At 38.8% G+C, this 72089-nt stretch overlaps 2 protein-coding genes across 2 annotated transcripts in view; both read left to right on the top strand.

Annotated features, from left to right (window-relative positions):
• LOC149300335 (putative G protein-coupled receptor 149) overlaps positions 1-20159 on the top strand; it is a 21695-nt gene extending 1536 nt beyond the window's left edge. The window contains exons 2-4 of the mRNA XM_089485296.1: positions 1086-1275; positions 8993-9447; positions 19590-20159. Coding sequence (XP_089341422.1) covers positions 1086-1275; positions 8993-9447; positions 19590-20159 — 1215 coding nt within the window. The remainder of the gene's footprint in view (positions 1-1085; positions 1276-8992; positions 9448-19589) is intronic.
• A 22753-nt stretch (positions 20160-42912) lies between these two features.
• Positions 42913-68174, top strand: LOC149300334 (ATP-dependent DNA/RNA helicase DHX36-like). The gene is made up of 25 exons (XM_089485295.1): positions 42913-43125; positions 44266-44456; positions 45265-45421; positions 45883-45921; positions 46083-46253; positions 46571-46650; positions 47561-47635; positions 47717-47883; positions 48915-48996; positions 51423-51563; positions 52067-52169; positions 53677-53764; positions 54021-54076; positions 54362-54426; positions 55154-55297; positions 55848-55965; positions 56051-56149; positions 56354-56527; positions 58279-58365; positions 58735-58818; positions 58970-59069; positions 59163-59253; positions 59905-60025; positions 64386-64538; positions 67989-68174. The coding sequence occupies exons 1-25, from the start codon at positions 42913-42915 to the stop codon at positions 68172-68174; spliced, it is 2985 nt and encodes a 994-aa protein (XP_089341421.1).
• The last annotated feature ends 3915 nt before the right edge of the window (positions 68175-72089 follow it).

The following is a 72089-nucleotide window of genomic DNA, read 5'->3' as shown; positions in this document are numbered from 1 at the left end:
ATCAGCATTCTTTAGGAAACACATATTTAAAAAATTCTGGAGAACAAATGGGATAAAACTAAGAGAATATTAGGGATACAATATTTTTTTCTCCTGAAAAAGCTTTATCGCATTGTACATGTAGGAAATGTTTTTTTGTTTTTTTTAAACTAGCTGTGCTATGTTTAACATGAAAAGAAAATCAACGTCATTCGATAGGTTAGCCTCCTCTATGTAACAGCTATTTAGTATTGTTGCCAGGCATTCATTGTCAGTGAACTAGTTAAATAAACAGATGCACATGCAGTCTCATTGCCGCACAGCCAGGGTATGCTCACTCTGAGACTGGGCTGCAATAACATGTTCAAGGAGTCATACTATACCAACGACAACTTCTGGCTAATTGCAATTTGTTTCATACCTGTTTATGAAGCAAACTTTTATGTGGGCTACTCCACACCACTATTTACTTCTGATATCTTAAATTTAAAGACTGCTGGTTTATACTACAGAACTGTTCAATCTAGTAAACTGTTTCTAAATGTCTTTGCTAGGCATAATAGCAGCACCTTTATTATTCAGTACTGTACAATGGAGTTTTCTGTAAGCACAAATTGTTACCCGATGAACTACTTCTGTGCTGTTTACCCATTGTGCAGCCTGTAGAATGCGGTGGTACTTTATAAATCAATAAATAATAATATCACCACTGTAATTTTTATGAATACTTTAGACACACTGGAGGAACGAGATAAGTGCTAACACTATGTAGGAAGTGAGAGTGTTTTTATATAAACTTTGCAGGTATAGCCTATTTAGTGAACGTACTCTACGACATAAGACAGATATATATATATATATATATATATATATATAGATAGATAGACAGACAGACAGATAAGATAGATGCATATGTCACACAAGGAGAGGGAAGGAGTGGATTGGTCTACAATAATGTAATATAGTGTAGTTAGCAACTGCTTAATCTCATCTTCTGTATCACAGTCAATATTTGTATTTTACATTGGAATTTTGATGAGACTTTTTATAATTCTTGCTATTACTTTTTGATATTGAAATGTTTGCCGTGTTAAATCTCCTTACAGATACAAATGGTGGTGCAGCATATTGTTGGCTTTCAGACCCCTTCTTTTGATACCCTGAGCTTTCTGTTGACTTTGCTGGCAGCCACCATCACTCCACTGTTTGTTTTGTCTGAGCACTGGAGTCATCTACCATGTGGCTGCATCATTAACTGCAAGCGAAACGCATATATAACACCCGAAGATACACAAAGTAAGACTTTTAGATGTTGCTTGTTTCTTCCTTTATATGGAAAAGTATACATTGTTATAATATTTTATTGGATAACACTGGATAAAATTCTAATGTACAGGATAAAAATACACACAAAAATTCAAGATATTTGAGAACGGTATATGTTATAGGGTGATATACATAGCTGGGAAGTTCTGAGGTTAGTCTACCTATAGGGCTTTTTAAAGGGTCATGGCAGTTGAAGGTGAGGCTAGCCATGTATATGAGCAAGGCTAGCTTCAGAAAGCCTTTGGTGAGTGGAGGATGGGAGGTAAATAAGCAGTAGGTGGACATGACCAAGCACCACTCCCCGCTGCCTGGAACAGTGTGACCTGGAGACCCTGATGAAAAACCTAAAGAGTTCCTGGGGTATGGCAATATGTAAATCCAGTATACCCGTATGCTGTGCTTTGCGCAGTAACATAATCTTTGTAAAATATTTGACATTATAGTGTAAAAAGGAACATACTGATCCATTCAGACTGTAAATGTGTTTTTATTTATCCAATATCAGACATCTGCAAAAAACAAAGACTTGTACAAAGTACTGCACATTCAGTAGATTAAAACAAGAGACAAAGCAGCGAGATGATTGAGAATGCTTAAAGGCTACACATAAGAAGGCAATGAAAAACAAACTGCACTAATACAAAAGTACAGTGAAAAGTGACTTTTTTTTGCCTTCTTCCATGGGCAAGTGCCTAAGTAGGAGAAACTTTAGTTTCATTTGCATATGTTGACGTCATAAACCGGTTATGCAATGTATATGTAACAAAGCCATGACATAGTCATTGGTGAGAACTCAACCAAGGAAACAGTTTATTTTTTTTATTGCAAATTGATTAAATTATGCTGGCTCTGCTTCAGACTGTTACTAATCTCAGCTTCCATTAGGTGAACCTTTAAACTAAGTATCTCCAAGAAATTATACTGATTGGCAAACAATATGCACAAGCTATAGGTAGTTTCAGTAATTTAATTTACTTATGCTGGAAGCTGAGATAGCAACAATTCCCCTTTGACCACTCCTGTAAACAGAATGCGAAAGTAGAACGCAAATTATTATTAATCATCAAATAGAAAATCATTTCTCGCAAGACTTGAAGTTGAATTTTAGGTTAAGTCTCATAGCTTGAGCAATTAAATGGCAAAGCTATGAATATTTAAACACCGAAAGACTTGGTAACCTTGGTCATTTTTATTTAAAACTGTTGGGTCAATAGTTTTAACATTATATTAATACAGTTAGATGAAAAAACTTTGCCCATATCTAAAAATATGGAATTAGGTGCTGCAGCAAAAAAGTAGGAAGATTTTTCAGCTTTATTCATTAACCGCATAACAAACTTAGGACATACTTTCACATCCTTAAAGAAGTGGGCCAAATAGCAGACTCGCATAGTACATACAAGTATTTTTGGGCTGGCAATGACATTTCTCTGCCAGTACACTTGAGATCGGTCTATCTAATAACAGCCTGGAGTCTCAGATGTCAGCAGGAGCCAGCCTTGCTAGTTCTGTGCTTACTGATTAAGTGTATTTACACTTAACCGCCGCTTGCCTGCCAAAATTCCTATTCAGGCATTCTCTAGTCAGAGCAAAACATTAACAAGAAATGTAGTGACCCAAAAGGGGTCATAATGCAGGCCCCTGCAACCCCTGGAGTACAGGGGGTACCAGGTCTTAGAGGCGCCAAAAACGTATTAATGCAGTGGTGGCCCCTCTGTACCTGGCTATAATTTGGTGGTAATGATGTCCGTGATTTTTCAAGCTGACCCCTTGGCACTTTATAACTGTCAGAACTTACCTCCACAACCGTGGGAACCGTGCGAGGGCAGTGTGCAGGCGAGTGACGTCACTGGTCCCAGTTATATGGCTGTGACCTCTGGTGAACCCAGAAATGCCATATAAAAGCTGAAGCTCTACGCTACTGCTTGCCCTTGGCGTAATGATCCTGTGTTCGCTTTCTAGTGTTTTTTGTGAATTTGACCCAGCTTGTTCTTGACTTTGCTTCTGACTTATGTTCCTGTATGGTTTGAACTGGTTTGACCCCTTTCTTCAAATTGGCTCTGGCATTTCCATTTGGTATTCAACCAGTCTTGTCCTCAGATCCTGATTCTTCATATCTCTTATAGGTTTTGTGTCCTTGGTTCCAGTTCTGCAACCCTGCCTCTGGTCCTGTTTCTGCTACTGGGTTCCAGTCCTCACCCCATATTTGTTACAATAATGTTGAGTGGTTTAAGGGACTTGAAACTGCAACTTACCTGCACAACTTTCATAGCAACTCTCCTTAGCGATTAGAGAGTTGTGGTTCAGCTCCCTGGATTTAATATAAAGAGCCATCTCTGTCTATTTTTTTTTCTTTGTGGAAAGGCTGATCTTTCTTGGAGTAATGTCTAAGTCAATCAGTGAAGTGATTTTCAAGAAACCTCACTGATCTAAATATACTTTATATAGGGGCATCCAAGCTATTCTTGGAGCAAAAACTCACTGGGGCTGGTCCTTTATATAGAAAGTGAAGTCAGTACGATGAAACTGCGAATTGAGCAACTTCTTCTTTACTGAATAAACAACGGCATTCAATGACCTAAAGCTAATGACTACAGGAACAGTGCTAGACATTTGTTCTAGCGTGTCTCTGTCCAAACCATGCAAATCATTCCATTTTATCCTTGAGAATGTTCTGAGAATTGTATTCTTCTTACCAGCCAGCCATAAAATTGAATAGTAAAAATAAGCTCCTGCCCACTACACTGATACCACAAAAAGTCTTCCAATATGCTTTATGGAGTTATTGAATTGCCAGCTTATCACACATTACTCATAATGCCTTAACCTAATATAAATAGTAATATATATATTACTAAACTTCTTATATGCAGATAATGCAATTCAATATTTTGGTAACCAAACTAAAAGATTATATTGGTAAGAGATGATTTTGCAGTTGTGAAGTATTAAGAATTTTCCACCATCCACTTCTACCTATGAGGAATGACTCGTATGTAATAGATAAAGGGCTCATTTTTATTGCACGCAGTCTGAAAAGTGGCTTCAAACCATGTCTCAATGAATGTTGTCTGACAATTATTTCACCGTTAAAATCCTGAAACCTGAACTGTAATTATCCCACAAAATTTACTGATTTTAAGCCCATGGTATACAAATATCAACTGATTTTGCTACTCAACTCCTGGGGAGGGAATATATATATATTGGAATTCACCCATTTTGACTGCTAAGAGAGCAACAAAGGGTGGATTCCACAGTTTTGGCTGGATGTGGGTCATTAGCCATGCTCCTCTATGGTGTCAAACAAGGATAGCAGCGAAAGAAGATAGATGACACTCACTGACTGTCCCACTACTAATATACATACAGAGAATTATCATTTGTATGCAACACAGTCAAGAAACAAATAGAGAACCTTTGCTTTATTTATTAAATATATTTTCAATAAATAAGGCATCCACTACTTAACTACTTAAGTATACAACACAATGACACTTAAAATATAGCAGCCAGGTTGGAAGGAAAGGAAAATAAGCAGTTCTTTAAGGCTCTCTAATCTAAACCAATGATGTTGATTTTTATCTGAAACGTGAGATTACCAATCCCATGCCATATACCACCAATGGATGTGCATGTCTTCCAGGATCTTGTTACAGCTGTTAACAGCCTTTACATGTGCTGACTATATTGTACTGCAGAGGTGGAAGTCTGTGAAGGTAATTCAGGACAATGCACCAAGGTACAAACTTACTAAAAGTAGTGAAAGAAGATGAAGATAAACGTTCTTGTGCCATGACATGAATCAAGTTAAAAGTTTATAAGAAAAGAAGATAATTGTTCTTTTCAACCTACCCAACAAGAACAAGTTAATAATAAAAGATTTCCAAGAAAACCCTCAAAGCCTTCTTGTGCCAAACAATACCCTTAAGGAAGCTAAGATGTAAACTTGCAGGAAACCTGTTGCATCAAGCTGTCAGAATGTTTTGTATTAGACTTAGTAGGGTACTAGGGGCTCGCTGAATCTTCCTTTCATATGATCACTTTGACTAGTCGGGAGATTAGTGAAAAAACATTGAATAATATGGTTGTTCCCGGTAAATCCTTCTTTGTGAATGGGCTAAATAATGTATAGTTCAGTGACTAGACTTTCAAAAACTTACATTATTATTTGACTTCTGCTCTCTAAGGATGGCCTTTTATAATACATAGCACAGAGACTTACTGGGAGGGTCCAGTCACTACGCTTTCATCTTTGAAAAGTGTAAGCGATATACGGTTACAATTATACAGATGCATGGGGGACCACAAAAATTGTTCTGGGAGGGTGCAAATATTAGCCCTATCCAATGGGTGGGATATGGACTGAATGGGGTAATTTAGTGGACTTTTTGGACCTCCACGCGCAGATGGTGTTGCCTTGGGAGATGTAGGTTATGGTACACTTCTCCAGTATGTTATTTACAACCATACGCAAAAATGATATTCACTAGATCCTTTAATCAATAGTAAAACATTACCATAATAGCTTTTGCTATCCTTATTGAATTCTAAATTCAGATGTCAAACAGATAAACGCTAACATTTCACATCTGGTGATCAGAAGTGTTTAGACAACATAAAGAAGTAATTACTTCATAATCCCTATATATGCATATCAAGCAAAGACTATGTGGTTAAACAGGGATATAAAATTATGGCAAATTATTATTATTATAAATATTATTATTAAAAACTAAAATCCTATTCTAAATTCTAAGTAGACTGTGCACAGCTAAGTCTACATTTTTCCTGTTTATTTTATTTACTAAACATTGAGCTTTCATATATTTTATTTTATGTAGGGTTTTTTGTTTATAGAGTCAATTGTGAAATCTAATCAAAAGTATTGGCTGATGAAAGACGGGATCTTTAAAGCACATGTCTTTCACCTAATCTGTTAAGGATGATTTTTTTCAATGCATTTACTTTCACAAAGTATGAGCCATAGGCAAGTACACTAACCATATAACATTATAACAGTAAATGTAGAATGCTTATGTTCACCCTACCACAATCTAATTGTTTTCTGTTATTACTATATAAAGTGATTTACTAGGGATGTTTTATATTTAATAATCTAATTTATGTTTTCTTTGGAAATCTGCAACAAGTTCAGGAAATAAAGGCAATTTAGAATCTAGGCATATAAAGTTTATATCTCCTAAGCGACCAAATTCAATAAGCCCTGCATTCTAGCTGCTAAAAGTCATGGAAACGCAACAGCCACCTGACTATAGATACATAGATATTGATGGAATTTAAAACAGTTTGCCCATCTAGTCTCCTCTTCTTAAATAAATTTTTACTTAATTATCAGTTTGAATAGCTTTACGAACTTCCCAATACTTTCAGTTCTATTATGCTGTTTCTTTACTATTTCCACTAGAAATCTATCCAAGGTGAATCTACTACACTTTTGGTTAAAGTGGATTGATCTTACATTGCTGCTCAGTCTTCACCCTCTAACTTTAAATCATGCCCTCTAGTTCTGCTTTTATCTTTTTATTAAAAAGTCAATCAACTTTTTTGCGGCTCCCCTTTCCCCTTTTACAGGATATAAATTAAGGTTTCTATATTTTCCTTTGTTAGTAAGTAACATCTTACTGGCCTTTGCTTTAAATCTATAAAGGGATTCTTATGAGTTAATTGTGGTTTAGAATCTTGCATCCCTAATTTTTAAACATACTCTCTATAAGTTGTTGTGTCTAAATAATAACATTGAAATTAAGGTTGGTAAAGTCCATCATGTTTGACCTTGACTTCAAACTGGCAATTTGATTTCCTACTGGATCAACAAGCTATTACTAATTGTCCTTATAACCAGTTATATCCCTGTATTTTCATGTTTGCTAAAACAGTATTACCCACCCTATATTTAAAAGTATCTATTGTTTCATTAACTGTAGGTAGTGAATTCCACATCTTTATTGCTTTAAGTGAAAATGACTTTCCCCAAGTGTGAACGGCTGACCTCTTGTTCTTTGTACAGTCCCTGAGTTACTCCACTTACCACTTTTGTCCAGCTGGATAACTTCAACTCTGTAAACTCTTTAAGTCAGTTGTCAACCTAGTCAATCTAGGCGCAAGCAAAATTGCTTACTATTCTAAGTCTATCTCAAATAAAGCACACTAAGCAAAATATTCTAATCTATATTGTTAGATCTGTCCTTCTTAAACATTATTGGTTCTTACTAATGATATTATTCCTGAATATTACGCCTCAACAAGCTTTCAAATAATTTTCCTACCACAGATGTCTGGCATCAACCCGTTCTCAGTCTAGTTGGATTAACTAAAAGCAATACAGTGAAATCTCATTGGGCAATCATTGTAGCGAATTATCACTGAATTAAAAGCTTTGTTGATTACATTTACATGGTAAGCCTTTTCCAACTTCTAATGTCCAATTCCATAGTAATTTTCAATTTAAAAAAAACCATTGCTTCTTCTTCTCCCGAGAGTAGTGTTTTTGAGGTAATATTCAATGCCTCTCGTCTCCTCTTGACTCTTAACAAAAAAGTTTTTACTCACAGCATGCTACTGAAACATCACTGACGAAAGTAACTAATGAGCTGCTGTGTGTTTAATTCCAAGGTCACTTTACCCTTATGATTTTGTTGTCTAGGACTTTCTTTGATTTTTGTATCTGCATGTTTCCCACACCTCTAATCTTGTTCCATTTATATTTGTCAAAACCTCAATTACCATAATATTTTAGTTGTTTACTCTCATTGTTCAAGGGGTCATCTTTTCTTTCCTTCACTATATTGATGATTTCATTTGTATGAAATCAAAAATTCCTTCTTTTTGTTCCAACATTAAATCTGAACTATAAATTATTTTCGGTTTTCAGTCAGTTACATAAAATAAATAGGTTAAAGAAGACACCACCAAAAAGTTAACCTGCTGAGAAACAGATGATTGTTATTATGTCCTGATATGTAAAACCATAGACTTCAAAGAGGGTGTAATTTATTTTTCACGTGGCTGTATATGGGAAAGTTTGGCCCAATGGCCGTTTCTTTAATTTATTTAAAATAAAAAAAATACTGGTCAGATTTTCAAAAACATAAACCTGAAAAGACATTGCAAGGTAAATAAACAAAGTTGATCCAACAATATTTGCATGAAGGTCGTAATGAATATAGACCCTCAACATCAAACAAAGACATGCTGGCATGCTATAAGAAGGCAATTCAAACAAAAAAGCACCCCAAAATAAAATTTATATACTGATAACTCACCTTTAGTATTATGATTTAATCTCTAAATAACATAATGGATTAATAAATATGTCCTGACCATTTTTCCATTAGAACAGATACTGTAAGTAAACATAGATCTATCAAATTTAAAAATAAAAGGTTGAATCTATTAATTACACATGAAAGACAAAAGCCTTTTAAACCTTTAGCTTCTAATCTGTAACAGTTTTTTTCATAGCAAAGTTATTTGGAGACTGGTTGACTTAAAATAAACTTAAAAACCCTTTAATTTGTACAAGTTGATCACTCACCCCTAAGTGAAAGAAAAAACAAGAAACAATTGTGTGAAGAAACAGAACATTTTCTGCTATCTCACATCATTTTGCGTTCAATGTGTTATTTTTTTACTGACAATAACATTATGTCTCCTCTTCCTCTAGCCAAAAAAAGAAGATTTGATTTCAATTTATCATTTAATAAAGGTTATGGAATTTATAAGATATCACAAGAAAACCATGTACCAGGAGAAAACTCTATATCATACCATAACTTGATTAACTATGACTACGAAAACCCCAATGAGCTTCGAAGTGACAGAATTCTTAGCCCGGCTCTTTTAGATTTCAGCACCATAAGTTTCATGGACAGCTCAATGCTTTCAGATGTGGGTAAACTCAAGATGCTTGGAACAGAGATACAATCTGACCAAGACAAGGATATTGGACGTCTACTTTCTGAAAAAATTGGCGTTTTCAAAAGAGATGATGTCAGACATTTTGATAAGTCTACATTTTATGAAGGGCAGGAAAGAAGGTTATCCCATGAAGAAGGTCATAAACCTGAGCTCACGGACTGGGAGTGGTGCAGAAGTAAATCTGAACGAACTCCTCGACAGGTAAAGTTATATTCTAGATTTACTGCAATTAACTTTTTTTTTTTAATTGGCACATTATTACCTATACAGTATATTGTATGACTTGAGTTAGGTTGAATTTGGATTAAATCACGTCTTGCTCTGGGTTCTTGACTGCTGGGAAAACAGATGTTAACTAAAGTATTTTGTTAACAGTTCATCTAAATTACGTTGGTTTTGCTGGTTATTTATTTAAACATTAATTTCCGGACAGTCGCCTCTTTTTATCATATTGGGAAGTGAAGATTCAATCAATATAACAACCTTGAATATTGAATTGCAGAAGATATTGGTTTAGTGAACAATGTGCATTATGTTATGGAAACATGATTTCTATAAATAAGAACCACACATTAAATATATCTTATTGTTATTGCATACTAGCATTAGTAATTATATAATGAATTAAGAAAGCACTAATACGTGAAACAATTCTTTATTTCACTTACAAAATAAACTATATATAGTATTAGAAATGAAAAGAAATTATAGCTTCTGCTAAATTAACAGGACTACATTGCTGTTAATGGCACTAGCTACGTACAAATTAAAAGCACCATTAGACTGCTTGCAATTTTGCTGTCACTATTTCCTGGAATAAAACAATTGGATCTCAGGTTGACCAAGGGATCCTAGTAGTTGGTGTGTAGATGACCATGATTTCCATTCTAATCTGTGGACAATGTTTTATCCAATCCCATTAAATGTCACATCGACCTCTACAGAAGGTTATCCATTAATGAAAGGTTTGGGGTGGGGAAATGAGTGAGAGACTAGGGTCTTAGAGATGTACCTGTTTCCATAGACTCCTAAACACATTAATCACTGTTCAATGTCCCTTTCAAGGACATGGATGACATTGTAAATAAAATGCCTCATTGAAAAATCCATTTCACTAGTGTTCTTTAAGAGAAAACCCATTCTGTATTACTTGGATATGACGAGTAATAATCTTTCCTTCATCAAAATTATGTTGTTGCTTTTTTTTTATAACTATCCAAGAAATAAGCACCACATTAGACTATTATTAATATTACTATACATTTTAAAGGCTAATCTCATTGAGCTTCTCTTGCAAGTTGTATTTGCCTATTGCATAGTTAAATCAATGAGATCAATGAGATGGCATCCAGAAAACCTTACAAATTAACTTTGCATTATTCAATTACAAATATTGCTAGAGTATCATCTATAGTAATTAGGGAGATATGCTGTTACGCTGACCTGGAGAGCCCATGTAGTACACCTATATGGTAGGGCTGACCTTGCTGGCCTGCAGACTCCAGGTTTTATGAACAGGCCCCAAGGTTATCCAATTAACACACTACAGAAGCCAGCTTTTAAAATAACCACCTAATTTAGTGTGGGTAAGTTCACATGTTTTATTATTGTGTTTCCATTAGAGCCGAAAACCTAAATCATAAATCCTGTGTTCTAGATCTATAGCTTTTTCCACTTAATAGCCCATACTAGGATGATTCACTATAATCAATTACCTTGAGAAAGCAGCAAATAGTTTGTTGACTTAAGGAATTTAGAGGTATACTAATGTAAAACCTGTTTATATGTTTTGTTTCACCTTGAATTTCAAGCGAAGGTTACTGGTTATGGTTTTCACTTATTGTGCAGTGAACTAAATTAAAAGAGCAAAAAACAAAACATAAATAAAATGTATCAAAAATGGGTTTTAAAATGTTTTAGTAAAATTAACACATTAGAGATGACTTTTAATGAGAATTCCTACACCAATCAACCAAAACATTCTGACCACTGACAGGTGAAGTGAATAACATCGATAATCTAGTTATCATGGCACCTGTGAGTGGGTGGGATATATTAAGCAGCAAGTAATCATTTTATCCTCAAAATTGATGTGTTAGAAGCAGGAAAAACAAGCGTAGGGATCTGAGTGATTTGACAAGGGCCAAATTGTGGTGGCTAGATGACTGGGTCATCTTCAAAACTGCAGCTCTTGTGGGGTATTCCTGGTCTGCAGGGGTCAGTACCTATCAAAAGGTGTCCAAGGATGAAAAAGCAGTGAACTGGCGACAGGGTTATGAGTGGCCAAGGCTCATTGATACACAGGGGGGTGAGGGCTGGCCCAACAGACTAGCTACGTTAGCTCAAAATGCTTAAAAAGGTTAATGCTGGTTCTGATAGAAAGGTGTCAGAACACACAGTGCATCACAATGTGTTGTGTATGAGGCTGTGTAGCCGCAGACCAGTCAGAATTCCCATGCTGACCCCTGTCCACTGCCAAAAGCCCCTATAATGGGCATGTGAGCATAAGAACTGGACCACGGACCAATGGAAGAAGGTGGCCTGGTCTGAAGAATTACGTTTTCTTTTGCATCATGTTGATGACCGTGTGTGCATGTGCGTCACTGTAATCGTAAATAATCAGTGGAGTCCAGTATGGAAGCCAGAGTCAGGGTGACCAGAACTGATTCAAAGTCCGTAAAACAAGCCGGGGTCAGGGTAGCAATTAATTCATGAAAGTCCATTTCAACAAGCTTGGGTCACTACAATAATTAGAACAGCAAAATACAGGAACGCTCAGGGATAAAATATACCAAGTGCCCAGCAGCAGGAGCTGCTAGGTTTTGAATGTTCGCGGGCTGATGACGTCATCGGGAGCACGCACAGCCCCCTCCTTCCTGCAGTAGAAAGGAGACGGGGATCGCGCGCGCTGGCTAGTTGCAGCGTGGACGTGGCAGAGGACCGACCTACGGGTATTCAGTTGAGTGGCTGCGGGCCGATTGTCGGCACGGTTGCTGACAGTTGCTTATCTGGAGAACTCATGGCACCAGGATCCATCGATGGAGGCCCCACCATGCAACTTACAGGAAGATCTGCTGCTAAAGTCTTGGTGCCAGATACCACAGCACACCTTCAGAGTCTAGTGGAGGCTGTGCCGCACCTACACAATATTAGGCAGGTGGTAATGTTATGGCTAATCGGTGTAATATACTTTATTTGCTGGCATCCAGACATGCACAACATATGGGCCACACAGTATACTTTGTTGCCCCTGTTTTGCTGATGAAAGCAACCAAGCAACATTCCTGTTTTTCGACACTGTCCAGCTATCCCAGGTAGCTACATTGGCCATTGGGGAGATCATCTGATCTCCCCTGACTCGCCTTAAAATCAATGGGGGTCTGTGATGTTTCAATACAGACCTCCACTTCAACTTCCACATGGCCTCCTCAACATAGCATTATGATGCTACCATAATGCTATGTTGATTCGGGTGGCAAGAGGTGGGAAGGTGGGAATCCAGCTCTCCTATAATTCCAGTACAAAACACACATGTATCCCCTCATGGTCTAGAGGAAATCTGTTCCACACTATGCACAAACTAAGCCTTACTTTGAATTCATCCTCAGAGAGTTAATTGGCAGGATATAGAAACAGAATTTGAGACATCAGTTCTTGGTCTGGTCCCATAGGATAGGATATGTTCATGCCCATTAAAATTTGCTTTCTGTATTAGTCTCCACCACTTCTGCTGGGAGACTGTTTCATTTATCTACTACCCTCTTGGTAAAGTAGAACGTCTTTACATTACCTCTGACGCTATAGTTTCAGATGGTGACCTCTAGTTTTAGATATTGCTCCTCCTTTCAAATAAGCTTGCCACCCGTACTTTGTCAAATACTTCTATTACATCTCCCTTCTCCCTTTTTTCTGATAATTTTTATCTTTCTAACAACTTAACATTTTTGTAGCCATCAATTGAACTCTCTCTAATGTGTCAATATCCCTCTGGAAATGGGGTCTCCAGAGCAGTACACAATCGTCAAGATGAGGCCTGGTCGGAGAGCATTCTACTTGCTTTATTGCGTTGTCATCATTGAGTCTATAGCCACAAAGTCTGTACAGATGGCTAAAAAACCACTCTATTTATCTGAATACCAAAGTACCAGATTTCTTGCTGGGTGGAATCTATTATTTATTTTTCTTTTGTGATTTGGGTGGAACTTTTCTACCTGCTTTAGATGTGGAAGCATCAGATGCAACAGAAAACAAAACTAGAAGCAAGGATTTGACAATCGTGACTACCATCAGACACATACAGAAACTTCTTCAAAGAGCATGATTTTTTTATGATTTTATATTTAACTCTTGGCTTTGATAACAGAAATTAAATGGGAGCCACGCAGTTGATTTATATGCTTCTAACTGTCACAATCAATGAGAAAACGTTTATATGTCTCATACTGAGAAATAACTGACATCGCTTTTCCTTGTCCTCTTCTTAATAGTTATAATTACAAACAAGGTAGACAACCACAGTAGGGATAATTGATACATATTTCTGCAGTAAGAATGGCAGTTTTCACCACTGGCTGTCTGTAAACATGTTATGCCTTAGGCCGTCTAATTCCATTTCCAATCAATAATGGCACTGCACCAGACATACACTTACTCCAGTCACTTCTAGCTTTCTCTGCAGTGATACTAAGTATTCCATTTTTGACTCGTAATGATTTGTCAGGCAATCTTTGATAAAAAAAAAAAAAAAAAAAAGTTATTTTGATAATGGTGCCCAGAAACAAATCTAATTCAAGTCTATTTGTTTGAAGTGGACTAAAAACCAAAAACTTAATTTCTTAAGATAACTGTCTTAATAAATATACCTACACAAATTGGGAATTTGATGGCAGATAACCATTCCGTACATCCGGTCTGCCATTTTTTTCTGCTGTAAAAATCTCTAACTTCTACCTCTTCTGTTGAAAGCTTTTTCTACTTATTTACCACCCTCTCAGTAAAGTAAACGTTTCTTACATTAGATCTACGCTTATGTCCCTCTAGTTTTAGATTATGACCACTCATTTTCACGTTTGATCTCCTTTGAAATATTCTTACCTCAAGTACTTTGCTGAATCACTTTGTTTTTGAAATATCCATATTTTAAGATTCTACTTTATAAAATAAGTTTTATAATACTATTGGAGTTATAACTGAGGGTCTAGTGTTAGGGTCGATGTACTGCCATAGGTCAAGCCTAGGGCAGAGCTGAAGATAAATATATCACTATACATAAAAATCAAATTAAAAGAAAAAAGAAAAAATGCAGGAAATCCCAGAAGAAAATGATAAGAAAAAAGACAACTCTTGACAATAAAAGTGTCTTTCGATTTGTTATCATTCGTCTTTGATTTATTTCAAGCATTTCAGGGAGTATTCCAGCAAGTCTGTCATTCCAGATTGTAACCAGCGAGAAACAAAAGCATATCCATTCCACACAAAAGGCTGTCATTTTGGACCAGTAGAAGTCATTTCATTTTTTATTGGAATTTCTTTCCATTTAAGGTAATAATACTGGCATATATTTCCCTTTAAAATCCAAACTTCATAGAATGCAGTTCCATGGATAATTGTTGTCTGAAACAAAATATAATCATCTGCAGACTAGTCTTAGTGCTACTTTCATTCCCCATTGTAAAAAATTTCAATAGCCATTTGGTTCACGTGTCATGATGTTTACATCACACAATCACTCAACAATTTTACAACAAGTATAACTTTTCAGGATTTTCTATCAGTTCCATTTTTTTTAAATATCATTCTTTCCTGTCCAAAAAAGGATACAAATACAACAAATTCATGGCTACAAAACTCTGAAAGCTGCGTTTTTTGTGCAATCTGAAAATTAAACCAATCTTGTAGTTAGGTTGCTTCGTATAACGTTCTGGAGTCTCCAGAATCGGACTTGATACTTCAAAAGGCATGACTTGAAGCTACAGCGGCAGCTCTGTGTCTCTATGATGTAACTAATTTAACACAGAGAGCTGTTTTTAGTACTTATTTATAAATGATCATAAATAATACATCTGCATTGACTGCAGTTTTGAATATGTGTCAAGGTGCAGGGGGGAAGAACTTTATTATGATGCAGTATTTTTTGCTGTTTGTGACTTTGAAGGCTAACAAAGGACAACTTAACAATAGTAAAGGCAAGGCTGAACCTGATACTTGGAATTCTGGTTTCAATCCAGTGTCTGCTTCTTGTAACCTTGAGCTACTCTATTTATCTCCCAGTGTACCGTGCAGCAAAATGAGATTGAAGGATTTAGGAACAATTGCGTTCACATTTCTTGGCACTGTGCTCTCAATATAAATGTTGAGAATACTAGAGTATTTGTCTTCTCAATAGGGAGCAAAATTAATTTGTAAAATGTATGTACGTTTATTTTTTTATAGGTATATGAACTTAACGATTTACCTTTTAAATACTCACAGACTTAAATTATCACCAGGTCATCAAACCCATCAATGTGCTAGAGTGGTGTTGATCTTCTACTACTATCCAGTTAAACTCACTTTCCACCCACACCTCCCCAGAGCTAGCGACACCCCTGGGGCTTAGTCCCATCTACTTACTGGATCCATTACTGGGAGCATTCCAGGAAATATACCAATTAAGTACTCAAGGAACAGAAGCCTTTGAGAGTCTGATACAATACTAACGCAGCCAATGAGTCAAACATATACTAAATCATTTTACATTACATTATATTTTATTTTTACAGCACCAGCTGAACCTATAGTGCTTTCACAATAGGGGGCATTATATATATATATATATATATATATATATATATATACACTTCTTTAAAAAAGACCCACAATATTAGGATAATAAATTATATGGAGAGAGTTACTTAATGTTCAGTATATGTCCTGTACTACCTATGTATTTAATGGCTATATATACTGTATATATACATCATATGCACTTTAATTCATACAACAGTTGCATGGTCTCTTTAATATGAATCTTTCTATGGTAGGGAACATTAGGCTGTCCCTTAAAAATGAGAGAGCAGATGCTTCAAGAATTTACTGTATCTACTAGACTTGTGCATTCGTATTCGGGCGAACATGAAAATGAACACAAAGGGTGCATTTTCATTGTTCAGCCCGAATACCGAAGAAACTAACATGGCGGCGGCAAAACGTATATGAAGACGAAGACACACAACACGAAGAATCTTCATGTTCATCGTCGTTTACTAATCTCCCTGGCCCCTTCCCCGTCTAGCATACCTTATCTACGCAGCTTTGCAGGGGTTAACGGGAACGGAAAGGTTCGCCGTCAGGAGTTAAAGGGCCGTGCAAGCGACTCTATTGGTCGCCTGCAGGGGCTTCCTCTGGCATCAACCAATGGATACCCTGCTTTATAATTCTTTCAGTTTAATATAATACATTTTTTCTGTTGTGTGATATTCATATTTTTGCACCATCCTTTAAATTGCTATTTTACCAGAAATTAATATCATACATCCATGCTAGTAACACATGTATTATACAGAGCTATTGTGTATTTATTTTTTAAAGCGTTTTCATCTTCACAGGGCTAAGACATTTAGCATGGAGTCAGTCCTTCAAAACTGCTCACATAAAATGCAGAGGAAAAAAAAAACTATGTCAGAGTTATTAATGAAAATGTAATGTAAGAATTCTAAAGAATTAAAAAACACAAAATGTAATGGTTTCAAAATCTATAGGCTGAAAAGAAAATAAATTATGTTCTACGAAAAGGTAACTGTCGGGATTAGGAATCTCAGAGTTTGTGAAAAATTAATGCATTGGCAAATATGGTCCTCAAGTGAAAATTGTGCCCTACATTCTAAGAGACATGATAGCAGAGAGCTACTCCACATGCTGTCATATTTATTGAGAATAAATGAGCAATACTGTGGTCAGGGCTGCCATCAGAAATCTTGTGGCCCTGTACATGTTTGATGCCTGGGCTCCCATACTCATCCCACTCTCCCACTCATTGCTTCACCCATCACTCTGCCTTAAGGTCTTCCCATAAGCACAGATTATGAGAACAGGGGGAAGCCTAGGGTTAGTGGCATCTGGGTGCGGTATTTCATCATGGCCCCCTATATCTAACACACATACATATGAACACGCAAAGGCGCTTTAACAAATACATACACACATATTCTTTCTGCTGCTACTCTTCTCCTCCCACATGGGATACACTGCTGTGTTGGCCACAACTTAATGTCCAGTTGGCTAAAGAGCTTTAATCTAAGACATCTCCTGTAATAACAGAATTAATGCTATAACATACAATCATACTGCGATACCTCATTTAAAGGGGGGCTGTTGCAGTCACAGCTGTTTCCATTACTAAATTTAAATCACCTATAGTTTATCTTTTTGTTTTGTAATCAGTGTAGTCTGTGGTGTATTTATGGGGGTTGGGTCTCTAGGTCTGGCCTAAAAACCCCTCACATACCAGGAATTTAGCTCATACCGCACATCCTCTGTGCATGCTCATGTCATGGCATGCCACCTCTGAAGGATGCATGGTGTGGGGAAAAATGATACGGAAGCTATACCACAGATCTATTTCCTGTCCTAAAGTCTCATTTTCCTCGCCCAAATTATATTATTAGGAGGAATAATCATGTGATCAGCAAGTTAAGATGACTGCTCCCATGGAATTCATATAGGGTGCATTTCTTATACATGCAGATATACATTTAGATGCAATATAAGGGCATTTAACTATACTAGGAAAGAGATGAATAAGAGGAACATTCTCCCAACAGTGGTAGAGGATAAAACATTGAGGGAATTTAATCAAGCATGGGCCTAATCATGTATCTAAGACTAGACCAAGGATTGATTAAGGTCCGAGTCTTCTTTCCTCCAAGCTATACATATTAAGAACCATTAGTCTTTCTGATAATTTCTGTCTTACAAACCATTTACCATTTTGGTCGCCCTCCTCTGAACTCCAGAGCTGTACACAATACTGTAGGTGAGGCCTGACCAGAGATCTGTAAAGTGGAAGAACCACCTCCCTCATCCTGCTAATAATGCCTCTCGCTCTACAACCCAGCACCCTGCTTGCTTGTTCCAATGCTTTGTTGCATTGACTGCTTACCTTTAAGCCATAGTAAATAATTACTCCTAAGTTTGTTAGGTGGGGTATTCTGTGACGCATCAGAGGCTGCATTTTGTGGTGGGCTATGTGTACACCCAATTTATTACTTAACCTCATATTTATTTGTAGGCATCTTGTTCACTCTTCTCAATTCATTATAATATCCTAACATTGAGCCAAAGGGAAAACTCATTAGACTTTTAATGAAATAAGCTGAAGTGGCTTGGTTAAGTTGTCTTAAATAACTAGACATAACATGTCAGCATAAACCATGTCCTGTCTCTTCCACAGAGAAATTCTGAAAGTCAGCATGAAGCTGACTCTGACTGGCAAGTGAAGGTTAAATGAGAACTCACAACTGTTTTATATTACGCGTATTGGATTAAAAATATGTAGTATACTGTTTTTTTGTTTTTTTTTAAATGTTCTTGCATAACCTGCTGGTGTGATATGTTTCCAGGCAGCTGCACAATAGCCTTCTAGCTGTCCTAGCTGTGTTATCTTAGTCCAATCTACTAGACAAACACCTGACTCCTTATCATACTGTTAGTGATTACCTGTGGTAAACAACAGAGTGGATCAGCATTAATCACTCAGCTGGGTACTTTAAATTAAAATCTATGGAGGAATGGACTTCATTAGCATTGCCATAAAGAATTAGGTCAGTGTGGTGTTTGCACAGGGAACATCACCCAAAATATCATATCACTGACAACAATGGCAGCCTCCAGGTCTGCAGATAAAGGAAGTTTATTGGAAGCCAGGTTTTTGTCAGTTCTAACCTACATTACTAAATAAGGATTGTATTTTATGCTGAATGTGAGTGTTTTTTCTAATGGACTTTCCTTTGCCATGTAAAAAGTAGAATTTCTCCTTTAAAAGGCCACATAACCCTTCAGTTCTGCATATCTGCATACTCGCTATTTCTGCTTCCTTCCCTTTAAGGAAGGATAATAATGCTCAAGGCTCAAGTAGTATATAGCATATTATGCTATGTTGATTAATGTCAAAGCTAATCTCCTCTGGAACTGGAAAGAAATAAAATAGATGACTGGGTGTTGACTGTTGTTTTCTTTTTTTACATATTATTGAATGTGACTCATATGATAAATATTGAAAACATATTATGATGCATCTTGCCATATATAAAAAACCTATCTAAGCTATAAATGAGTTAAAAAAACCAAACTTTTTTCTTTTTCAGCGTTCAGGGGGAACGTTAGCAATACCACTGTGTGCTTTTCAAGGAACAGTATCTCTTCATGCACCAACTGGAAAAACTCTTTCCTTATCAACTTATGAGGTAAGCAGTGAAGGGCAAAAAATAACTCCAACATCCAAAAAGATTGAGGTATACCGGTCAAAGAGCGTAGGCCACGAGCCAAGCAAGGAAGATTCTCCCACTCAGTTTCCAGACACCAATGTGAAGATACATTTAGAAGTCCTTGAGATTTGTGAAAATGAAGAAGCTATGGACACAGTATCAATTATCAGCAATATAAGCCAATCTTCTACTCAAGCCAGATCTCCATCCCTGCGCTATTCACGGAAAGAGAATCGTTTTGTCTCTTGTGATCTGGGGGAAACAGCTTCTTATTCTCTTTTCATCCCGACAAACAACCCTGACAGTGATATTAACATTTCAATTCCAGATACAGTTGAAGCTCACAGGCAGAACAGCAAGAAGCAGCATGTCGAGAGAGACAGCTACCAAGAAGAAATACAGTTATTAAACAAAGCTTACAGGAAAAGAGAGGGAGATGGAAACCATTGAAAAAACACTAATAACTGTAAAAAAGAAAAGAGAGGGGGATGGAGACGATTGAAAAAAACACTAATAAATGTAAAAAAAAGGAAAAAAAAAAGAAAAGAAAAGAGAGGGGATGGAGACAATTGAAAACGGGACAAGTCAATGTAAAATCTGCCCTTTTGAATTGAACCAAGCTGAATTTAATCCATGACAATTTGTCGTTCTAAATGCACATATAAATGTATTTTTTTGTATTTTGATGGCTGGTGCCAGTTATTTTGTTTTCCATTTACTGAAAGTAATTAGATAATAGCTAAATATGGACTTACAGGACATTCCTTCCCATCCAAAATATCCAAATGACATTTAGAACAAAGGATAACATTTTTAGAAGAAACTTCTAACACATAGCAAGAAAAGGCAAAAACACGGTTACCTTGATGCATCACAAGCTAGGGCTTATAGATAAATGATTATGGTCCATTTTTATGACATTGCAGCAGACACTGATTTCTTTATTTTTCTCTTTCAAAAGAAGAAACATGCAGAAACTGTAAGAGAAACTAAGAGAACAAAGCCACAGATACAAAACAAAAGAAAGACATTCAGGCACTGATGTAAGACCAAGGTAGATAGGGCAGCTATCTTTTCTATAAAAAAACCCCCTAACACTTTCTTCTAGACAGTGAATGGGGTGGAAGGCAGTGCTCTCTGGCAGGTATCTCTATAACACGCTCCTCCTAGTGTCTGCAATGCACCGGAATATGGTGCCATGTACCAGTTTCGTTCAAATAACAGCGATCGAGTCCGAGGCGGCCAGATTTGCACCACCCTGCAGGCAGCATCATGCAGACAGAATTCACCCCCAATCCTCAACATGGAAGTTTATGCTTAGTTGGCCTAGACTGAATATGGAATGTATAATAGTGATTATAGATACACCGCTTTGGTGCTATCTACATTAGACATATATAATATTTAAATTCCTAAATTCTTAATGAGCCATTCAAACTGGACACCAATCACCTACAGAACATTTCTGCTGACTGTCCCATATTTATTATCAGGATGCTTCTTTATAAATACAACCAGGGATATCTGTAGCAAGACTTCTCTCAATATTTAGATTAGCCTTATTGCAACCAGAATGTGAAGATGACCATTAAGCTCGTTCTTTAGCTTTAAAGGTGTTATTTTGAAACTATGGTTGCCACCAAGCCAGTGTATTACCAGCAGGATAATAATCAAATAGCTTATTGTCATTAATTATGCCATGGAAGCGCTAAAATAGCAGTCATTTTGCTAGAAACTGTTCTGAGTCATTTGTGTATAAAGATGTTAAACTCTAAAAACGGTTGAAAATGAATCACCATATCTAAGGGTCTAACATGATAATATATATATTCTCAGAATATACTTTTAATAGGTAGTGCTTAAGGCATACATATATTGCTTTAATAATTTGCATCATTTACAGGTGTGGTGCTTCCTCCGTAATACGTCCAAACACAGTTAACTTATTCATTTAGATGGAGCTTTGCTTAAGTACTGTAACCATCTTACACCCAAATTACAAAAAAAAGCTATAAACCCCAAAAGAAATTAAATAAAAAGCAAAGTTTTTGTCCTTTGTGTACCCTAACATATATGTTGTTGTATATGTTTGTGTCATTGTTTCTTGAATAAACAAAAAAAGGCAATTAATTTTCCTATAATGTGCAAATATTAATCTTATGTACAACAAAATAACTTATCACTTAATTCATGCCACCAATGTCTTGTATTTTAATTAATTATATATTAGTATATGCTGTATATATGTGAATATAAATAAAAAATATATATATAGAAAAACTGGCCTCTGACATTGAACAAAGTTAACTTATCCATCAAAGGCAAGTATTGTGTTTATCAAAGGACAACTGGAGTAATATTTATTTAAATTCCTAAATTTAGAGCTAATTGATAAATCTTCGAATGACTGTTGTTTCTGATGACTAAGCCAAATTATTTTGCCTTAGATTTGCTCCAGTTTAGCCGTGATAAATAAGGCCAATATAGCTTTGGAGATGTGTGTAATGTATGGAATACAAATATGAAATAATAAAACAATTTAATCCTGCTTAAATCAACATCAAATACATCTCATCTCTGACAATATTAACATGCCTTGAAAATATAATTACTTTAGTTTAAGTGGCTGTTTTGCTAAAATTAAACTTGACATTAATCAGCAGAGCATGAAAATGTTTGCAACATGCCATATGGCAGTTTTACGTACATTTGTACAAGTGCACTTGCATGTCTTGTATATATTAAGATTGAATATCCCAGCATGCACCATTTGACTGGCTACTTAAAGATCCAGTGAAGTAAAAAAAAAGTTTTGTTGTGACTGTTCTGTTTAACTATATACCCTTCAGCTGTTCTGCAGAGCTTGTGTTTTAAACACTCTACAGGACACCTTAAGACAGGTTGTGGCAGGGTTCAATCCTAAGTGGTGTGTTGGAGTGAGCGCTAGTTTAACTAATGGACAGTGGATGATAAACACTGGCATCCTTAACACGCTGCTTTTTTGGACACTTTGAGCAAATCACTTATCCAGCCCCACCAGTATCCAAACTATTCTACCAACAACTACCAGGCTTGTTTCCCCTAGCCAGCTGGGAAAAAATAATCATATTGGAAGGATCCTGGGGCAGCACCTGTTGACATTGACATATGTAAGACATTCTGTCATGTTCACAACTACTTACCTGTGAAGCCAGTGAAGCCAGTATTGGTTCTCCACAACACAACTGTTGTTTTTATGTTTGTTTATTATTATGTAATGTTTCTTACAACAATATTGAACATTAAAATTATTGTTTTTATACTACCACAAGCCCTCACTCCATCACAACACTGTTATACATTCTTCTTTCTGCTCTCTGGAGTTGGTAGCTGCTGCAGTATTTCTGCTTTTTCCCCTCTTTTCTCTTTCTCCTGGTGCACACTTTTAAACAATTCCTCAGGGTTCAATCCTAAACCCTACAACTAAGGAAGAACGCATTGAGAGCATGAGAATGCACATGTCCATGGGCAGCTTTCAGAAGACCTGGTGGTGTCTTCATAGAAATAAGGAACCAGCTCCTCTTAAAATCAAGCAGAGGAGGTTCTAAATTATTTTGTACTATGTTGTAAAACTGAAAGCATGGGGTTAGAATGCACGTAGATGCCTCAAAGAAATTCGGTTTCATAACAGGTTCAAATATGTTGCAGCTATCCATTATATTACATTTACTAATTGTACTAATATATTGTGTTGATGTCTTTAATTGTTACCAAGGGGGATTTTTCAGGACAAAAGTACTATAAAAAATATAATGCATCACAAGCAAAGCTGAAATAGTGCCCCATTTCAATATTCAATAATTTCCAACTGCGTATATATCATGGCACCTGGGCCAGCTGAGTTTTGTTAGAATGTATGTTTACAATTTACCCATGTTTCTAATCAACCTAACTGGGGTGTTTGATGCACAGATGGGAATTGAGACCATAATGCTAATTAGCCTTATGTGCTAGAAATAGAGCATATAATGAATGTGTTGGATGAATACACAATATCTTGGATGTTAACAAAGGCACACATATTAGAGGCATCTGTTTAGCCTATAGCACCATAGTAAAGCATATCTCAAATGTTTCCATTCACTAGGAGCATTTGTGTTCTTCATTCACCTCATAATTGCAACACAGCTCCTAGCTAATCATATGTCCTGCACGCTATTTTTGATGTATGAAACAATACAATTCCATGGCATTCGCTGCTTTGCAGTAAAAAGGTTTATGCACTGAACTTCTTGAATTATCATGCGCTTTTATGCCCCATGTTGATTTTTTTGATGATTATTTTAGTGACCCAAATGTTTAACCACATGGGTGCTTTGTTACACGTTGGTAAAGAGAGGATTGAGCTGAGGAACTTGGTTAATGCCGCATATCATATTGATAACCCCCATCCTCTCACAAAGTGCTGTTATACAATATCTAGGAACACAATCTATTGAATCAAATGGGAGAGTACATAGATGTGTGTCAGATGAATGGATCTCCAAGGTAACTGAGGAACAACTAAGGTAAAATGTGAAAACCTTCGTCATAGATAGCCAAAGAAAAAACATTTCCATATAGCAAATCCAAACAAATATTTCATATTCTAAGAGATACATTTTTCCCTACACAAAGGTTAGTTTTATCACACATACAAAAATTGTGTTAATTTTCTGTTCACATTTTTAGATATAGGGAAAGTGATAGGGTGAGCTCTTTTGCACCAACGGTGTGTTGGCACATGTATCATACAGTTGTTTATACCTTTTGACCCACAATTACCATTAAGATATTGCATACTTTTGGTTGATTATTCACATATTCCATTAGTGAGTGCTGCTGGCTTGTATGTTTAGTGTAACTTAATATAATCTTACAAGAGACAGGAGGTGCAACCATAACTTTGATGTTGAGTGCTAGGTTATACTTACTTGATTCCACTGTGCTATAAATTTTGTCTTTTTTGCAACCCACAACCCATTTTATTGAAATATTTTGGCAAGGACGGTTTTGCCACAGTGACGTGCTTTGGTTGGTACCAAAGAAGACTAGTCCAGTTGGAATCTATGTTTGAAGCCGACCCCAAATCTACAATATACTTGCTTATACCAGCTATTAGTTTATCATATACTTTGTGACTCTTCTCCAATAGAGCACTTTGGCTTTATCTTAAATTAGAATAAATAAAATAAAAAATCATCTCATGTGGGGCTGTTTTTTATTTTTAGACATATGTTGAAATACTTTTACCTAAAGGGAGAAAACTAATAGGTATAAAATGTCACTAGTGATTATCTTATTTGACAGAGTTTTCTGAGAAATAAAATTAATCTGTAAGAGATGTTTTCTGTAGGCAAAACCCGGGGAATGGAACCAGCTGGTGAAGTATATGGCTGCGATGATAATGAAAAACATCTTTTGCCAGTGGACTGGCACGGATACACATTTCACTACAAAAACTACATACATTTCTCATGGGAAGAAAATTCAGACGACAGTTAAAAAGGCACTCAGAATTCAGTTCTATTCATATGCCTAAAAAATAAATCGCATAGATGTATTAAAGCTTGATAAAAGAAAACACAATATACAAGCTTATTATGATAATGAATATTTTTTTTTAATTAACATGAAAATGAGTATCAATTGCCATATATTCCATGATCACTGGTCAACATAAAAAGTTAACATTTGTTGTTTTTTAGTCGAATATAGAACCAAGGAAAATTGTAAAATTGAAGGTTCAAATAGAGATGGGACAAACTCCATTTTCATTTAAAACATTTTTTTGTAAAAAGAACTTATATTGCAGAAATTCACTAAAAGACTGAGAGCTGAAAGAATAAAAAAGTCAATGTGGATATTAAACAAAAGCATAATTTTTACAGAGAAACAAAAAAAACAGTTAATATGTCCTTGCAAAGGGTATATCATGATGTTCAATTCATTCCTTTTCTTTTTTTTCCTCAGAAATGTATTTCTTAATCCTACCATATTCTCCTTTTAATGGCTTGTAATTTATCCTCAACCAGTATTCATATGTGTCCTCCAAACAGCAATCACAGTCCCATCATGCCTAGGTTCCAGCATTTACACATCCATGCTATCACACACACACAAATTCATTCATTCAGATTCATTCCCTCAATCACGCATACTCATTCAAACACCCTCCCCCACCCCCTTACCTGCACTACAGCTCTCGATGCCCCTTACAGACTTCAGCAGGGGGCGTGGCCTCCCACTTCCTCTGTGCAGTACAATAGACCCTCCCACAAGTAAGCAGCAGGGCTCTTGTGATCCTGGCTGCCGATCTCACGCGGGCCGCACCTTGAGGTCCCGCATGTTGGACGCCCCTGGTATATAGAATGCAGTGTCCCTGTTGTAATGGTCAGCTGTTCCAATACTTTTGTCCATATAGTATATATTGACTGTTCCAAACATCGTCCTCTTTTTATTGTCATTTGAAACTACATAAAACATATAAAGAAATCCACTGACTTCAAGTGGCCTCAGAACTGCAATCTTGTTTTAGACTCGCAGCATTAAGACGTACAATTTGAGGGCAGATAAGAACAATTCAGCCCATCTAGTCTGTTCATTTTTAATGCTATGAAAGCTTTATTTGATTATTGGTCCTATCTTGGAAATCATATGTTATATATATTCTTATAAAGTATTTGCTATTATGGGCAACACTAATTTTAATGAAGCCTCAGAGTATGCATTTTCTTTTAGCTTCTCTGGTTAAAGAAGTAATCTTTTCATGTTATGCTACACCATAGTTTAAACATCAAGTTAACAACTGGGTCATTTCAAACTTTACAAAACTACATTTCCATGAATAGAAGGAATGCTTTTATCTTGTGTTATTTAACTAAAGATTAATTTTATAATACAGAACAGTTTCATATTACATATGGATTGCTATTTTATCTATAACTCAATGTTACCACGATGCACTACATTATGGTAAACAAACCTTCAGGCTTAAGGTTTAAGAATAAAAAGTATAAGGTGCTTATAATACCTCTTTAATCTATATTTTAATGTCTAACCACCAAGAAACGAGGATAATGAAATATTCAATATGTCTAAATAAATATAACGTTCAATAAGTAGATGTTCTAACAGAAGAGAAACCACATAAACTCCCAATAGTTGCTTTTGATGTGAAGTCAAATGGCCTTAACTGCTCCCTATTTTAAAGAAAATTACAGGGTAATTATTATGTTCTCATTGTCAATGTTGATCTTGAGTGCAAAATTAAAATGTTACTAGGATAAAGAAAATGCAATTTCATGTGTCTTGTTGGTGAAGGCTTCCAACATGATACTATAATCCAAATAAAGCAGCTTTATTTATTCTTTTCATATAGAATCCAGTAAGTCACTGAAACACAAGGGATTTATTTAAAACTCAAGAGTGTTAGACAGCATGACATATTTTAGATTTTTTTTCTTGTTTAAACGCTACAACTTAATAAAATTGATTTAAAGCCAAAAAATAAAATAAAATTCTTGAGGAACGCCAAATCACATAAAGTATATTCCAACCATGGGTATCTGTAACTCATGGCTTTATATGTCGTATAGTTAGCAAGCGAGTTGTTCATAGGGCTAGCTGAAAGGCGCTTGGGCAAATTATTTAGCATAACTAAAATGAATTTGTTAAAACTGCCTTAACTACCTTTGTTAAAGACAACCTAGCTTGTGTTTTTTGTCAGTTTGATTTTTTTCAGAGACAGAGGACCATAAGTAGATGAACTGAGCAATAATTCTATTAAATATTTTTAAACATCAAGAATATTTTCAGTTCTTACACTAATTTCTTGTGGACCAATCATTTTGCAACTATTCCATCTTATTTCTTATCAAATGAAGATTAAGGTAATTTCATATATATTTTGACATATTTTATGCTTTACAGAAATTCAGCCGGTGTTCATTCATTATAGATTGACCATTCTAGCAGACACCTCACCAGGATAACTGCAGTTTTTTACTTATTTATAATGGAACACCATCTAGCCTACACTAACTGCCCTAATCAAACTAGTAGGATCGGGGTTAACATATTAGGCAAGTCTGAAAAAAATCATGTCGATCCTGAGAACAGAATGTTAAGATGGCTGCCTCTATGGTATACACCTAAGGTGAGTTTCTAATGCCTACAGTATCTACTGTTATTCTACTGTTGTTTAAGCAATTGTGAAATATATACATTTGCAGAATGTTGAAAAACGGAATATAACAATATTAAATGAGTCATGGTAGCTGATGAGTGATAATAGATCAAATGTTATGTATAAATACATGCGAGCACCTTAATGACTCTCAATCATTCGTTTCCTGCTAGATTTGGCTTTACAACACTGGCACTTCCAAGAAGTCATTCATTGTAGATATGCGGCTGTCTTTTTGTTCTGCTAAAACACCTCTACGCGTATCACACATCACATTATTTATTCAAAATAAGCCCTTAGAGAGAAAGGCGAATGCAAAATGTAGAGCAAATGCACTATACTTAAGTATACATTATGTGCGTAAATGTTTTTTATTTATCAGATGCATTTGACAAGATAGATTATCTACAGCTATATGGAAGAGCTGTATAAATAATCTGTGAATGCTTTTTGCAACCGATGAGAAATATTGACAAAAATAGAAGTTGACATTAAATACTTTTAAAAGATGACTAATGTCAATTTGTTTCAAAATGCCACATTAAGGAGAATGTGGCCCCGGAGAATTTGTATAAAAGGGCCCCTCTTTTCTTGCACCCACTTCTTTTTCCACATCGAAATAAAACAAGAGATAATGAAGGTAAGCTAAAAGACAAGAACAGTTTATTGAAGATTCCTCTATATTCGTTCATGATGTCATAACCTACATTGAGCGTTACCATCACATTATGTTTTACCTAATCTTAGGCCCAGCCACTGCACATGTGCAAACCATGTTTCAATGTGGCACTGCGCATATGCAACCAATAAAGTGACATGTGTTGTGACATTGAACATGACTGTTGGCAAGTGGCACATAACTCCTGCCCAAGACAAACTTTTATCAGAACAATTGGAAGAAAAATATAATGTTAGCAAGACAATGTTACATGTGGCACACAACACACGGGTGGAAAAACTAGGCACTTAAGCGCCTTTAAACTCACCTACAGTTGCTATCGGGTATTTAGGTATTTGAATCAGATACTGTAGTCATAAAACCTTTTTTCAATGATAAAAGGAAAAAAACATCCATTATTTCTCCTATTATAATTTTGCTTGAGTTGTAGTTTTATTTTGTTTTGGATCCCAGAGGAAATGTGTATTATGTATGTAAATATAACATTATGGAAAAATGTCAGCATGTACAGAATTCAATTTAATGGCAATGTGCAGTATGCATGTAAATACAGTCTTGAATGTGTAGCAAAGGTCAAGTTAGAAAGTAGAAATGTAAAATGTAATGTTTTATAATTCACATATAAAACATAAGTAAAACAAAAACACAAGTTAAAGCAAATAATTTAATAATTTAAAGCAAATAATGAAATAATGTGCATAGTATTAGAGATTGTAATTAATTGCCTAGCCACAGAATTCAACGGATTGCTAAAGAATTATGACTCAAAAATTAAAAACACACCTTCTCTCACTACTATAGCATGATTACCTATGGTGAATTATCATGTAGACTATATACCATTGCTAAGCTAATGAGGAATAGTCCCAGACAACATGCCAGCAGACCGACGTGTTTCGCCTACGGCTTCTTGAAGGTTCATAGTGATATGGATACATGGGAACTCTCCAGGTTTCCACCAGAGACGCCAGTGAAGTGATGTTTCTCCGGGTCACATCCCGAAAACATATATATATTTATAATAAAAAGTATCAAAAAACAAGAAAATGTATTCAGATCTCCAGTTTGGTTGAGAGGCATTTAAAGATCCATGTGTAAAAGGTCAAGAAATACCTTAACATCTTCAAAAATTGTTTAGCTTCATTCCCAATTACCTAGGCAGGACATTTAATTTTTTGGGAAGCTAGCAAAACCCTCTAAATCCTCTATACAGTCGCATCAACAAAGAACGCATATTAAAGTACTTTGGACATTTTTTTCTTATCTGATAAAAATACTGCCGCTGCAGTGCACCACCTCCCTTGCTCTCCATGTTTGGCATCAGTTTGCCTGATTGAAACTAATTAATTGCAAGGAGATCCTTGTTAGACCCTCTGGAACTCTCATGAGAGCCAGCACTGGATCTGGCTGGTAGTGAATATGCACATAGGCGAACTACTGTGCAGGAGATGCATTCTTCCAAATAAATAAAAAAATGGGGACGGGGAAAGACAGCATTGAGCGGAATATCATGACTCCTTACATGACGCTTAGCTGTTTTTATGCATTTTGTTTGATATTCTTTGTCGTGAATATCGAAACTTTTCCAGTGACCAAACAGCTATCATATCCACAGCTTCTAAGTCTTCTTAAGTAGATTTATTCAGTAAAAAAGTAATATATATATACAGTATTGATTGATGAACAGATGGTGGTCACAGGTACTGTAGGCTCAGTATTCTTGGTGAGATGAAGGTGAAAGAGACTTTGCCCTTGGAGCCATGAGTATTTATACCTTTTTACATACAGTCAGGGTACAAGTTCTTTACTATATTTAGGCGATGTATGCATTTAAGAAATCCTATTCGCACAGTCATAGCATACACTAGCATTCCACAGAAGACCCTCTAATAGCTACATTACGTGATTAAGAACATATGTTCCTAGCACTCAAGTTGCATTCAAGCCTAAAGTGTGTTGAACAGAATAAAAGTATAACAATGATTTCTTACACATTCCAGAGCATATGATGGGTGGATTGTCCCTTTAAAAGCTACTAGGGCATTAAATATATGCTTCATGAGTGGTTGTCCCTCAAAGATAAAAGGAAACAGTCAGGTCCATACAGTATCTGAGAATTTACCAGGTTAGGCTATGCAGAGCTCGTCCTGTTCTACGGAAGTGGCTTCATGAAGGGTGAAGGCCACGCCTGTAGGCAGGGCTAACCTCAGACAACGTTTTGTGGGTAGGGAGTATGGGAAAGTAGAGAGGAGAGTAGGAAGAATATGCGGATAAGGGAGGTACGGCCAAAAAATGCTCCTCTGCCTAGAGAAAAAGGAAACTGACCTGGAGACCCATGGAAGCAGGGCTTCACCCAGAGACTCTGGGTAAAACTCAGATGTGGTCATATAATTTTGTTTATCTGGCTTCACTATTTGCTCTAGTATATATTAAATATTAAGGCGTTAAAAATTATCTGTGTGAAAAACGGGAGGGGAATTTGTGTAGCAAAACTTTCACATATATTCTGATAAATCTATCTTGAGTAGCCTTTGTGGTCACACAATATACACAACCTTAATTACTCCTATAATTGAACCAACTATGTCGAGTTTGAAAGCATTTCAGGCTTCAATGCCCAGTGTCCTGTGTAACCCTGAAGCAAAAGAGTTGATTAAATCAAGGGGAAAAAATTACACATTATTGCAGCAAATGCCCTTGCCATGCCTTGCTAAACCTTTTCTAATTCCATGTGTACAAATAGGTGATTTACGCTCAGAGAAATACACTCAATAGCTGTAGAGGGAATTATCCCATTAAGTAACGTGTAAAAACGAAATTTGGTATAGATTACATTTAATGGATTTTGCTAACATATGTTGACATAGGATGAAACAAAATATCCTGTGTACGCAGGGTGGGTAAATTGTTTAAGGACCCCACTCTTCTATCTCAGTTCAGTGTCATAGGTGGTAATGGCATGTAGCATATATTTTAAAATTCCACGTTTATATATAAAAAAAAAAAATTGTAAAAAGAGTTTGCAATTTTAACAAAAGGGAACTTTATAGCTCAATTAATTGTATTAATATTAACTTATTATTAATATTAATACATAATAATATAATAAAATATTAATATTAGTTTTAACTGTATTAATATGCATTATAAAGCTAAAAGGCCATATTTTCTCTCAGTGAAAAAATGAGTGCAGCCCACGCACACATACATTTCTGATGAAACAGCCCACTGCAGAAAAAACTTGCACACCTATGTTATAGAAGAACAGACTTCATTAGCATTGTCATAAAGAATTCTAAGATTTTACTAGTTACATGACGTAAGGTCATGATTTATAAAGACACGGAGGCGAGTATTATGCATAACTCTTTTCTTTAATAATAATTAATGGCGATAATGAAAAAAGTAGTGGAAAATTTTTTTTGATCAACTTTTATATGTCATTCTATTAATACTAAAACAGTGAAACAAAGTCAGTCCACAAACCATTTAAAACAACTTTAGCCAAATAAAACTGCACGAGGCTGGAGCACGCTGTGGGTACAAGATGGATTTAAACTGGCAGACGCACACTGAGTTGATCAGGGCCAGATGAAGAACATCATGCTTTGTATTATTTAAGTTTAGTTTCTTGTCTTGGGAACACAATCTCTGGTGTTTTCTTGGGGCTGCTTTTTTTCTCTTTTATTTCTCCTTCTATTCTATCCTTTTTTAACTACTGGTGCACACCTACACTGAGTACCTTATGAATGCTGCATGCAGGGTTTACTGGCTAGCGAAAGAAAGTATAAAAATAATCCCCTTGTCTCTTAAACACGTAGATACGTACATATGTGTGGTGTGCATCCACGAGAGACCCCGAAATCATGCTTCTGCAGACTCCGCCATATATTTTTGCAGAAGTCATCTCCTGCCGTGTAATACACTTATTGCTGGCTTGGTGAATGCCACAGGGGTTCTAATGAGACCCTACATGCGCAGAAAGTGCTCCTATTGATACCAATAGGAGCTCTTCCTGATTGGTTGGACCATGGAAGAGGGCAGTTGCAGCTCTACCTCAGGCAAGTACTTTATCCTTTCTTTTTATTTTTGATGAATCCATAATAAATAAATAGTAAAGTACTATAATTTGTATTCTTTAACCCCTTCGTGACAAAGGCTGATTTTACTTTTTGTACCCTTCATGACAATGGCCGTTTTAACATTTCTGCGCTGCTCGTGTTTAGCTGTAATTTTCTTCTTTCCCGTTTACTGAACCCACACACATTATATATTGTTTTTTTTCAGGACAAGAAGGGCTTTCTTTAGATGACATTGTTTTGATTGTATCATATTATTTACTATTAAAAAAAGTATAAAATATGGTGAAAAATGTAGAAAAAAATGACTGTTTCTAAATTTTAGTTGAAAAATCTTTTACTCATCTATAAAAGGTAATGAAAAAACCTGCTAAATAGATTCTACTATTTGTCCTGAGTTTAGAAATACCCAATGTTTTTATGTTTTTTTGCTTTTTTCTACACATTATGGGGCAAAAAGTACAGGTAGCGTTTTGCTATTTCAAAGCCATTTTTTCCAAATCTGGTAATTCTTCCCCTCATGTGCCATTTCGGGTATCTTTGAAGCCGGCCAATGCAATTTACCCCATCAAGTCATATATTTTTGAAAACTAGACAGCCCAGGGCCTTTTCAAGCACTAATTCTACCATCAGCCTTTGTCAAACTTTATGGTAATAATTTTTTTTGCATTTGTTTTTTCACACACATTTTACTTTAGGTATGAATAAACAGGTTCTGGTATATGTCACTATCATAAAACACCCCAATATGTGTTTAGCAACATCTCCTGAGTACAGCGATACCTCACATGAATGATTTTGCCTGGCTGTTTGGGGGCAAAAGGGCCACATTTGGGGCATGCGCATTTTTCAATGTTGAACTTTGGCATTTGGGGATCCACTGCCCATGCCCTATTTGGTACATCTTTGAGCCGGGCCACTTCAGTGTGCCCAATAAAGCCATATATTTTTGAAAACTAGACACCCCAGGGTATTTCAAATGCTAGTATTTTAACTCTTTCCATGCACCATATCTACCACCAGCCTTTGTCAAACTTTGTGGTAGTCATTTTTTTGCATTTGTTTTTCCACACACATTTTACTTTAGGTATGAATTAAAAGGTTCTGGTATTTGTCACTATCACAAAACACCCCAATATGTGTTCAGCAACATCTCCTGAGTACAGCAATACCTCACATGAATGATTTTGCCTGGCTGTTTGGGGGCAAAAGGGCCACATTTGGGACATGCGCATTTTTCAATGTTGAACTTTGGCATTTGGGGATCCACTGCCCATGCCCTATTTGGTACATCTTTGAGTGTGGCCAATAAACCCCAGGGTATTTTAAATGCTGGTATTTTAACTCTTTGCATTCACACATTTTACCACCAGAATTTTTTGCAGTAGTATTTTTTTGTGTGTATTTTTCCCCCACACACCTACTTTATGTATGAATTTACAGCTCCTGGTTTATGCCGCTGTCACATGACACCCCAATGTGTGTTCAGCAACATCTCCTGAGCGCAGTGATACCCCACATGCATGGGTTTGTCATTTTTTGGGGGAACTAAAAGGCCACATTTGGTACGTGTGCATTTGTCTAATTGGAAATTAGATGTGTGGCCATCCTTCCCCCCCTGTTATTTGGGACATTGTTGAACCCGGCCAATTCAATTTACCCCATCAAATCATACATTTTTTTAAAGTAGACAACCCATGGGCAGTTAATATGCCAGTATTTTAACTCTTTCCATGCGAGAATTGTTTTAAGCTAATGTGCTAATTTTAGGACTTGCTCACAAAAATATATTTTTTATATATATATATTTTTTTTTTGCCTTTTTTAAAAAACAAAATTCAATTTTTTTTTCAACTTGAAGGTTCCCCTGATAGTGACATCAGTGGGAAATTATTTTTACATTTTACTGTTTTTTTTACTATTTTTTTCTAATTATTATTAATTTTATTTTATTTTTTTATTTATTTTTACTAATCACACTGTGATTAGAAAGCTGGGCTCCATTGACTTGCATGGTTGAATGCAGTACCTGTATTCAACCTGCAAGTGGAGCCAGAGTTCTCTAGAGGGTCAGGAGACCGTCTAGCGAACTTTTTCACCTTTATTGTTTTTTTTCCCGGGCCGCCGCCATCTTGCAGATGGCGAAGATCGCCGGCAGCTGCGGCTGTGACCGCTCTCCGGAGCGGTCACAGTCCATCCAAAGGTAAGTGTTTGGTGTCGCTGGATGCCTCCTGATCGAGGCATTCCAGCGACACCATTTAAGTTTATGAGGTGATCGTTGATCGCCTCCTAAACGCTTTTAAAACGGCCGTCCGCCACCATACAATGTATGGCGGTTGTTGACGCCCCGGGGAGGGGCCAGACATGGCCCCTGGTGCCGATCGTGGCGTTGCGGAATGCCTCGAGGTCGAGGCATTACAGCAACGCCGTTTGGGTGCAGAAAGCGAACGTAGATCGCTTTCTGCACCCGTTTAAAGGCGTGCCGGTTCTGGCACGTCATTTCTCATAATCGACTTGTTTTTCCGTGCCGTGCCAGAACCGGCAATTGTCATTAAGGGGTTAATCCCTCAGCAGCAAAGAGAGAAAATAAAACAAATACAAATAGTAAACTCCTCCCTTTCTCCATATCACAGTGTACATCCCAAAACTCCTCCTCTTTTCTTTGACATGGCTCAGCTAACATAACCAACAGTCATAAACATAGATCCAGCAGCAGAATCTTCGTCCAAGGAACTCCAGCGGAACACGGAGTACCGCCACGTGATCATCCACTAACAAAAGCCCGAGACTTTATTCAAACATTCTCTTAGCATACGTATACTTGTCAAGCTAAAAAGGGAAAAACAACATGGTAAAATCACGCCTTCAGAATTGTATTACCAAAGGATAATAAACGACCCCTGTTTTTTAAAACATAAGAAATTATTAGTCATAAACATTCATTTAACCAATGGGAGGGCAAATAAAAGAATAAATCATAATCAAGCCCTAAGGCATCGGGTGGGAATAATACTCGCCTCCGTGTCTTTATAAATCATGACCTTACGTCATGTAACTAGTAAAATCTTAGAATTTATAAAGACACGGAGGCTCATATTATGCATCTTCAAAGCTGAGCAATAACATTAGAGGTAAAATGAATAGTAGGTCTAAAATAAAATTCCTTAAAGGTAGAATCCCTAGACCAGTCGGCTGCTTTAAGTAAATCTTCAAGTCTGCAACCAGAGGTAAATGCCTTAGAGGCCATAGCACTCCTGATAGAGTGGGGCCCAAATATAGAAGTATCAACCCCTGCCTCAGTTAAAACCCACTTAACCCATCTAGCTAGTGAAGGTGTTCAAATAGGTAAATGCAGTCTGCCTAATGCCAAAAATAGATCAGGACGAGAGATGTCTCGAAAATCTTTTGTCCTAGATTCATATCCTTTTAGACAGGAGACGGGGCACAGGCGTGAATTATGTGGGAAAGAAGGATAAGAAACTGAGGTAATAGATGTTTTAGTTCTCCTTGAGATATCAAATGTGACTCCGTCGGGGGTAAAAGATCTACCGGAGATATCCAAAGCCCTGACATCCGACACCCTCTTGCATGAGATGAGGCAACAGAGGGCTACCAACTTAGCCGATAATTGGCGTAAGGACAGTTCATCATTGGGTGGCCACCGAGTAAACAGACGTAACAACAAGGTAACGTCCCAGACCGCATTATATCTAGGACGAGGAGGCCGAGAAAGTCTAATGCCTTTTAACAAACGACAAATGACTGAGTGTTTACCAACCGGGGTGCCCTCGACTCCCACGTGTCCCGCCGAGATTGCGGACCGATATGTATTGATTATACGGTAGGCTCTACCATCCTTAAACATTTGAGTAAGAAAACGCAATACCATACTTAAAGGGGCAGATACGGGATCCACGTGTCGTCCTACGCACCAATTAACCCAGTATTTCCAGGCACCTCTATAGACCTGTCTGGTACCAGGTGCCCATGCTCCTTCCAGGAGATCGAGAGTTGCCTGCGGAACGTCCGCAACAACCCAAGGTCCCCGGAGAGTAGCCAGGCTATTAGGGGAAGGTGCTTCTGAACTAACAATGGATGAGGTTGACCGTCTATGTTCGTTAGAAGGTCCGGGTAGTGGGGAAGTAACCGTGGGGAATCTATGGCCATTTCCAATAGAGTCGGGAACCAAGGCTGCGAATCCCACCAAGGGGTGATCAAGACTAGTTCAGATCTGTGTCTGCAGAGGTGCAGCAGTGTGCGGGGAATGAGGCAGAATGGTGGAAACGCGTAGTGTCTGCCCATTGGCCAAGATTGCAGGAAGGCATCCGTGCCTATCGCGTCTGGGTCCGGCTTCCAACTGAAGAAACGCAGACGCTGTGTGTTCAGACGGGACGCAAAGAGGTCCAGGTCTAGTGGGCCCCAGAGAGTGAAGAGACATTGAAAAATGTCTTGACGTAAGCGCCAATCGCTCGGGTCCCGCAGAAAACGAGAGTTCCAATCCGCCTCTGTATTGGAGATGCCCGGTATGTGGGTCGCTTGTACCGATATATTGGAGGCCAGGCAGAAATACCAGAACTCCGACGCGAGGTGGGTCAGGTCTTGAGACTTCGTGCCGCCCAGGTGATTGATGTACCTGACTGCGGACACGTTGTCCATATGTACCAATACGGAACATTTTGAGGAATGTTGTGCGAAACTGCGAATGGCGAATGCGCCCACTAGCAGTTCCAAGCAGTTTATGTGGAGGTTCTGTTCCTGTCTGGACCATTTCCCTCCCGTGGAGCGGTCTCCGCATCGAGCCCCCCAACCCCGGAGGCTGGCATCCGAGTCTATCACTAAATCCGGGGCCATCCCGAAAATTGCCCTGCCATTCCAGCCATCTATGTGTTGAAGCCACCACGAAAGCTCCTCGGCAGCCTCGCAATCCACTGGAATGGCGTGATCGTATGACATGCCCTGTCGGAGAGACCGAATCTTCAAATGTTGAATAGCATGGTAATGAAGTGGGCACGGGAAAGATCGCCTGAATGGAGGTGGATAGAAGGCCAAGGTCGACGGAGGACCTTCCTGATCTCTTTTTTGATCGTCCTGACCTTGGCTACCGGGAGGTGAAGGGATGTTTGCACCGAGTCTTTCATGAAGCCCAGGAATTCCATCTTTTGAGACGGGATCAGGATAGACTTGTCCCAGTTGATAAGGAAACCCAGATCCCGAAGGAGACTCGTGGTCCAATGTAAGTGGCGTTCTAGAGAGTGTTTGTTCTGTGACATAATTAATAAGTTGTCTAAATATATAATTAGACGCACTCCTTTCCGGCGCAGATGGCCGATTACGGGTTTTAACAGTTTGGTGAAACACCAAGGGGCGGAAGAAAGGCCGAATGGCAGGCATGTGAAGTGCCATTTCCGATTGTCCCATACAAATTGAAGGTATTCTCGGTGGTAGTGATCCACTGGGACGGTGAGGTACGCGTCCTGTAAATCTAACTTCGCCATCCAATCCCCTGTGCGTAGTAGATCCCTCAGGGAATGAATACCTTCCATTTTGAAGTGTTGGTTGTCACGAACGCACTCTACTCCAAGCGTGCGCGTGACTTGGTTCTGGTGGTAAAAGGGTTAAAATTCACTATCTGTCTGCCCTAGACCGGAAATAGTGATAAAAATACAAATATCCACCCTTAATACCACCCGCAATTAACTATAATGATATAACAAATATCAAAATAACGCTGCCACCACCAAGACAACATCATAGACTTCACAATTCCTTCCAAACTGGTTAAGTGGCGCCTCCATGTTTGTACTCTTTTTGTAGGGTGCGCTTTCCCCGTTCAAGGTATGCACACAAGGAGGTATGATAACGAATATATGAGTTATTATTGATATGTGTTGGATATGACCTGGATATGAAATGGTTTTCCTGACTGCTAGTGGTCACTTAGCATATCAAAGAATCCAGTATCTATGCGGGGATACAGGCATATGGTCGTCTACATTTGAACCTAGACAAAGCGGCAGCTCCACTGCAGGACCTCACACCCCATAGAAGGCCCCGGTTGGAGTCCGAGCTTCAAAGGACAAATTTATCTCACAAGACCTTTTGGCACCACATGCCTGTACAATCAAATTAACCCCTCTCATACTGAAATTGGCCATGGAATTCCATCTCTACCAGGTAGCAAGTCCATGTATGCACTACACAAGTTGGTGTGACATTGGTAAGAGATGAAGGCATTCAGGGGTCGGAGGTTTATGACGGGCCTGATGCCTCCACCCTTCTTGGGAACCATAAAAAGGTTGCTTACGAAACCGGGGAGTTCATGGGAATGGGAGCGATCGTCCTTTTGTTGAAGAGGGATTGAACCTCTTGAGTGACTAACAGTCTGTCTGACGGGGAAAAATGAATCGCGTGAGGAAATATGGACTGAACAGGGGAAGTAAGGAAGTCTATCTGGTATCCCCTTACAGTCTGCAGAACCCAAGGGTCTGTAGTCAATTGTGAGTAAAATGACGCAGTCTGCCCCCGACCCTGGGAGGGTAGAGGGATGCATGGGTACTCACCATAAGGGCGTCTGGATTGGTATGATCCTCTTGCCTGTATTCCTGGTGGGTTTGCCTGGATGTATTGGGACCTCGGGAGCCGTGGTTTGGACCCCTGTGATAACGGCCGGCCAGGCGGCCCCGACCTCTGCCGGCCCCTCCAAAAACCTTTGGGCTAAACACTCTCTTCATGTTAGCCTGGGCCTTATCCAGTGCAGTGAACGTCTGGAAGAAGGAGCCTAAGTCCTTTTACGAACTTGTCCCCAAATAGCATGCCTTTAGCTGAGGTACCAGGTTCAGAAGTGGCCATGTTAACAAGCTTAGGCTCGATCTTAATTAAGATTGCCCTGCGCCTTTCACTGGCTAGGGCCGTATTGGCATTGCCTATTAAGCATATGGCCCGCTGTATCCACCCTCTTATGGACATAAGGTCCAGGGGGGTCACAACAGAAATTGCCTCCTCCACCATCTCAAAGATACGGGCACAAGGGCCCAGTACATCTAGAACTTTATCCTGGCAATTCCGTAGGGAAAAGTCCAGGCCCTTCTTTGGCCTCCAGCCGGTCTTTCCCAGGAATTGGGCGATTTTAGGATCCACGTCAGGTGTATTGCATGCCAGGTCAGGGACCGTGGGTCTGGGGCATTCGGCTTTTAACTTATTGCGGGTTGCTTTATCTAGGGGATGGCGAACCCTGGCAGCTATATATTTTGCCACGTGTTCCGTTGGGAACCAGTCGGCTGACCTGGGGTGGATTAGATTATCAGGGTCGAACAGGGCTTCGCCCTGGGGGTCGAGAAGCGCATTAGCGTTTGCATCGAGGTCAGGTCCTTCACCGATAGGTGGGACTTCAAATATAGGTTCATTGTCAGAGGTGGACTGATCGATGCCCACTTCCCCTTCAGAAGCCTGCTCTATGTCGGAATCAGAATCCGAATTCAAAGCCTCGGCTCTTGCCTTTTTCCAGGTGCGTACCATTTTTTCCCGGTACTGGGCTCTTTTGCGCGGTGCGACCGTGCCATCCTGTGCATAACGTACCATGCCCGTGTCAGGGATTAATGAGGCCGGGGTAATCGTGTGTCTGGATTTAACACTAGCCTTTTTAGGGGGTCCAGACTTCGGGGCCAGAGGGCCACCGGTCGGTGTAGTGTCCCGGGTTTGGGGGCCCTGGGTAGCTCTAATGGCAGAATTCATGTCAGTAGGGGCATCCTGACAGTCAAAATCAGAAGGAGCAGCAGCTCCAGTCTGGGCACCATCTCTGTGAGACATGCTACAGAAGTATAAACTAGTGGGAGTAGTGAGGAGTCAGTGATGCAAGTAACTCACCAAGGCAGAGAAAAAACTAAATGGCAGGTAAAAGGACAGTGTGGTGTGATAGAGGGAGATGTTCCAAGGAAAAATGATACATTTTGGCGCCAAAACGAGGGCATAGGGGGCGGGAACAACTTAAAAAATGCCTAGAAGGCTACAACAAAATGGCCGCTGCGGCAAAAACTGCGCATGCGCAATGGCCGAAAACGGAGAAAATAATAGAAATAGAGAAAAACGGTAGCTTGGTAATAAAAAGAGGGGTGCCCAGGTGAAGGGAAGGGAAAACTCCAAGGGACACAACCGACCCAGGAGTGAAAAAGGGGAAGAGAAAAGCAGTGGGAATAAGAGTATAGAGAATGTATAAAGAAAACTTCAGCAGTACATTAATACAACAATGTACAAATAATAATTCACTAAATAAAGTGCTCAACATAAAGTATAAACAAGTAATAACTATGCTCTATAATAAGGAGCACAAATAAAACATGTACTTATCTGAGGGAAGCAGCAAAGAAAAGAGGAGGAGTTTTGGGATGTACATTGTGATATGGAGAAAGGGAGGAGTTTACTATTTGTATTTGTTTTATTTTCTCTCTTTGCTGCTGAGGGATTAACCCCTTCGCGACCTTTGCCGGTTCATGACATGAAGGTCACTAAATGACCTTTGACGGTCCTGAAAAAAAAAAAATATGGAAAAAAAAATATGAAAAAAAGTGCTAACATTTAAAAATAATTATGCAGTGATGTCACTAGATGAACCATCCAGTACCAGCAAAATGTGTAAAAAAAAAAGTATTAAAAAAATAAAATAAAAAAATATTATTTTGAGCAAGTGCTTACATTTCTCAAAAATCTCAACAAAGAGTTAAAATAAAAGCACTTCAAATACCCAAGGGGTGTCTAATATAAAAAAAAAATGGCTGATGGGGTAAATTGGAGTGGCTGAGCTCAAAGATAGGGCATAGGTACAGACTTTCCAAAATGGACAAAAAAAGCGCACTTCCCAAATGTGGCATTTTAAATCTCAAACAACACGACAAATCCATGCATGTCGGGTATCACTGCACTCAGGAGATGTTCCTGAACACACATTGGGGTGTTGTTTGACAGTGACATATACCAGGACCTGTATATCTATAACTAAAGTACAATTTGTGTGGGGAAAAAAAATAAATTATTATTACAAAGTGTAGTTGTATAATTGGTGCATGGAAAGGGTTAAAATAACAGCATTTGGAATACCCTTGGGTGTCTAGTTTTCAAAAATATATGGTTTGAATGGGTTAAATTGAGTTAACCGGCTTCAAAGATGTTCCAAAGAGGAGATGGAGGCAGACTGACCAGATTTGTTAAAAAAGATTTGGAAAGCATAAAACGCTGCTTGTACTTATTGCCCTATAACTTACAAAAAAACAGCAAAAAAACATAAAAACATTGGGTATTTCTAAACTCAGGACAAGTAGTAGAATCTATTTAGCTAGTTTTTTTACTTGCTTTTTTAGGTGAGTAAAAGATTTTTCAAATAAAAGTCATAAAATGTTTTTTAAATTTTTCACGTTTTTTTTATAGTAAATAAGATGATACGATCAAAATATCTGAAGAAAGCCCATCTTGTCCTAAAAAAAACAATATATAACTTATGTGGGTACACTAAATGGGTGAGGAGAAAATTACAGCTGAACACAAGCACCACAAATGTATTAAAACAGCCCCACAGGGTACAAAACGAAAAATGAGCCTAGTCCTTAAGGGGTTAAAGAAAAGAGTTATGCATAATATGAGCCTCCGTGTCTTTATAAATCAGGTCAGTGTGGTGTTTGAGCAGGGAAAGCCACCCAAAAACAATGGCGGCTTCCAGAGCTACATCTAAAAATTAGTTTATTGAAACAGAATCAGAAAAAAAAACCTGCTTTTGGTCAAAGCTAAGGTACAGTTTTTTTTACTTTTTTTCATACAGCACTGTATTTTCCGCTCAAAATGCCACCTTCTATTAACTAGGCGGGAACAAATGAGCCTTCGTACTGCATACTCGCAATATGCTCATTACACCTTTCCACGCGATATTCCATCCCCTCTTTCTCTTAAATCACTAGCGCGCTCGGCAGGTTCTAACAGAAGAAAGAAACATCTTCAGTACCGGCTTTCTTACTCCCTCCCAACTAACGGCAAGAGCATCGGAAGTGGGCAAAGTGACGTGATGACATCACTTCCCCGGCACGTTGCTGCCGTGTTGTACGCATGCGCACCAGCTTCTACCCGGCTTTTGCCGCAGACTCGTTAAACTGTCTTGCCTCGTAGTCTGCCGAGCATAAGCAGAACATGTAGTTTTACTGGCGTTTACCTGTATTGCGAGTTTGTTTGGAAACTAACGGCACGCCCGCCGGCGCTAGAATGAGTTACGAACAACGGAGAGGATGGGGACGGGGTCGGGGTGGACGAGGTGGTAGAGGTAGGGGGTCTTCATCCCAGTATGATGCGGGTCCTTCCAGTGCAGGCGCTGGAGGCGGTAGAGATAAACCGCCTCCTCATCTGAGAGGCCGGGATATCGGACTGTGGTATGCCAGGAGACAGGGCCAGAAGAGCAAAGACAGGGAGAGGATGGAGGTAGGTTGGCCAGCCGCCTATGCTTACGGCGCACCGTATTTGCTCCTCTGGCCACCTGTACAGTTTACGGAAGGAGATGGCGGCCTCCTGACAGAAATATATTCATATGCAAATATGTAATGATTTCAACTGTATGATTATGAGGGCTTTCCTAGACCTTTGCAGCAGGAGTCTAGTCGTGTGACTTCTATTAACCTCATTGTTGTTGCCTGTCAGTCTGTGATAATTGCCCAGATAGTTAAACATTTCTTTAAACTAAAACATGTATACATTCTGCAGAATACTGTGAGCACTACTTATATCTAAAGGAATCGTTTCCTGCCCCTGACAACCCCTTTAGTGAGAATACATATTAAGGTACTTCATAGATTCTTCCACAGTGGGGGAAGAACACTTCCCTTAGGTAGAAACTGCAGCCCTGCAGCTGTCATCCCCTTCCATGTTCTGATGATGATTGGCTACTTAAAGGGAGTATATCACCTGTCGGGACTCGTGTTGAACTAGCTGGTGATCTGGAAAGGGGCAAATGCATATGGAGGCAGAATCCTTCCATCACAGAAAGTTTAAGGAGTCTCACTTATTGCATCTTCACAATTTCTACTTAGTGGCTAATTATATAAATTAGGTTAATTTATTCTCTTTTCCACTTAGCAGCAAAAGGATGACAACCACCTTGTAGAGAACAGTGTTTCTTTAAGAACTTGATCATGTTGCATTAGATATGTGGTATGCAGGGCCATCGTGTACTTATTGTGTACTCCCTGTTTAATGCATATTGCCCAACACCCCCCCCCCCCCCGTAGTCTTAACAGTTGTCCATCTCCAGTTAATAGCTAGAATCATTGACATGTCTTTAGGTAAGGAGTCAAGTTATTGAGGTCCAAATTACCGAAGTGTGCTCTATCACCATAGTAACCTATGGGATCATCCAGCATCAGGACCATTGTATTTATTGCTTTAGTAATGAGACAACTTTTTAAACTGTGAATTAGAATAACTTTAATGCATAAGCATGTAGTGTTGGCAAATGTGCTTAAAACATGATCGTTGTCTTACTGGACTAATAAAAAAGACAATGTAGTGATGGGGACCCAACAGCTGGTGAATCAGAAATCATTTTCCATTGTGACTTTCTTCTAGAGAGCTGTTGTGCGAATGGATGAATCCAGAGAGGAACACATCACAAGACTTCTAAACTCTGTGCAGACATCATGTAACAACCAACAGCAGGCACCGTATGAAGACACTTGGTGGTCTGCTGAGAATGAAAGGTATGGCTTACCTGTAAAGTCAACGGGCTGCCTTTTTATATTAACCAGAAAACTGGCTGCGCTTCCGGAAATGACATAAGTGTGTAGTCTTTTCCATCCCATCAGAAATTTCTATTATAAAACTTTTGAGATAAATGTAAACCTGGCTTTAAATTCTCCACTTCTAATAATACCAGAAGAATGTTTTGATTTTCTTTGTATCCATTGCCTTTGATACAGTATTTATTCAGTTTGTGTAACTTTGTCTTTCTTTTTAATTTCACTACTGTTCAAAAGTCTGGGGTCATTTAGCTGTTTTCATGGGGAAGAAGGATATTTAGATGTTACACAGCTACCAAAGGGTTTTCTTATGATCAATTACCCTTTTTAAACGTAAACTTTGATTAGCGACCACAACGTGCCATTGGAACCCAGGAGTATGGGAATGATAAAGGGCCTCTGTACACCTATAAAGATTCCATTAAAAGTTTCCCGCCATAATAGTCATTTGCAACATTAATCATGTCTACATTGTATTTCTGATCAATTTGACGTTTCAATTGACAACTTTTGCTTTTCTTTGAAAAAATAACTTTCTGAGTGACTCAAAACTTTTAAATCGTGGTAAGTTTTTAAAACGGCCAACTCTTTTCTACCAAATACTATCCTGTTTATTGTATTTGTTAAACGACTAATACAGTTGGAGATACTAAAGTCACTTTGCTTACTAGTGCAGATGCGTCTAGTGGAAGTAGTAGAAGCGAACAGAGAAATTCACGAATGCCGTTCAAAAAGGCCTGTTGGTTCTTCTCTGCCATCACTACCGAAGTATCCCTTTCTCCCCATACAACAAGTCTTAACCGCTGCTGTTTTTCAGGAACAGCCCTAGTCCTCCACCAAGAAGAGCAACAGTAAATGAAAAGAAATGCCAAGAACGGAATACTCGATTGGTCAGTCAAGAAAAGGAAACCAGCAGTGATTTGGATCGCCAGCTCCAGGAAGAGCTGCTGAAAAAAAGAACAGACTTTAGATATGTAGAGATGCAGGTACTGATCTGTTTTTTTTTAAACACAAGGGATATTTGGGGGGTGGCCCTTAGCCTGTATGATTTGAGGACTCTGGGGGAAACTCTGTATCTTTTGTGAGCTTTAATTATAATGCCCTATATATCCATGAGCAGGATAATGTACATCTGTGAGCATTGACTGACAAGTATGCATTGGGCCATTATATTCCCAGGCTGCTGAGTGGCCCCTAAGGCTGAAAGCTTCCACCCACCTCTTTCTGGGTGACTTTGCCCACTATGAACCCCTTATGCGCATTGTCACTCCTCACTAATGCTGAATGAGCTACTAGGAAGAGCTATCAAAACATGGAAAACTCAGTGTATAAGTTCACTATGTCTATCACAAAGGTTTGCAACATCAAACCCATAAGCAATGGCCTTTCTGTTGATCAACTGCTGGCTTTTAAATTATGCTTTTTTTTTTTTTTTTTTTTTTTGCAGAGATTTCGAGAAAAACTGCCATCGTATAGCATGAAAGAGGTAAGAAATTATAAACTGTTTTAATTTGGCGCAGCATCTGCATGTTCTGTACTGGATTAGCACATTTTTGCCTGCTTGAGAGAAAGCTAGCCTGGTATTCTGTTTCGCATAACTTCTGTTCACATTGCCTGCCATAATATGTTTTTTTTGCTCTATTTCAGGAGATAACGAAAGTCATAAATGCAAATCAAGTGACTGTTATTAGTGGAGAAACTGGTTGTGGGAAGACAACACAAGTAACACAGTTTATTTTGGATGACCATATTACTAGGGGGAAAGGCGCGAAGTGTCACATTGTGTGCACACAACCAAGGAGGATCAGCGCAATTTCAGTAAGATGTTCATATAACTTGAATATTTACCCATACTAGTATCTGAAGGGGTTTTTTCATATTGGTTGTGTGATATATCCAATTCGCTACTTACTATTTTATAAGAGCATTCTTAACATTAACTTATATTGATGTAATTAATAAAACTCCCATCAGTTGAATTTTATTTGGTGGTTTTTTTTTGGGGGGGGGGGTTGCACCCTGGTTCCTGTGTGTACCAATGATAATAGCAGTATTTATTTTGCATCATATATTTTATTAGTTGCTTCCAAACTAGTAGATCTTGTCAATTAAGTTGTCTGTTTTAATTGACTTAGGTTGCAGAGCGTGTGGCAGCAGAGAGAGCTGAGCAATGTGGAAAAGGGAATAGCACTGGTTACCAAATCCGGCTTGAAAGGTGGGGGAGAGCTACTTTGTCGGTCTCTTTGTTGCACTGAGAGTATTTGCTGGCTCAAACTTTTATTGCTGGAGTCTTAAGGTTGAGAAAAGATGTAGGGTCACATAACCTCAGTGGTCTTTTCTACAGCTTCAAAACTCAGCCATTCTCTGTGTAATGCAAAACATATCACACAGTTAAAGCCCTTTTAACAATTATATTTAAGTTAACTCGAAGTGATCATGTATTCATTTTTAGGAAAGAAGCCATGCCTATTTGTAACTGTACACAACAGCCCATAAGAGCAGTCATTCTGTTGCTTCCCAATGATGCCCTTCATGAGTAGATGAGGTATTAATAGCAGCTGGTGTGCCAGGGCTCGAGAAACTCTGTGCAATATCCCAAAGCACTAAAAGAGTCAATAGAAACGTAAAATGTACTAGAACATAGTGTTACAATAACAAACCAAGCTAAAAGGCTCTTTGAGGTTTTCATGTAGGCTATTTCTTGCTGCGCTAGTATGTCAGTATGTATGAGTAAAATGTTATCTCTTTGATTTTTTTCTTCTATACTAATATATTATGCTGTGTCAATCATCTACATTTTATCGTAGCTAAGAATTAAAAGGCATTAAAATACAGTGTGTAATAATGCTGATTCCTTGAATACACACTATATATTAGCAAAAGGATAATCCCCAGTTTCTCCCCAGAGGATGTTAATGCCTACTACAGCTTTATGCACAATAATGGGAAAATATGAACATTTTCATGTCGAGAGAGCTGCAATTCATAAGAAAGCAAACACTTCACATCTAATCATGACCATTTTCTCTAGCGGCAATGCATTTGCACTTAATATATCTAGCTCTTTATAAAAAAAAAAAAAAATCCTTATACTTGTGTTTTTTGTCCCCTCTTATCATTTATAGTCAGTTACCGCGGAAACAAGGCTCTATTTTGTACTGCACAACCGGCATAGTTCTACAATGGCTCCAATCAGACCAGTAAGTGCCTGTGTGTTGGTGTATGTGGAAACACTTGATCTTTGCAATAACTGTTTTTTAAACTTCTTTGTCTTGTTCCAGGAAACTGACCAATGTCAGTCACGTCGTAATAGATGAAATCCACGAGAGAAACTTGCAATCTGACGTTCTCATGGCAATAGTGAAAGATCTTCTAATTCATCGAAAAGATCTCAAAGTCATATTGATGAGCGCTACTTTAAATGCTGAAAAGTTTTCACAGTATTTTGGCAAGTTCCCATCTTAATAGCATTAGTAGAAAACTGAAATCTTAGTAAAAATGATACATTCATGTTTTTAGAGCTGTAGATAGGTATCTAATAGTAATACATTCAAAGCTTGCACATCGATGTACTCAATATGGACACAAAAGTATTGGGACACCTGACTATTACACCAACAGGGAATTTGACATAGCATTCAAAATGCATAGACATTAATATATAGTTGGTCCCTCCTTTCCACAAGATTTTGAAGTGTTTCTGTGGCAGTTTTTTGACAATTCATTCAGTAGAGCGTTTTTTTAGGTCCGTCACTAATGATGGATCAGAAGGCCTGGCTCTTTGTTCATCCCAAAGGTGTTTTATTAGGTTGAGGTCAGGGCTCTGTGTGGGCCAGTCCAGTTCTTCCACACCAAACTCCTCCAACCATGTCTTTATGTACCTAGCTTTGTGCACCACTTTATGGACAAACATATTGCGACTTATTGAAATCAGGGTTTGGGCGAGGCCCAGTGAAGGAAAATCTCAATGCTTTAGCATACCAAGACATTTTGGAACAGTTTGGGGAAAGCCTCTTTCTATTCCAACATGACTGTGCCCCAGTGCACAAAGCAAGGTGCATAAAGACATGGTTGGATGAGTTTGGTGTAAAAGAACTTGACTTTTTTTTTTTGTTTTTTTACACAGATCTATGTGCTTTTACCTACATAAAATACTATCCTCACGCCTGGTCCAGCACATTCTCAGGAGAATCCCTGTATACATGTGCAGTATAATGCATTTTTTGACTGGTTAAGGAATGCATATAAAAGTACTTATGACCTTCCTTAATATGCATTTTTTTGGTGAGGGCTGCATGGGACACCTGGGTGTTCCTTTAATTTCTTTGTCGGTTTATGATTAAATTAATGTCACTGAAATTTTACTTTAAGTACATTTCCAGAATTAAGTAGAGACTGTTTTAAAAAAAATTACACTGTTTTTATGTTTTGACAATATATGATGCAGTTAAAATGTCTAACATTTGTGTCTCATTACAGACAACTGTCCAATGCTCCATATCCCTGGATTTACTTACCCTGTTAAAGAGTATCTTTTGGAAGATGTAATTGAAGAGTTAGGGTATGTAATTCAACTTTATTGTGAGATCTGCCATCTAGCTGCTTCATGGCAAGTTTTTGATATAGCGCAATAATATATTTATAGTATAAAAATAAATTCAAATATCTTTGCATTTGCACCCATTCTACACACTTGCTGAAACCATGTTACGAGTTCTTAATTGGATAGTTGGAGTGTTTATGTATAGGTCACGTAAGTTTTAACCCCTTCGCGACCTTTGCCGGTTCAGGACCGTCATGACATGAAGGTCGCTAAATGACCTTTGACGGTCTGAACCGTCATAAAATAAAATAAGCTTAGAAAGTGATCAACGATCACTTTCTTCGCTTAAACGGCGTTACTGTAATGCCTCGATGTCGAGGCATTCAGTAACGCCGAGATCGGCATCGGGGGCCATGTCTGACGATCGCCTCCCTAAACTTAAATGGTGTCGCTGGAATGCCTCAATCAGGAGGCATCCAGCGACACCAAACACTTACCTCTGGGTGGGCTGTGACCGCTCCGGAGAGCGGTCACAGCCGCCGCTGCCGGTGATCTTCGCCATCAAGCAAGATGGCGGCGGTCCGGGAAAATAAACAATAAAGATGATAGAGTTAGCTAGACGGTCTCCAGACCCTCTAGAGAACTCTGGCTCCACTTGCAGGTTGAATACAGGTACTGCATTCAACCATGCAAGTCAATGGAGCCCAGCTTTCTAATCACTATGTGATTAGTAAAATATTAAAAAAAAAATTAAAAAAAAAAAAAAATGGAAAAAAAAATAAAAAAAATGTGCTAACATTTAAAAATAATTATGCAGTGATGTCACTAGATGAACCATCCAGTACATTGCAAAATGTGTAAAAAAAATATAAAAAAGTATTAAAAAGATAAAATAAAATAAAAAAATAAAGTTTATTATTTTGAGCAAGTGCTAAAATTTCTCAAAAATCTCAACAAAGAGTTAAAATAAAAGCACTTCAAATACCCAAGGGGTGTCTAATATATAAAAAAAATGGCTGATGGGGTAAATTGGAGTGGCCTAGCTCAAAGATAGGGCATAGGTACAGACTGACCAAAATGGAGAAAAAAAAGCGCACTTCCCAAATGTGGCATTTTAAATCTGAAACAACCCGACAAACCCATGCATGTCGGGTATCACTGCACTCAGGAGATGTTCCTGAACACATATTGGGGGGTTGTTTGACAGTGGCATATACCAGAACCTGTATATCTATAACTAAAGTACAATTTGTGTGGAAAAAAAATAAAAAAAAAATACTATTACAAAGTTTGACAAAGTGTAGTTCTATAATTGGTGCATGGAAAGGGTTAAAATAACAGCATTTGGAATACCCTGGGGTGTCTAGTTTTCAAAAATATATGGTTTGAATGGGTTAAATTGAGTTAACCGGCTTCAAAGATATTCCAAAGAGGAGATGGAGGCAGAATGACCAAATGACCACCTGGATTACGCATGCCCCAAAAGTAGCCTTTTACCAGCCAAACAATCTGACAAACCCATGCATGTGGGGTATCGCTGTACTCAGGAGATGTTCCTGAACACATATTGGGGGGTTGTTTGACAGTGACATATACCAGAACCTGTATATCTATAACTAAAGTACAATTTGTGTGAAAAAAAAAAAAAAAAAAAAATACTATTACAAAGTTTGACAAAGTGTAGTTCTATAATTGGTGCATGGAAAGGGTTAAAATAACAGCATTTGGAATACCCTGGGGTGTCTAGTTTTCAAAAATATATGGTTTAAATGGGTTAAATTGAGTTAACCCGCTTCAAAGATATTCCAAAGAGGAGATGGAGGCAGAATGACCAGATTTGTTAAAAAAGATTTGGAAATCATAAAACGCTGCTTGTACTTATTGCCCTATAACTTACAAAAAACAGCAAAAAAACATAAAAACATTGGGTATCTCTAAACTCAGGACAAGTAGTAGAATCTATTTAGCTAGTTTTTTTACTTGCTTTTTTAGGTGAGTAAAAGATTTTTCAAATAAAAGTCATAAAATGTGTTTTTTTTCAATTTTTCACCATGTTTTTTTTATTTTTTTTTATAGTAAATAAGATGATACGATCAAAATAATGGTATCCGAAGAAAGCCCATCTTGTCCTGAAAAAAACAATATATAACTTATGTGGGTTCACTAAATGGGTGAGGAGAAAATTACAGCTGAACACAAGCACCACAAAAGTGTCAAAACAGCTGCGGTCCCACAGGGTACAAAACGAAAAATGAGCCTGGTCCTTAAGGGGTTAAGCCAACTTGTTGTTCTGTATATCAGCTACCGGTGCTAAAACCTATGTTGACTCGCTCTCGAGTCAGGAATGCACTGATGTAGAGAACATTTTAGTTGAGGAGAGATGAGGTTGTGTGCCAGGCCTGCTAATGTGTGTATTTTGGTTGCCTCCTTTCTCTGTTCTCCAGATATTTTCCTAAGGACACAGACAAAAGACCTCGGTGGAAAAAACGTTTTATGCAGTGGAGCATGGAGCGTCCAGAAAAAGAAGAAAAGGAAGCAATATATCAGGAACGTTGGCCAGAATATGTTCAGACGCTCAAGGGAAGGTGGGACTTTTACTGTACTTTTACATGATGCACTAAACTTTCCTTTTAAAACATGATTTTTAATATTTAATGCCTGTTTCTTAGCTGATCTTTGTAGTCATTACTTCTTGCTGTGCATATATGCAAGAACTATATTTGACACTGTTAACCCATTCATGTGCTATCAAAATATGCAACTCAATAGGACTGAACACAAGTAATTATGTAGCAGTCTTTGTGTGGAATGTAGTGGGGAGGGGAAATAGAGAAAGTGATGTTTTATGTGAATTAACCTAAGCCCAGGTGTATATAGTTAATCTAATTTTTCCATATGCAACAGATTTATCATTATTAGTGGAAGATTTATCCATCCAATGTCCTACAATGTAAACAGCTTGGGGACCTGTAACATGTGCAACACCGATATGCTTGGTTTCCAAGCCAAATCGCTAGCTTTTATGGATGAGCTTCAGTCAGATCGCATCAAAGTACAGTATATGAACACTGTTGCTCTAACCATTCAGATACTCTACAAGTACCATTGATGCCCTGGAGCTCATAGACGATGAAAAGATCGATCTTGACCTGGTTGCAGAGCTCATCAGACATATTGTTTTAAAACGAGAGGTAAGTAATTCCCCAGTTCTGATTTTGTTGAAAGATTCTGTTTTGCTTTCACTATGAAGGTTTTCATAAATCAGTTTTTTTTTGTGTGTCTGTACATTACATGGCTGTATTTATTATAAACATGATGAAGTAATATGACCCTTTGGGCATTGTTCACTAACTCGACAGCTGCCTGCTGAAAGCCGAGTCTCAGGGCATGCAGTTTAATGCATATGCACAGGGTGCATTCCACACGCCTGTTTTAGTACCAGGTGGCCCAAGCAGCCGCAGTCCATTGCCCCCAAGCACCCCTTTTAAAAAATTGTTTGCAGAGGCAGGACTTTCCCCGAGTGTGTTGTTGCGTCATCCGGCAGTAGAAGCGCAGCAACTCATAAGAGGGTTGCGTGCATGCTAGGTAGCTGGGTGTTAGTGTATGTGTGTGGAGCAGAATGTATATACACTGTGTCAGCGTACAGTGTTGGGATGTGTGTGTGTTAGTGTACAGTGTTACTGTGTGGTGTGTCGGTGTGTGTGGGGCTTGTAGAAAGAGGAGGCTCAGAGTAACATGAAGGGAGCAGAGCATTGAGCGGTAAAGAAGCTGTACAGTGTGTGTGGGATTTATTTCCTGTGCCTGAGTGTACCCTGTGTACTCTGCTTGCCCTGCATTGGAAGTACCGTATTGGGTCAATTATAGGCCGCACCCGATTATAAGCCGCACCCTAAAAGTTAGGTGCTTTTTTAAAGAAAAATTTTGATTCTTAGTGTAATAGATATGCTGCCACTCTGTCCGTCCCCCCCCCCCCCGAGATATGCTGCCAATCTGCCCCCAAGATGTCCCCTTGTATATAATAGTCCCGGCAAGGGATATTGTTAAAGCACATCGAGCAGACGTGCTGACAGTGGTGGTTGTTTACACGCATAGCCGCAGCCGGCACTCCCCCCATTGAAAGTGCTGGAGGCTGTCTCAGCGTATCGGAGAGTAGGATGCAGGTCCCCTGCAGTGCTGTGGGGGATCTGTATCCTAACCCTGCTGCCTGCCCGGCGTCTGGAACTGCATGTCCCGGGTGTCAGGCAATACGAATTGCGCATTCCTGCGCTAAACCCCGAATATAGGCCGCACCCCCACTTTAAAAACTTAAGTGGGGGAAAAAAGTGCGACCTATATTCGGGGAAATACGGTAATTGCTCTGCACCATACGCTGTACAGCTTCTTCACTGCAAGATCCTGCTAGGCTTCAAACAATATTGCTATATCTTTAAAAGAATGTGGGTGCACAAGAATATTCTTGCCTCGGGTGCCACTTGGTTTAGGACTGGCCCTGCTTCCTCCTACCTGTCCGTAGATATCTGCATATCCAGGAATACTGCAGATTTATCATTTAACTACTTTCCAGTGCTAAACTCTCAGGATTCTTTTCTTGCTCGTTGACATGAAAATACAGTACACGATTACTTTTAAAAAGGGCTATTTAAAACCTAATGTGCTGGGACATTTGAAAGAAAATGCTTTTTCATTTCTCTTAAACAGGATGGTGCTATTTTGGTATTTCTACCAGGATGGGATAATATCAGCACTCTACATGATAAATTGATGTCCCAGGTCATGTTTAAATCAGGTTGGTTTAATCTTATGTAGTCTATAGTTCCTGTAATAGCTTTACATGAAATTTTTTATAATACAGTTGAAGAATACGTTGTTTTTAACAAGGTGATTAAAATGCATATATACATATAGATATATATAATTATATATATATATATATATATATATATATATATATATATATCGTGCAGTTATGATTGAAGCACAAAACAAAACATATGTGCTTAACTTCAATGAATTTATTAATTCGATATGTTTCTTTTTTCCAGACAGATTTATTATTATCCCTTTGCACTCTTTAATGCCTACCATAAACCAGACACAGGTATGGATTTAATGTATTTTGCGCTTGTTTTTAGCACATCACAGGTGAGCTCATGTAAATATATGCCATTGTACCACAGGACATTTTGGCCGTCACAAATTGGATCCAAATTGTGATTCCTCTTTTTTTCCTCTGCCCCTTGTTCTTTTGGATTATGGAGGGCAATTAGTTATTGAGTTAGACTACACCACATTTGTGCCTTGGTATTGTTGGATATCAAAAAATAATAATTGATAACCCAGGATATTTATAATAAACCAAACTAAAACTGTTCTTTTCTTCTAGGTTTTTAAAAAGCCCCCTCCTGGAGTCCGTAAAATTGTAATTGCAACCAATATTGCAGAGACTAGGTAAATATGGTAGCTGCCAAAACTAAAGTGATTTGAGAATTGTAGCCTAGAACATATGTATCAGCTATATTCCATAGCTTATATTTCTTTTTTTTGTTTTATTTATTATTTTAAGATTTTCCTGTTTTTGTATTTGTGAGAGAAAGTAGTAGGTAAAACACAAGCTGGGAATTCCACACCAGGCAGCGAACATACTTTCCCCTATATCTGCTGCTCATCCCTCCTTAATATTTGCTTCCACATACAGCCTCTTATCCTCTGTTGGAAAGTTGGGTAGACATGGCTGTATAATATTTAGCCCATCCTTTCCTTAACTTTGCAGATATCCACCCAACCCTTTGATCTGAATCCTAAAATACCGGTCCAAGGGGTGTTTTTATTTTACTGCTGTGGTCATCACAAATTCAGTTAGTCATATTTGCTTTGGGATAGTATTTATCCGTTATAGTCTCTGTTCACTTGCGGTCTGTCAATGTAACGGCGTTAGTGACTGCCTACATAGTATATTTAAGCAATTGGCAACTGGCCCGGCTTTTGTTGAGCGTATGTCTAGCAACCCTTTAATTTCTGTAATAAAAGTTAGTTTCATACTTTGTGTTTCTGCTTTCTAGCAATTTTACCTTATTATAATATACATTATTGACAAATCTGTATATTCCTGCTAGCCTTTATCCTATTATCAACTGCATGAAATCCACCAAAGCTAAAAACTTTGATCTTGTTCCAGCATTACGATAGATGATATAGTGCATGTCATAGATGGCGGCAAAATAAAGGAAACGCACTACGACACACACAATAACATCAGCACGATGACCGCGGAATGGGTTAGCCATGCGAATGCCAAGCAAAGGAAAGGTCGTGCAGGCAGGTAAATATACACAGCTTCTTTATGCTAAACCAGCTTCTTTATGCTAAACCGCCTTCTTAATGTTAGTAAGTCTGGATCAATCTTGAGGAATATGCCAGGTAGACATTACCACCCTACAATGAAAAAGCACAGTGTTCAAAAGTGCTGTTCCACCTGATATGCTGGATGTATTTACTCCTAGTTCTGCTGAATTTCCAAACCCTTCCCAGAAATAATTCCTAAATCATGTAAAAGTTTGCCTCATTCATGTGACGCAAAAGCAGACACTGATAGATGCCTTAAAACTCTGCAGTGGGTGTAATATGTTGACAAATCTGTTTTGAGTTAATTTGCTTACCATTGTAGAGAGAGTGCCGTTTTATCCAAGTGGAACAGCACTTTTAATAGAATTTGAAAAGTGCAACAAGACCAGTGGTTCATTAGAACTATTTGGGTGCTACTGAATCACTAAATGTTGAGCGGGACTGGGGAGTTCTCTGAGCAACTTGGCACGCTTTCGGTTAGGTCCCCCCAGTGTTCCATGCAATCTGTATGTTTCTGTCTCATGCAGAGTCCAGCCAGGCTACTGTTATCACTTGTACAACGGTCTGCGAGACAGTCTGCTTGATGATTATCAGCTTCCAGAAATTGTCAGAACACCTTTGGAAGAACTTTGCCTGCAGATTAAGGTATCGGTACATTTTTTTTTTGTCTTTGTACCTGTCTTGGGTGTGACAATTTATTTGACTTTTTATTGCTCTCAATTTTTTGTAGATCTTAAATCTTGGGGGTATTGCCCATTTCCTTGAAAAGTTAATGGACCCACCATCTCAAAGAGCTACATGTCTGGCAATAAATCATCTATTGGAGTTGGTATGTATTTAAGCTTTACAACATAATCTAGAAGTTATCGTACATTCCTGCATATAGCTCTAGTTTACTATAACTAGAGATCGGATTCTCTTGCATTTTATAAATGTAAGTGGTAAGTTAACAAATATTAATAAAAAATTAGCATGTTCTTTCAGAGTGTCAAATAGGAAAAAAGTAACAATGCATCCTCTCCTTGGCTTTCAGAATGCTCTAGATAAGCGTGAGGAACTGACTCCCCTTGGTTTCCATTTGGCAAGATTACCTGTTGAACCACATATTGGGAAAATGATCCTGTTTGGAGCCTTGTTCTGCTGTTTAGATCCTGTGCTGACCATTGCAGCTAGCCTCAGCTTTAAAGATCCCTTTATCATTCCTTTGGTAAGGTATTGTGCAATTTATTGTGGATCACTTCTTCACCTAATGCTATTGTAGGGTTTTAAGAAGATCAGGAATTTACCCTTTCCACTCGGCAACAGTGAAGCTTTATTTTTCAAATAAATCCTGGAGGGAAGGTAGTTGGGAAAGGGAAGCATTTGTCATGAGTATACATCGATCAGCCATAACATCATGACCACCTGCCTAATATTGTGTAGGTCCCCCTTTTGCTGCCAAAACAGCCCCGACCAGTCGAGACATGTGCTCCACTAGACCTCTGAAGGGTGTACTGTTGTATCTGGCACCAAGGTGTTAGCAGCAGATCCTGTAAGTGGCAAAGTGGGGCCTCCATGGATACATTCCGGGGGGGCCATGTGTTCTCCAGGTAAGCGCCACACATTCACCCTGCCATCCACGTGATGTAAAAGGAAACATGATTCATCAGACCACACCACCTTCTTCCATTGCTCCGTTGTCCGGTTCTTGTGCTCACGTGCCCATTATTATAGGTATTTTCGGCAGTGGACATGGATCAGCATGGGCACCCTGACTGGTCTGCAGCTACGTAGCCCCATAGGCAAAAAAACTATGATGCACTGTGTGTTCTGACACCTTTCTATCGGAACCAGCATTAACGTTTTCTGCAATTTGAGCTACAGTAGCTCGTCTGTTGGATCTGCCCATACAGAGCAACCTTTGCCCCCCCATCAATGAGCCTTGGCACCCCATGACCCTGTCACCGGTTCATGGCTTTTCCTTCCTTGGACAGCTTTTGATGGGTACTGACCACTGCAGACCGGGAACACCCCATAAGAGCTGCAGTTTTGGAGATACTCTGACCCAGTCATCTAGCCATCACAATTTGTCCCTCAGATCTTTACTCCCATTTTTCCTGCTTTTAACACCAACTTTGAGGATGAAATGTTCACTTGATGCCTAGTATATCCCACCCACTGAAAGGTGCCATGATAACAAGATTATCAGTGTTATTCTCTTCACCTGTCAGCAGTCATAATGTTATGGCTGATCGGAGTATATGTTTGGCTTCATTTTAAATTTTATTTAGTCCAAAATTTTAGTCCACTTTCACTTTTTTGAATAAACATTACATTTGTTTAGTGCCACCAGATTTCATATTGCTGTTACTCTAAGGGACAGTTAGAATATTTAACACACAGTAAAGGGGACCCAGCTCTTGGAAACTTACAATCTATAAGAGGTTGAAAGAGAAGTGAGACTGTAGGAGAGGACTACTTGAAGACGTTGACTGTAGTGGCAGTGAGCAGGCGATCTGTTAATCTTGCAGGTGGGCATGGGGATGGCTTCATTAGGATGCTTGTTGGATGTATCAGAAGGAAAGGTTGTATGTTATGAAGGTTGTAAACATACCATGGAAAAAGAAAATATATGTATTTGTAGTATTGAGGATGTTATAGGACTTAAAATAAAAGTATTTTAGTAAGTGTATTTCTGCGAAGTGATAAGTAGGTGACAGGTTGAGTCTAATAGGCAATAACCTCAGGGTCGGTCTTAGTGCTACATGAGTGGGGCAGCAGACTGGAGTCTAAATCTTTGTGTGCAGGGCAACAGAGGCTCCTTGGGGGGGGGGGGCGCTATTTGGGCTGGCCCTGAATACCCTCTTCTCCGTCTGTGGCTGGGATGTGAATCATGTAATTCCAGGTTTCAGTTTGGACCTGCAAAATAACTCTTGTTTTGTGTTAATACTGTTTGTGCCTTTTGTTTGCTCTGCTCAGGGAAAGGAGAAGATTGCCGATGCAAGAAGAAGAGAGTTATCTAAAAATTCTAAAAGTGATCATCTGACTGTGTTGAATGCGTTTCTGGTAAGCAGTGTAGTTTTTGCCGTTTTTTTTCTTCCAAATGTCACTTTTTTTCCCTTCTAAAAATAAATTAAACCATATCCGCAAGCCACCCAATCAATTAAACGAGCCAATGTTTTCTTTGTGAATCCAACTTTTGATTCAGTGATTTATTACTAAACCATATTTCAATATATTGCTCTCTGTAATTTGTTCATTATCAGTAGCTGCAGCATCTTAAATATGAGTAATGCGAAGTTTGTTAGCGCTTTTAAGGTATATGAAAAAAAATTGTGATACACATCAACGAAGGATTATGTTCTTCTCGTACTTCGACCCCGTACAAGTGTTTTCCTTCTATTGCTTCTTTAACCTAGTAGCTCTTTTTTTCAGGGCTGGGAGGAATCCAAATGGTGTGGTCCCAGAGCAGAGAGAGAATACTGTTGGGAAAATTTTCTGTCTTCTAACACACTCAAGGTAAATGTCCTGTTTGAGGAATGAGCATATATTCCGGTACAATTCTCATGATCCTCCACCAGTAGCTCAGCATCAGCTGATGCCCTTAGAGGGATCCAGTACTGCTGTTCAAATGCCTTTCAGCGTTTAATCTTGTTTATTATTGCCGTAGATGTTGAGTAATATGAAAGAACAATTTGCTGAACATCTGCTTGGAGCAGGCTTTGTGAGCAGTAGAAATCCAAAAGACATAAAATCTAATCACAATTCAGGTATTTTTTTTTTTTTTAAGCGGTTTGAGGCATCAGCTGTGAAGTTGTTCGTATTTATTGTATTTATCTTGTTAACTTCTGTTTTCTTCACAGGCAATGAGAAACTCATTAAGGCTGTGATGTGTGCTGGCTTATATCCAAAAGTGGCCAAGATTCGGCCCAGCTTTAGCAAAAAGAGGCAGATGTAAGTGTAAAAAACGCATTAATTCAGTGCTCCTTAAAGTAGTTGGATTGACCAAAATACCCCCAATATATTAATATAAGTGTCTTGAGTCTGGAAATACCTTATACGTTTAGAATTTCCACACACTTTTTTTTGCAATTATAGGGCAAATATTTGAACGTTATGCATCACCATTTCAAAGTCTTGCATGATTTTTACAGTTGGTATACTGGTTTGTTATGGTAATCATGGGCAAAAAAAAGATGAATAACCCACCAAGTACATATTTATGGAAAGCAGGCAACGTAGGGTATTTCCCTTTTGGGGAACTTTTAGGCTTGTGTCATGCTGCCTTTTGGACACCAATCTCTGCCAAAGTAAGCCATTATTAACCCCTTAATGTGACCAGCACCCCACCGCGAGCCTTTAATTGCTCATATAGGAGTGATTCTACAGGCTCAACACGCAATTGTCTGTAAACCGGCAATCACGTTCCCAGCTGCCACAGGCAGCTTCAGAGAGGGGGGGCGTTTGTTGCTTGGGTCCTCACACAAGTTACGGGAACTGCCGCAACATTCCACTGCTGCATGATCGCTCCATTTTATGGGTTATGTTTCTATGTTTGCGTGTCGCAATATGACTCCTGATAAATAGCTGATATGTTTGCCTTAGGGTAAAAGTGTATACAAAATCTGATGGCAAGGTTAACATTCATCCGAAGTCTGTCAATGCAGAAGAGAGAGAGTTCCACTATACTTGGTTGGTCTACCATCTGAAGATGAGAACAAGCAGCGTAAGTACAGTGTCCCTACATGTCTCACCCTGTGGTGCTCACCTTGTTTGTTTTACGTTAATGTACTTGGATGTACACCGTGCTCCTTGTTATCTGTGTGCAAGAGCTTATGGTGTCTGCTAAGCAGTCGGGGCCGGACTGGGAGATTTAACTTTAATTGTACGTGTGGCCGTGACCGCCAGTGAAGCTCCAGGAGCAAAATAGATTTTGCAACTGCTTTGGCGGTCGCGATCACAGGTGTAATTACTCCCACTGCACTAATGCCAGTTATCGCCGTACTGGATATGAAGTCATATGAACTTCACTACAGAAGAACGTTAAGACTTCTTAAAGGCTTGTTAAACCTCCAGTCCATTAGGCTTTTTTTTATTTTTTATTTTATACAAAGCAAGAGGTTATTTCAGATACATTACACATACAATTACACATACGTACACAGCCACTCTAACACCGTACACTTATACATACATACCCATAGCCAGTGCAACACCATGCACTTACACATATAAACATACACGCACACACACACACACGAACATCTTACAGCAGTGTACTGGCAGTACCGGCCAGCAGCAGCGGAGGCTGTCTGCACGCAGGGTACCTGGATCCTCCTCTCTACCTGACACTTCCACCGGAGCTTCTATGACGGAGCAGCGGCGTGACCTTCCGGTGCAGGTTGTCTGTGCGCATCGACACCAGGAAGTCTGGAGCACGGGGAGAAGTATAGGGATGCATCAGTAAGTCAAGGGAGGAGGCATATAGTGGGGTATATGGAATATCAGGGGGCAGATTGGCATATAGGGGGGTAGGTTGGCAAATAAAAGGAAATAAAAACAAGAACTGCATTTTTCTCAATCATAGTTTTTATTAAATATGAAAAAATAGCTTACATGTGAATTAATATCACTCTAAACCAGCAAACTCAATCAACATGCGCAACCTAACCAATCTTATTCCTATCATCTCCAACCATAAGCTACCTCCCGTCTTTAACTGTGCCCTATGGAATGCCCGCTCGGTATGCAACAAACTTGCTTGTATACATGACCTTTTTCTATCCCATGCTTTTAACCTCCTAGCTCTTACTGAAACCTGGATCCCCTCCCATGACACTACTGCTTCTGCTGCACTCTCCTTCGGAGGACTACACTTCAGCCACACTCCTAGGCCTGATGGCAGAAAGGGTGGTGGTGTAGGCATCCTTCTCTCACCTCACTGCACCTTCCAGAATATACCAAGCCCTCCCTCCCTCTCATTCTGTTCCTTTGAAACTCACACAATCCGTCTTTTCTCTCCACTCTCTCTTCAAATTGCTGTCATATATCGCCCTCCAGGTCCTACCTCACAGTTCTTTGACCACCTCTCTGCCTGGCTCCCTTTCTTCCTCTCTCCTAATATCCCCTGTCTTATTCTGGGTGACTTTAACATTCCTCTAGATATATCTAACAACTCTGCTAGCTCCAAACTCCTCTCCCTGACATCCTCCTCTGGTCTCTCTCAATGGACTAATTCCCCTACGCACACCGAGGGACACTCACTTGATCTGGTTTTCTCCAGATCATGCTCCCTTTCAGACTTCTCCATCTACCCGTTCCCTCTGTCTGACCACCACCTCCTATCCTTTTCTCCAGTGCTAACCCCTAACAAGACAAACTTACAGCGTTCACCTCATACTTGTAGGCCATTACCAGACAATACCATTACCCAACTGTCAGCCTCACTTGAACCTCTCTTACCTTCCATGTTAACCCTTTCCTGCCCAGACACAGCAGCCTCTTTTTATAACAACACACTTGCTTCATCCCTCGACACCATAGCTCCAATTACTACAAGTTACCCCCGACAATTTAAACGCCAACCATGGCATACCAAAACCACACGGTTTCTTCAGAAGTGCTGCCGCACGGCTGAGCGTTATTTCAGAAAATCCAAATCCAGCGAAGACTTTACTCATTATAAATTCATGCTCCACACCTACAACTCTGCCCTCTCTCTCACCAAACAGCTCTACTTCTCCACTCTCATATCCTCTCTTTCTTCCAACCCACGACGCCTTTTTTCTACTTTCAACTCCCTTCTCTGTCCCTCCACACCCACACCACAAACCTCTCTCACTGCCCAAGATCTTGCTGCCCACTTCAAAGAGAAGATCGAGACTATTAGAAAAGACCTCTCTTCCTTACAACTCCCTCCTACACCACTCAACACCACTCTCTCCACTCCTACTATACTAACTGCCTTTTCCCCTACAACCGAAGAAGAGAGAGCCACTCTTCTTTCTTCCTCTCACCCAACAACCTGTCCCCTTGACCCCATCCCTTCACACCTTACAAAGTCTCTATGTCCATCCCTTGGTCCATCACTTACCCACCTATTTAATCTTTCTCTATCATCTGGAACTGTACCATCTGCCTTCAAGCATGCGCTAATCACACCAATTCTAAAGAATCCTTCCTCAGATCCCGTCTGTTTGTCTAACTACCGCCCTATCTCTCTGCTTCCTTTTACCTCTAAGCTGCTTGAACGGATTGTGTACAACCGCCTCATTAACTTCCTCTCCTCTAATTCCCTCCTTGACCCTCTACAGTCTGGTTTCAAACCCCTTCACTCTACTGAAACAGCTCTAACAAAAGTCTCCAATGACTTGCTCTCTGCCAAAGCAAAAGGTCACTACTCTATTCTAATTCTACTGGATCTCTCTGCTGCTTTCGATACTGTTGATCACCACCTTCTTCTAGACTCACTTGCTTCTATAGGCATTCGAGATACAGCTCTCTCCTGGATCTCCTCATATCTGTCTAACCGTTCCTTCTCTGTCAACTTCTCTGGCAAGACATCATCGCCCCTTCCACTTTCGGTTGGTGTCCCCCAAGGTTCAGTCCTTGGCCCTCTGCTGTTCTCTCTTTATACTTCATCTCTTGGCAAACTAATCAACTCATTTGGCCTCCAGTATCACCTATATGCAGATGATACCCAAATCTACCTGTCTTCTCCTGATCTCTCTCCATCTCTCCTGTCCCGTATTACCAATTGCTTGTCTGTTATTTCTTCATGGATGTCACAACACTACCTGAAACTTAATCTTTCTAAAACTGAACTCATTATCTTCCCTCCCTCCATCTCCACTCCACTACCTGAATTCTCTATCACCATTAACAACACGACTATCTCTCCTACTAACCAGGCCCGATGCCTTGGGGTCATCCTTGACTCAAACCTCTCCTTCATCCCTCACATTCAGTCCCTCGCCAGATCCTGCCGCTTGCACCTCTCTCGTATCCGCCCATTCCTCACCCAAGAATCCACAAAAACCCTGGTTCATTCCCTTATCATTTCCCGTCTTGACTACTGCAACACTCTTCTGGTTGGCACTCCACTGTCTCGACTCTCTCCTCTACAGTCTATCCTTAATGCAGCTGCTAGGCTCATCTTCCTTGCACGTCGCTCCTCTTCTGCTTCCCCCCTCTGTGAAACCCTCCACTGGCTCCCAATTACCTTTAGAATTAAATTTAAGATCCTGGTACTGACATATAAGGCCATCCATAATACTGCTCCTCCGTACATTTCTGACCTCATTAGCAAATACTCTCCTACTCGATCCCTACGTTCCTCCCATGGGCTAAGGCTCTCCTCCTCACTCATCACCTCTTCCTTTTCCCGTCTACAAGATTTCACTCGAGCTGCCCCATATCTCTGGAATCTTCTCCCAAGGAACCTTCAGCATTCTCCCTCCCTCCCAACATTCAAGAAACATCTAAAAACCCACTTCTTCAGAGAAGCATACCATCTTAGCTGCTAGAACTTCCTTGTCATCGATACAACCCCCACAATACCTCTCACCCTTTCTCTATGCCTTATGTTTGTCACCCCATTTCCCTCTAGATTGTAAGCTTGCGAGCAGGGCTCTCTCCACCAAATGTATCGGTTTTGTCTGTCAATTCTTGTCTTGTCATATCCCTTGAATTTATGTATTGTATTAAGCGCTGCGTAAACTGTTGGCGCTATATAAATAAAGGATAATAATAATAATAATATTTACTAATAAAACATTTTTCCTATAGTGTCTTATATTCAGGCTTTTTCTTTTTTTTCTAAATTAATATTCAAATTTTGGGGGGTCATCTTATAATCAGGGTTATCCTCTAATCGAGCAAATACAGTATTTTACATGACAAGTAGCGCAATTAAAACTGCCAGGTTCAATGAAAAACTGGTACATTGCATCGTTGCAGACTGATTACAAACCAGCTAATGACCTAATCTGCCACCATTCCTTACCTCCTGTTTTTTTTTGTAAGCATCTAAGGCTACTGACATTATTTTTAATTTTTTCACATTATACAATGAATTGGTTTTACAGATTTACTTGTACGATTGTACAGAAGTCTCACCGTACTCCCTGCTTTTCTTTGGTGGCGAAATTTCTATCCAGAAGGACAAAGACCAAGATACCATAGCTGTTGATGAATGGATAGTATTCCAGTCCCCTGCTAGAATTGCACATCTAGTTAAGGTAAGATTTGTTAAAAATGCAGCATACAATAAATAAAATATTTGGATTCTCTTGCAATATTTATTGAGGATGTGGTGAAAGTCTGCATTGTAGGTAAAGCACAGAATTTAAATGTGGTCATGTGTCATTTGGTTTTATTGCTTAAAATATATTGTTTAAGAGATCCAGCATAGGTGTGGATATACACCATGGTTTGTTGAATTGCTTCTGGGTAAATGTTTTTTTTTTCCTTGCCCTAAATCTTCCCATGAGATCTTTTGTGATCGAAACAGATCAAGCGGTTTCATGGAGGGTGGCCAGCAGGTATATTAACTACCTAGTTGTAGAACACTCTCGTGTTCAGCAATTTTCCTTAACGAAAAGCAGCATGTTTAACCCCTTAACGACAATTGCCGGTCCTGGCACGACACGGAAAAGCATGTGCTTTACGACAATTGACGTGCCAGGACCGGCACGTCTTTAAACAGGTGCAGAAAGCGATCTGTTTTCGCTTTCTGCACCCAAAAAACGTTGCTGAATGCCTCGACCTCGAGGCATTCAGCAACGCCGCGATCGGAACGAAGGGGCCATCTCTGGCCCCTCCACGGGGCGTCAACATCCGCCATACTTTGTATGGCGGCGGACGCCCGTTTTAAAAGCGTTTAGGAGGCGATCGACGATCGCCTCCTAAACTTAAATGGTGTCGCTGGAATGCCTCGATCAGGAGGCATCCAGCGACACCAAACACTTACCTTTCGATGGGCTGTGACCGCTCCGGAGAGCGGTCACAGCCGCAGCTGCCGATGATCTTCGCCATCAAGCAAGATGGCCGCTGCCCTGTAACAGGAACCAACAAATTTTAAAAGTTCGCTAGATGGTCCAGACCATCTAGAGAACTTTGGCTCCACTTGCAGGTTGAATACAGGTACTGCATTCACCATGCAAGTCAATGGAACCCAGCTTTCTAATCACAGTGTGATTAGTAAAAATAAATAAAAAAATAAAATAAAATTAATAATAATTAGAAAAAAAATAGTAAAAAACTAGTAAAATGTAAAAATCATTTCCCACTGATGTCACTATCAGGGGAACCTCCAAGTTGAAAAAAAATTTTAATTTTTTTTTTTTTTAAAAGACAAAAAAAAAAATATATATATATAAAAAATATATTTTTATGAGCAAGTCCTAAAATTAGCATATTAGCTTAAAACAATTCTCGCATGGAAAGAGTTAAAATACTGGCATATTAAATGCCCGTGGGGTGTCTACTTTTAATAAAGGTATGATTTGATGGGGTAAATTGAATTGGCCAGGTTCAACAACGTCCCAATTAACACCGGGGGAAGGATGGCCACACACCTAATTTCCAATTAGAAAAATGCACACGTACCAAATGTGGCCTTTTAGTTCCCACAAAAATGACAAACCCATGCATGTGGGGTACCACTGTACTCAGGAGATGTTGCTGAACACATTATGGGGTGTCGTGTGACAGCGGCATATACCAGGAGCTGTAAATTCATACATAAAGTAGGTGTGTGTGGGAAAAATACACACACAAAAATACTACTGCAAACTTTGAAAACATGCTGGTGGTAAAATGTGTGCATGCAAAGAGTTAAAATACCAGCATTTAAAATACCCTGTGGTGTCTAGTTTTGAAAAATATATGGTTTTGTTGGGCACACTGAAATGGCCCGGCTCAAAGATGTACCAAATAGGGCATGGGCAGTGGATCCCCAAATGCCAAAGTTCAACATTGAAAAATGCGCATGCCCCAAATGTGGCCCTTTTGCCCCCAAACGGCCAGGCAAAATCATTCATGTGAGGTATCGCTGTACTCAGGAGATGTTGCTGAACACATATTGGGGTGTTTTGTGATAGTGACATAAACGAGAACCTTTTAATTCATACCTGAAGTAAAATGTGTGTGACAAAACAAATGCAAAAAAATGACTACCACAAAGTTTGACAAAAACTGGTGGTAGATATGGTGCATGGAAATAGTTAAAATACTAGCATTTGGAATACCCTGGGCTGTCTAGTTTTCAAAAATATATGATTTGATGGGGTAAATTGCATTGGCTGGGTTCAAAGATACCCGAAATGGCACATGGGGGGAAGAATTACCAGATTTGGAAAAAATGGCTTTGAAATAGCAAAACGCTACCTGTACTTATTGCCCCATAATGTGTAGAAAAAAGCAAAAAAACATAAAAACATTGGGTATTTCTAAACTCAGGACAAATAGTAGAATCTATTTAGCAGGTTTTTTCATTACCTTTTATAGATGAGTAAAAGATTTTTCAACTAAAAGTTAGAAACAGTCATTTTTTTCTAAATTTTTCACCATATTTTATACTTTTTTTTAGTAGTAAATAATATGATACAATCAAAACAATGTCATCTAAAGAAAGCCCTTCTTGTCCTGAAAAAAACAATATCTAATGTGTGTGGGTTCAGTAAACGGGAAAGAAGAAAATTACAGCTAAACACAAGCAGCGCAGAAATGTTAAAAAGGCCATTGTCACGAAGGGTACAAAAAGTAAAATCAGCCTTTGTCACGAAGGGGTTAATGACAGCCTCGCCAATGAAGGTTTTTTGGTTTTTTTTAAATGTAAAAACTAAGGCTCTGGCTCCCGTCAATTCTGTGATTGGCTTGAAGCAGCCAGCCAGTCAGTGTCAGGAAAGTGCGCTCTCTCAATCTAGTTATCCCCCTTGCAGTGCTCACAGAGCCAGGAATTGGCTGCAGGTAGGTATATCTCCTGTATGGAAAATAGCTGCGGGGAGGGCAAACAGGCAAATGCGTATGGGTAGAATTCAGAGAATCTCCCCGTGGATTTGTAAGGGAGACGCCATGCACATTTAAAGGGACCTCCTACCTATCATATGTATTAGTGCATATGATGGCAGGAGTGCCCTATGAAGCGGTACCTGACCTTGTCAGCAACTGTTGAATATCCCTAATTTAATGGCACTGACCACCTTTATATTCACTGGATTCATGGTGTATTAAGAGGCCTTATCTTACATGTACAATAGCTTATTTCCATTCTATTGCAGTTTCCAGTATAATCATACATTATTCATGAGGGGATTTTTACTGTCTTAGTGCAAAGTTTGGCATCCTTGTCTTTTCTAGTTGTTGGGTTACAGTTACTGCCATCAGCAGCCAGAATATCTCTGGTGACCATGATGTGAGTTTTTTCCCCCAAGATACACTACAGAAGAAGCAAGAGGTTATTTCAAATACATTTATTCAATGTTCATGCACTTTGCAAAATGTAAAACCAAAAAACTTTCATACAGCCTAAAATTACTAGTAATGTCAGCAGAGTCGAGCAGTATGCAATCTGCTACATACTAAGTGTATGCCACAATTTTGCTATAGTGCTGTTTTAATGTTTTGTTACATGTAACAAATTGTGTTAAATAGAATAAAATGCATCTCCCTCCCAATCTGAATTTCAGGATTTGAAGGCGGAACTTGATATTCTTTTACAACAGAAGATTGAAAAGCCTCAGCCTGTGGACTGGAATGAGACGAAATCCAGAGATTGCGCCGTCCTCTCGGCTATCATTGACCTTATAACCACACAAGAAAGCGTACAAACTAAGAACTTCGCACCTCGCTTCCAGGAAGAATATTGCAACTGATTTGGAGCAGTCCTCTTGCAGCAAGAAACTACATTTTTTTTTTTTAATTATTATTATTATATTTATAATCCTAGCGCTGTTGGAAATATCTAGTCAGTCGAGCGCAGCGGCCATGTTTATTAGCTGCAACTTATTCATACTCCAACATGATTGCGGAATTCACTTCTTGGAGCCGGTGAGACAATGGACAATGGTACCTTGTGTTACTGGCGCTGCCAATGGTATCATAAGCCTGAAGGCTGAGCTGTACATAACTTGCTCAATGCTTTTCATTTCCATAAACTAAATAGTTTTACACAATTTCTGTTTTGTTCTTCCTGGAATGTACTATAATAGTATATGTGTATTCTGGAATATCAGCAGGTTGTAACAAGAATTAAAAACTCCCATTCCATGTGTTCTATATATATATATATATATATATATATATATATATATATATATATATATATATATATATATATATATATATATATATATATATATATATATATATATATGAAATATAAAACAAAGGATTTGGTATTTAGGGTAAGCTTCACTTTACAGAGAAGATGGTGGATAAATGGAACAGTCTCTCATCAGTAGTGGTAGAGGTGAATACAGTAAGGGAATTTAAACATGTTATAGGATAAGCATATCCTAAATCTAAGATAAGATCAAGAACCGAGTCGGAAAAAATGGGCAGATTAGAGGGGTTGTAATGTCTTTATCTGCCATCAAATTCTATGAGCAGAGCCTTATACAATGAAAGCATATGTTCTGTGAACATGTGAGATGTTTACAGATAACCCTTCATAATCCTCATGCCAGAGAGCATTAACATGTGTCCTGTTAATTGTTGAAATTAACAGTTTAAACAGCTCTGTATGTCGCCCCCCCCCCCTTCGGTGTGCAATTAATTGGAGATCCTGCCCCATCTATAAATTGTGATGGATTTAGTTCTCCATTGACAATTTTTCTTCTAAAGATGATCAAGTAATGCCACCAGATGAACCATTTTTAGCTTCCTAGTGATATTCATTAAATAAAAGCTTATATATTCTGTTATTTTAAGAGATAATTTTAACCCCTTAATGACAAAGCCCGTACATGTCAACGGGGTCAAAATGCATTGTTTTCAATGGGTTTAGGGACCCATTGTCCTTATTGGGTTAAACACGTTCCTGACATTATATAAAAATCAGGTTTTGTGTCAAGCAGTTTCAGTCATGTAGATGACATGTGATTCTTGTATCTACTTTTAACTGGATAGTAGTTTTATGGATAACTCAAGGACGTCGCCAGAACAGCAGGTAGAGAGTTTAAAGAAACGTTAGAAGCTTGCCACAGTATCTGAAAGAATAGGTTCCACGTGCATTAATACTTATCCATAAATGTTTTTTTTGTAGCTAATGTTCAACTCATGTTTATGGAAATTCACACTCCTAGGCATTAATTTGCTGTTCAGTTTAGTGTTGACTACATCATACTACTGTGAGCAGTAGGTGGCCTTTAATGCCAAACATGGAGGGGTTGGCCCAGGGGCAAAGAGGTAGTTGCCCTCCTTGGCCAGGGTGACTTGGACCAGCCCTTTGGGAGGTGGGAGTACAGTGGGCTCGCTTAATGTAATGTTTCCTGACCCCAGAGTGGTAGCTAGCACTGCATGCAAGCAGGACACAAGTACAGGCTCCAGGTAAGGGTTGGGGTGTGTGTAGGTACACAGGTGTTGGCAGGAGTGGCATTTGCCTCTGCTGTTCACCTGATGTTAAATAAAAGCTTTTGGTTGCTACTGCTTATAGAAACACTACAAAAATGAAGAGACATTTTACCTCTAATTGCTTGCATTGATCATGCATACAATATTGAATGTTTCCCTCAGCAATTCCTACAATCCTCTCTTAAACCACCTACCACTTATCATTATTGGTATATTGGTGTTGACTATAGAAATTTACAAAGTCTGCACTTAGTCACAATCTTCATTATGAATATTCACATTGTTAAGAATATATTAGTCAATGGTAAGAAATGTAATATAATGCAACATGCAGGTACTCGGAACAGCCACACACTGATATAAAAGCAATTTTCAGGTATTAAAAATATTCTTGACTCCCACAGGCTTATTCTTGCTTATTAGCCAACAATAATTAAAGACCCCTTATACATCCCACGTACATAGGGTCTGTTGTGCTAGAAAGTTTCTTTTGCTAAATCCATGAAATTATGATGTCACAAGCTTTTAATACTAAAGCTTTTGAGTTTTTCTTTTATGATTAAAAAAACTATAGGTTTCCTTAAATTTTCATGGAGGCGAAGGAATGTTCTGCATGAAATGGCAGGTGACATTCACCTGACCTTGACTTATGCTCACAAGGTAAAGTTCTGTTTTGGACAGCTACATGATGCTAACTGAACATGGACCTTCCCTGTGATCTTCATATTAATGGGCTTTTTCTTCTAAATTATGTTTCTAAAACACAATAGGTGGAGCACTTCTTAATTCATGCTATTTTTAAAGGGGAAAATACATTTATGTTAGTATATGGAGAGGTTGTGGTTCTAATATAGTCATTTCTCTGTTGCTTATAAAGGCCCAATGGTGGCAAGTTTATCCAGTGTGAAGGGTGAGCTGGTCCTGAATAATGTTTAATTCGATGTGTGAAGAAATGTCACTCAAATAATCATTATACAGGGCCAGCTGGGGTTGGGCCTTTAACAACTTTTATTACTATAATGTTTAAAAAAGGTATGATGATAAATAGGCATTTTTTCTGTTAATTAAAAGGGAGCTATTTTCCTTGAAGCATTTAGCATACCTAAATTACCTGTAATTTACTTACCAGTGCAATTGTTTTGCAAGTATTTAGTTTAAAAGTAAGGGACTATTTTATAGATAATTGTTCTCTTCACACATAGCTGGTAGAATCTATTACCAAAGTACATTATTTGAAGACTTCATTACTGGTACAGCGGGTTTTCTTGCACCCATTCATAAAATAGATGGCCAAAAGTATGTGCACAGCCCATTTAGTTCAGCCACACTCATTGCTAACATCTGTACAATAGCAAGCACAATAGCCAGGTTATCTCCATAGACAAACATTGGCAGCATGACTGGCAACAGGGGCGGGCTGGCCAGGCAGGCAATTGCAAGCGGTAGGTCATGCAAGCTCACAGAACGGGACTGCCAAGTGTCAAAGCATGTAGTGCATAAAAGTTGTGTGTCTGCCGACATAATCATTACTGCTTATTTGTTGTGAAATCCATCGACTAGATCCATGTGTTTCTTAGATTCCTAAGACAAGTTAGGAATGGTGTAAAGCACTCTACTTTTACACTGCCCTTGCAACGTGGCATTGGAACACGAGTGAAAAAAGGCATACAAAGATATTCCATTAAAAATCAGCCATTTACAGCTACAATGGTCATTTACAACATTAACAGCGTCTGCACGGTATTTCTGCCACACACCAGACCACACTGTCAGTCACCTCTGGGCCCAGATTAGCTGGGAACTGCCCCAGAGACAGCGGCAGAGCGCAGGGCCGTCATAACAGCATTGTATGCCCTGGGCAAAATGATGTACTGGAACCCCCTACACCCCCCAAAAAAATACATGATGTACACATATACACAGTCCTTACAAACACCTGCCCCCCCCCCACTACCTATATACACACACAAATACACTGGCCTTACACAGAAACATACAGGGTCACACTTTCCCTTACAGCAACCTTCTTTTCTCCTGCCTCATCTTCCATCCTGTGGTGGGACCGTGAAGTCTGTCATTTCAGACCTCGATTTCCGTGCTCCCTAATCACTATGCACCGGCAATTTATGCAGAGTGCCAGAATAAAATGTCATATTCTAGTCCTCGGCATCAATTGCTGGAGCATAGTGATTAGGGAGCACGGAAGTCGAGGTCTG

The sequence above is a fragment of the Sceloporus occidentalis genome, unplaced genomic scaffold (genome assembly GCF_023333645.1).
Source record: "Sceloporus occidentalis isolate IW3139 unplaced genomic scaffold, rSceOcc1.0.p SCAF_25, whole genome shotgun sequence".
Lineage (NCBI taxonomy): Eukaryota > Metazoa > Chordata > Lepidosauria > Squamata > Phrynosomatidae > Sceloporus > Sceloporus occidentalis.
The sequence above is the reverse complement of the archived record's forward strand: the minus strand, read 5'-3'. Positions and strand labels throughout refer to the sequence as shown.

Coding starts and splice junctions, on each gene's coding strand:
- LOC149300334 (XM_089485295.1), top strand. CDS start 42,913: ATGAGTTACGAACAACGGAGAGGATGGGGACGGGGTCGGGGTGGACGA. Junction 46,254..46,570: donor GGAGGATCAGCGCAATTTCA/GTAAGATGTTCA, acceptor TAATTGACTTAG/GTTGCAGAGCGTGTGGCAGC. Junction 54,427..55,153: donor ACCAATATTGCAGAGACTAG/GTAAATATGGTA, acceptor ATCTTGTTCCAG/CATTACGATAGATGATATAG.